This window comes from Mugil cephalus, chromosome 6, assembly GCF_022458985.1.
Source record: "Mugil cephalus isolate CIBA_MC_2020 chromosome 6, CIBA_Mcephalus_1.1, whole genome shotgun sequence".
Taxonomy (NCBI): Eukaryota; Metazoa; Chordata; class Actinopteri; order Mugiliformes; family Mugilidae; genus Mugil; species Mugil cephalus.
In genome coordinates, this window is record NC_061775.1 from 26,197,449 (window position 1) to 26,254,400 (window position 56,952).

Below are 56,952 nucleotides of genomic sequence, written 5' to 3' on the forward strand. Positions count from 1 at the left end.
TCAGCTTCAAATAAAATTATTAATGCTAAGCTAAGCAGCTCCTTGTCTAGCTTATATTTCATGGGCAAACATGGGAACAGTGTTCTTGTGCTTCTCTGCTGTAAAGAATAAATATTCATCAATGCAAATATTAACATTCTTTGAGGATATTTTCTTTGCATCAGATGTGTTTCATATCTCGAAGTATCTGGCTAAAGTAATAACCAACTGACTTGTAGATGCACCATGTGGAATGTGTGATGTGCCACCGATGTTCTCATTCATTTGGCGAAGGCTGTGCCACTGAGACCGAGATTAAAATCTTCCACCGTCATTGCTGCAAGTTGATGTTTATATAGACAAACAGCCTCTGTGTTACATCAGCATCTGTGCAAACTCCCAAGTCACAGTTTGATCCCTCAATTATCAGATTGCCCTGTCTAATTGGACAATGTGGTTTCCCCGGGGACTGGGCTTTGCCTTATCACAGAAATTCTTTCTGCCCTGCACAATTTGGTGAGATAAATGTAATGGTATCAGTGTTCTAATGCGTGCCTGGGTGGTCTCTGTTGCATTTCTAATGATGCTGCGCCTTTCCCAGAACAAGTGGAAATACCTCAGTGATGCACCGTGAAAAGAGAGACGAGGAAAGAAGTAAAGCTCCCACCGGGCGTTCAAATTCTCACACAAAGGACACAGACACTTCAGAGAGGAGCATGCTGGCATCGTGGATTCTTAGATTCACTCTAAATAAAAAGAAATTTAAAAAATCATTAGCTGTGGTCACACCACATAGCTCACATTAATTGATAAGCACCTTTAAGGAGATGGTCATCAAAACAAACTAGTTTATAGTCTCATCATTACAACTTTGTTTTAGAAGTTTATTAGAAGTCACGAAGTTTCAAGAGGCAACTTATTAAGGCATCAAATATGCAGAAAGTGTTACTCACTGTCATAGCATCCGGATGCTGTTATAATAAAGTATTATTTAGTAAGATGCGTCTTAATGAAATGACATGACTTAAAGAAACCTGTGGCAAAGATACCAAGCACTTTATCCATGTAAGTAAAACCAAAGACTATGGTTTATATATGTATATATAAATATATCTTATAATTTGAATGTTTTTGGGGAAAAATAAAAAAGAAAACACATTTTTTTTAGCAAGCACATTGTTATTTTTATTGATATTGTAACAGCTAATCAAAAAATAGATAGATAGATAGATAGATAGATAGATAGATAGATAGATAGATAGATAGATAGATAGATAGATAGATAGATAGATAGATAGATATGATTATAATTATATTAGATTTTATTTGATTAAATTTGATTACATATGGTATGTTGCATGTTTGATATTGTTCTTATTTATTAGACTAAGACAAATTATGTATGTATGTGCACACACATGTGCGAGTGTGATTCATATTCTGAATCTCAATTAATTAATTAAAATGTTTGCAAAAAAACAGAGTCATTATATTTACATATTAATAAGTATTTTATTTTATTTTATTCTAAAGGAAGTGACTGACAACGGAAAGGCAGGAAGTAGTCTCGGGATACAGGAAGTGGTCGCTGCAGTCAAGCCGCTGTCTACTGTAAGTTCACCTTTTCTTTAAGATATTTTCTCGTAACTTGAGCGAGTAGCCCAGGTTGTATTTAGTGCATGTCAGGCAGGAATATGAGGCGCTTTCTAAGGTTAAAACGAAGGCAGGTGACACCCTCCGCTGACGCTTCCGGCGTACTGAATTGGATCGCTAGCAGAAGCTAAGCTAACGTTAGCCGTCATAAATGTCAACAAAGCAGAGGTCTCTTTCTCTAACACCACTAACGAGTGGTTTATTGTGTTGCACTGAGCGCGTTTAACGTGTCTGTGATAGTCAGCGTTAGTAGAGAAAGCTGGCTAGAAGGTTTAATGTTGTTTAATGTGCAATATGGAATCGCTAACACGGTGAGCTTCGCCAAAACCCGTTGAAGTTTATGTGAATTTAAATGTGCTGGTCGTTGTTTGCTCAGCAGAACACATTTTACGACTTCTTCCATGTCAGGAAGTGCTTCTGGTAATTTCGGCCACATTAATTGCTTAAAAAATCATATTTTTTTTCCTTCTAAGCTGTGTGTACATATGTTTCCCTTATTTCTTGCTGGTCTCATTTCTTACTTGATGCTAAAAGACTTAAAAGTACATTAAGCTCACCAGCAAATCGTCTTATTAAATAATCTGTACTTTTGTGCTGACAATTACCTCAAATTGAGGCATTCCCTGCCAGCACTGTACATCAAACACCTCCAGAAACCTACCTCTTTCACCCCTCCACATCATTCTCCAACCAGTGCTTCGACTTAAATACAGCTCTGTAATTATGATAACTTCAATCGACACACATCTTCTCGTTTCATGCAGACAATCTGCAGTGGTTACTCAATGTCACGTGGCATCTATAAACGACTTCTATAAACACAGTGTGAAGTATTCCACAAAAACTACAATAAGTACTTGTTTGCCTATTAAACCGCCTATAAAATCAAACAAATCGCACAAATCATACAAAAAGCATCACAGTAAACTAGTTTGACTCGAAGTCCAGTTTTTCTAAGACATGCTGATAAAGAATAAACCTTGAAATATTGAAATATTTTAAATGAGCTACCACAACTTGATAATGTGTGACTACTACATTGATTTTAGATGAAAAAGTACTGGTTTATTTTTAATGTAAAATGCCTTTAATCCCTGTTTTAAGTATCGGGACTGAACCAAGTTATTTGTTTATCAGAGCTATCACTTCTTCATTGGCTTGTGTTAAAAACTGAATATCAAGGGTAATATTTTGGAGTAACATTCTGTTATGCTGATAATTTAAATTATCCTAAGGTGGGAATGATAATCATCGTTTCTTCCACACAAATATGTGCTTATCTCTCATGAGCTTGGAACCTTAGTCAAAGTAAAACTCTGTAAAGTCGCTGATTTTAGCTCAGTGCATCTGTAAGGCTGTAAGTACTCTGATTAACCCGCGGATTATTGTCTTGACCAGTAGTTTTCATTTTATAAGTCATATAAAACCCTGCTTGTATCATAAGACTCCGTCAACACTTGTAAGAACATGGAACAAATTGTCATGATGCATCAGTTTAATAAAACTACAAGTGTTGCTGGAGTCTTGATCTGTTCAATTTCCTTTTCTTCTTGGTTGTAGATGAGAATCCACAAGGAATACAACTTCACATAGGGCTGGATTAAAAAAAATAAAATAAATATTAAATATTTGCTTGCAAACCATCCAGTGTTTGTATACGTCTTTGTTGAGGGGTAAAAATTTATTAATATTCAAATAAAATTCGAAAGTGTTTTATGATATGCATGTGTAAAAATAAGTATTTGTTAATAAGCCATTCTAATTATTATGGATGTATCTGCAGTATCGATTGATGTTTCGCATTAAATGCAACTAATAGAGGTGATTTAGGCTGATTTGAAGGGGCAGAACATGACTGATGATGATTTGGTGTCTTGCTCACAGACGCTTCGGCATGTGGCACATTCTGTGTCAACAAAAATAGTGAGTGTAAATAAGTTGTGTTTTGTCTCTATTACCGAATCGAGACTTTTCACCCTGACTCCTGAACGTCACTCAACTCAGGAAGACACACAAATATTCCCCGTGGTCACATGAAGAAAGGAGGCTTTTTGATAGGATGTTGGTCTTGTTCTTCAATATAAATATTAATATAATATAATAATAAACTAGTGAAAAACCCGTTATTTCTGCCTTTCTGAATGCCGTATTTGGGTTAGGCTCCACCTTTACCCTACCCTTCTGTACCTCTCCTCCAAAAAAGACTGTTTCAGATAAGTGGTTTCACAAGGCTGATCCAAAACATGACAACAGCTACATCTCTGAGAGCAATGTCAGGCCCGAAAGATGAAGTGTGGGTGTATATTGGATGAAAAAAAATTAGAGGAGCAGTTTTTGAAAATTGAAATATCTCTAATTGAATCGATATTGAATTATCATTCAGGAAACCAGTAGCCCTATAAGACAAGTATATTTGCACACACTTTACTCAAATGTCAGCAGATTGCTTAATTTATTCAGCCAGGTATCAAATTTGACATAAAAAGCATTAAGTCTTTGCATCTGAGAAGCTGGAAGCAGGGAATATTCAGTATTTTTGTTTAAAATAAAACCGTGATAACGTTTCCTAGAATTAGCACCCACTGATAAAATGAAATGAACTGTGTAAAGCTTGATTTAAACTATTGTTTTAGTATCTTTTAGTGTCTGAAATGCCAGTAGATATGTTGCTCCACTAATATCAACAACGTCTCAGCCTCTATAGTATATTTAGTTGTACTTTTAGGCTTAATTGATTGATTATACGTGAGAGTGAAAGCGAGCGGTTGATTGACGAGCTGATAGTGATCTGGCGCCAAGTCCTAGAACTACGTTGTCCATCATTTGTGTTGACATCTGTGCTGGCGAGTCCACGGTCTGTGTATCACTTCTCCTTTTCTTCCCCAACGTCAGCACTACTACTCAGCTGGGGGAAGAGGAGGTAGAGGGGCGGCGGTGGTGGTGGTGGCAGGGGCAAGGCTGCGCTGATCCATTTCCTGTCCCCCTCCTGGGGCTCTAATTGAAAAATTTGGGTGGCCCTGCTTGTTTGTTTTGGTGGAATGCGGTGGGTTGTGTTTTTTCTTTTTGAGGCTTTTTCCTCAGTGCCGCTGCTCCGTAGACCTCAGGGTGAATCGAGTGACGGGGGTCAGGCCCGAGCCTTGTTTGTCTGTTACCCCCCGTCTGCTCTCTGCAGTCCTTCCCCACCTGGTTGTAGCCTCCTTCCCGCTGACAGGCTTGTCGAGCCACTGGTCTTCACGCTATGGTTTCTGTGACCCAGTCAGACGTGGACAGACAGATGGACACGCAGCAGAACGAAGGAAGCAAGAACTCAGCGTTCAATCAGTCTTAACAATGGACGGTTAAGAGTGTAAAGATCACCTCAAATTATTATTTTATTTCAGTAGTTTTTGGATGCAGCTTCAGCTTTTCCATTTCATGTACAGGTTTATGTTTTAATGCATAAAATAATTGTTAGCTGCAACCTAGGGCTAAAACATAATCACGTGTTCACAACATTTTCTACTGGTTGAGAGAGGAGTTAATGCAGTAGATGGACTATTTTACTGTGATGATGAGTAAATATTGTAGAATAATCCCACACTAGTAGTAAAGCAGGTTTGCCTGCTGATGTGGAAATGATGAGGATATTTACAGCTCTGAGATAAAATAAATAAATAAATGTTATCAAGATGAAATGAAGAAACGGTGCCGATTACAGTGTCATGTATTTTGACATATTTATTCACATTTGAATGTATTTAAACTGTTGTGTCTGTAATGTTGATAGCAGCGCAGTCGGCTACTGTAATGATTCTAGTTCGTCCGCAACATTTTTTTTTTCTCATTCATAAAAAGCAAAAATTGGGGACACTTTCAGGGACAGCTTTAGCCGGGGGACAGCTCATCCCAATTGGGGACATCAGGTCTCCCTAAAACAAACCCAAACAACTGACACGGCACCTTTTTTTGGCACAAGTCTTCTCGTTCTGTTGCTTCATTTTTTTGAACCTTTCCATTTTCACCACATCTTGCAGCACCATGTTTAGAAACATTGACCATTGAAAATGGTCGGGTCTGAAACAGTGTCTCGTGGTGCAGCGTTTTAAACGCCGGCATATTATAAATTCATATCATAACAAATATAAACACCGGTTTTTGGTATGAACCAGTATAATCTCCAGCCCTATTTTGATGCGTAAAATAATTGTTAGCCGCAGCCCAAGCTAACTATTTGATTAATTCGTTATTGTTTCAGTGTAAAACGTCACCTTTCTGCCTTTATTTCTATATATAATATATATATAACTTTTTGGAAACAGCAGTTTTGCAAAACGTCCGTTTAGCAGTGAAGGTAAAGAATTTTCACAGCTTTTATTTTTAGTCAAATCAAAATAATTGGCAGGTTAGTTGTAGCCGAAATAAGGGTCAAACTTTACCCAACTTCCCCTCAACACTGTAAATATTTTTAACATGCAATCAAAGCAGGTGCTGTGATGATGATCTTGGCTCAAACCGTAGTTGGAGTAATTAGAAAGCGATCAAAGCTGCTGTGGAAAGCAAGCAGAAACTCAAGTGTGGTTTCAAACAGTAATTTTAGCCGGCAGGGGCAGTAATATGCACTGAGGCCAAAACTCCAAAAATAAGAGATAGAAACGATTCCAAGTGGATAAAGAAAGGCAACTTTTGAACGAATAGTTCAGCTTCAAAGCGCCGTCAGATGTTTCTCTTGACAAATAGAAAGTTATTTGCATTAAATGTTATTAAATTAGCTTTCTGAGCAGCTGATATGTTGATAAGAAGAAAAAAATGCCTTCAGGGATACATTTAAAGAAGATATTAAAACAGGCTTTACATGATTTATTTGTGCTAACACCTTAATTTTGGTAAACATGGATTATTTTAATATATTGACATCCCCTAATAGAATTACATTAATGATCAGCTTAAATCCTAACACAACCTTTTAATTTCTAGTGTAAGCGCTTGTGTTTATAATCCGTAATAGTATGTATGTGGATGTTTCCCATGCATTTCTTTTTTCTTTTTTTTTAAAGTGCTGAGCAGCTCAGGGCAGCTCGAAGGTCCAGACTGCTCCGTTTCAGCATGTCACTGGGCAGAGCCGTCTGTCTCCAGCTTCTTAATCCTGTGAAAACATTTTCCTGCATTTGTGGGCCTATGCTTCGTTTTTCTGTTTATTGGTGCAGGATTTTTTTTTTTTTTGTATGGGAAATTGGGGGACTCCGTTTCACGAGGCATAACTCTGCAAAGCACTTGAGACTGACAAACAAACAAACAGATAGCCCCTAAAGATAACAAGAACTGTTGGCAGGCCGTCACCAGGGAAGGTTAGCGAGCCTGAGGCGCAGTATCCCGAGCGCTTTGTCCCCCGTCCCTCTGTCACGGAAGAGTCTCCATGATGCACTGGGACCGGGGCTGCTCGGAGGCTCGGAGATGCTGACTCACTGTGGAAGAACTCCGTCAACCGGCCAGCAGCTCGTAAGCATCACGTCCCTAACAGACCCTGCGCAGTTCACGCTAATGTGATCCATTCGTTTGCGACGCACAGTCGGGCGCACGTTACGGTACGGGGGGGGGTAATTTCTGGCTATCAGCCACGCTGCCCTCTCCACATCTTAGAGGCATGTGGTGGCCCCGGGTGTGAGCGAAACACTGAGGGGGGATTGTTTAAAGCTCCACCCAGCCTGTGTGATCAGGCCAGTCATCTCAAGCCGGGTGATGTTTGGCTGGCTCTGTGCATTCACAGGAGTCAAGGGGGGGGGGGGGATCTTTGATGGAATCTGGTGTTTGTGTAATGTCAGGGAGCTCGGACTGAAATGGTGTTAGTCTATATATGTGTGTTCTGAGCCGCCAGCGTAGTGAGTTAGATCCTCTGATGGACGACGGAGGGGGGTTGAGGGGTGATGAGCTGTCTAAATGGGTCCCTTTGTGCCCACTAAACCCATCACACTCTCTCCTGCACACACACACACACACACACACACACACACACACACACACACACACACACACACGCATGCACGCCAATCACTGCCATATGTGAATCACCTTTGAGCGCCGTATGATCTAAAGTATGAACGCCTTATTCATGAGATCGTCACGTGTGTGTGTGTGCTGATCTGCCGAGGAGATAAACGCTCGTGTCTGTTGATTTTTTCGTGTTTTGACTGTGTTCAGTTATCAGAATGAAACAGCATCTAAAGGTCAGAGGTTACAGGTAGGAAATGTACTGTTTGTTGAGGTATTTAGACGACTTTTAAGGTTCGCCTTTTTTTCCATTTCTTGCATTACTTTATAGTGAAGCTGGGGAGAGAATGAGGAAATAATCCAGCAATGACTCTTTGATTTGAAGCAGCGACATTGCAATTAAGTATTATCACTGTTAATGAGGTTATTTGTTGTGTAAAATTTTCACAAAAAAAATTAAAGCATCCTTATATATTCAGTTTACAGTTACATAAAACTGATTAAATGCACTGCAGGTAACACAAATTATGACGGTATCTCGGTACATCGCAGTTTGTTCATGTATAATCACATGTTCACAACATTTTCTCCTGGTTGAGAGAGGAATTAAAGCAGTAGATTATTTAAAGATAGTCTGTTTTACTGTGATGATGAGTAAATATTTAAAAATAATCCCACGCTAGCAGTAAAATAGGTTTCCATGTCCCCACGTTAGCACTGACTGCTGATGTGGAAATCAACCAACACGGCACCGGTGCACTTCCAAATAAGTAATGTTCATAAATCTTCTGTCTGTCGACCACTATATGAGTCAAATTAACAATATTATTCCACTAGTAATCAGAGGAAACTAATCAGAGGAATTGTTCCTTGCATCTAATAATAGTTTTTTTTATGCTAATCAACATCACTTTAATTTATTTTTTGAGGTATTGTTGTAAAAAGCAGATCTTTCTGTATTTGTTGTTTCATATATAACACATTCATGGTAATGAGGGCACATTTGGCCCTATCAGTCCTGGGACTGACCAGTGACAAAGATCAAATCCTACCTCCTAAATGTAGAAACGGATTTAGTGCTCAAAATGCATCAATATTAAAAGTCTTTTTTGCTGTTTGCTGTTGAATTCCAGTTACTTTTCAGACACGTCTTTCCAGAGTCTACATGTCACCGTCAAGTAATTTTTTCCCAAGCATCTTTTGTCATTCTATAAAAAAAAATAGAGTCACCGCTGCCACCTAAAAGCCAGACAACTGAGACTGCTTTTTTTTTTTTGTTGTCGTACCGAGGTATGTTAAAATGAAACGGTTTCATGTGACAACAAGATTTGTTTAGAGCTTTAATTAAAAGTCTGCACATTGTGTCTGCGTATCCCAGCGTTGAGCCAAGGAAGTATGGTCACTTGTTAGAGTATCCCAAGCCTCAAGCCGAGTTCCACAGCTACCGCACAGATTAGAGCCAACCCTGCTGTTTGTTAGTCCGCCTCCAAGGAAAACAAACCTGCCTTTTTAGCCCTTTCACCAGAGAGACGGGCTGCGGTCGGGGGGCTAATAGCATCATGGTTGGAGGAGAATCGAGCAAGAGAAAAGAGGATAAATCTGGTTCTCTGCTGTCATTGATTAAATTTAGCCTGCGCAGAACTACACGGCTTGACACATGCTGGAAGAAAGTGGAGTATAATCTTTAGGGATCTTCTAATGCCCCCTAGAGGTTAATACCTTTATCCCTCGTGTGGAAAAATGCTGCCTACCTCATAAGTTTCCAGTTGGAGATTCAGAAACCTCTTCTTTTGTTTTCCTCTCCCTGATACTTAAAGGAAAAAACGAATTCACAGCTAAGCCCCGGCCTACCCGAAGTTATAGTTTCTATTACCTTGTTTGCAGGGTATTTGAGATGGTGCATGGCATGAGACTTGTGCAACAAATGTTCCCTTTTCGTGTCTGGTGCATCGTGTGCGCATCTGTGCGTGCGTGCGCGTGTGTGTGTGTGTGTGTGTGTGTGTGTGTGTGTGTGTGTGTGCACGCCGGTGTTATATAGAGAGGGGTCTGGGCAGTGTTCCCGTGTCCATGCACAGCCCCCAGAGTAAAGTAAACACAGCGGCTCTTTTCTCATCCCAGCCGTCAGCAGGCTCTCCCCAGGCCCGCGCCAGAGACCACACACCCAGACCACACATGCACACACATGCACGCACACAGCACATACACACAACACACACACAACACACACACACACACACTGCCCCAGACCTCTTTGCAGATCCTTCCACAGCTCAGATACACACAGACCACACAACACCAGCTCGGGCCCCTCGCACGCAACCTAGCTGAGCTGTCATTCTGCCCAGCGTGTGTGTGTGTGTGTGTGTTCGTACGTACATGTGTGTGTGTGTGTGTGTGTGTGTGGGCAGGCAGGCTAGCTAGCTGTGTGTTTGTGCACGTGCATTTCCAAGATTACCAGGGATAGGACAGAAACACTCCTGGAAGCAGAATCTGAATTATACAAAATAAAGAGCCCCGTCCTCTGCCCCCTTCGCCGCTCCCTCTCTAAACATGTGGGATTGATGAAGGATATACCCAGCTCTTGTTTTTAGGCCTGTTAACCTCTTATCTTCTTCATGTCAAACCCATAGCCCCCTCCATTTCCTCTGACAAGCAAAGGGCAGCGGCACAGCGACGTGAGGTAAAATCCCGCTGGAGGTTTCTCGTTAACACTGAGATGTCAGGGCGATCGGGGAGGAGAGCGGGTGTTAGGGCGGCGGGGGGAAACTTTCCCAGAAAGTGCTCCTGCTCTTTGGATGGAGTTTGGAGGTTTCTGGGTCAATATATGTGCTGCTGCTGTTCCTCCGCCTCCTGTTACCTTTTTAGTGTTTTTTTTTTTTTATGTTCATGTGCAACAAGCCAAACTAGTGCATCTAAAAATGATTTAGCTCCCAGCTGTTTAGTCCGTTTTAAGTGGAAAGTTGGGGTGGAACACAGAGTCGCTCTGCTGATAGATGATTATGAGGGCGGGCTTTGTGCGGTGATGGACTGAAGAGGAATAGCTACGTTGTCGCGCGCGTCATCTGTGCGGCCGTGGGCTTGGATTTGTTCACAATAAAACGGTTTGCTTGGTTGGAGGACTGTTCAGTTGCGTGCTGAGGTCATTTTTTTTTTTTTTCCGGGTGAAACTGTTGTCCCATAATAAAATCCAAATGACTATGTTACAGCTACACTATTTATTAAAACCTGAGATGTCTGGTAAGAGCGGGCGCAGGGCCTCATTGTGTAATGGTGAAAATCAGGTTTAAGTTTGCCTTTTTTTTTTCTTTTCTTAAAATTATTCAGTAAAATTGATTTTTTTTTGTCTTTAAACGGACAAAAAAATAAGGAAAGTTGAAAATTCTTCAAATAAAATCAAAATTTGCCTTTTAAAGAAGTGGAAAGTGGTTAAATTAACTTAAAGAGTTACTTTAACTTAACTTTTAAAGGCTTAATTTCTTTTTTGACTGATAAAGGACGACCTAAGAGTCAATTATCGAGCAAAAACTCCTTTCAAACGCAACGTTTTGCCATATTTCTCGGCCTGTTCAATCTCCTTAGCGGCTTAGTCTGTTTGATAATAAAACAATATGTCGATTCAGACTAAAAGCAGAACAAGCTGCAGCTCTGAACGTGGCTCCACGGCTCTCGATGGAGGCACTTGCCGCTGCAGGGTGTTCCAGGAAGAGTCTTTAACCGGTAGACTAATCAGCGCTGAGCTCTGTCACTTTTTATTTCCTCTGATATTAGAGCCGCTCGTTGGCTCTTGGAAGTCTCATTGCGTTTCAGTTGTACACCTACACCCAATTAGTGGCCATATTAGTGTGCAAAGGGTGACCACCGTGAACTCGCATAATGTCCGGTCCGTGTGAACCTCTGCATTGTTTGTGCAGAACGTGTTTTGGCTGCGGCGCAAAAGGGCGGAAGCTTTTCTCGAGCTGCTTCGGAGACTCGGGATTGGTCAGCCCTTTTTTTTTTTTTTTTTCAGACCTGGCAGTAATTTATTAGCAAACATCTGTGCTGCTGAAATACATCCTTTCATTTTTTCATTTGGAATCTTTCCCTCTCTTCCTTTACACAGCCCCGACGTGAACTGATTTGCATGGGTGCTCCTTCTTTGGTACCATAATCTGTACAGTATTGTGTGGGCTTATGTGGAATGATTGCGGAGGCCAGGTTTATTTATCCTGCGCTGTGAGGTTTACATTCTTCCTTTCCTCCCTGCTCTCTGTCTGCTCCTTCATTCTTGGCTCCCCTCTCTATTTTTCCTATTATCTGAGAGATAACTGCTGCAATGCATACATTGTTTGGAGACCTACAGGGTGGGAAATGAACTCGAGCTGCCAGACGAACGCTGCTCAGGTTTTAGTTTTCGCAGTCGGTTTTTAAGTTTTCTCTTATCCCGACTGCATGTGGCTTTAGTAAAAGCTTCTTATCGTTCAAAAACAAAACAATTTACAGCATTTTATTATTTATCAAGATCATATTAGACCCTCACGCTGTCCTAAAGAGTATCATAACCTGATTTTCAGATGGTTCGTTGAGTGTGTTTGACTTTGTCCGTTCCTACAGAAGTTATTTTTCTTAGTGGTAATTTAACCTTCTAGAGATTTAGCTAACAAATATTTTTTATTGCTTTTAAATAAAAGATTGACTGTGGTTTTTAAATTGTTTATGTGCTGGATAAACTAAATCAAATCAAAATAAATAGGAAAAGAATGAAAAAAAAAAGAATATCAGAATATTGCTTCTCTGTTTTAACTTTAATTAACAGATTTTCCAAACATTTGAGTAATACTCCGTCAGTCGGCTAATTAATTGACTTTGCACAGTTTCTGTTTTTCTGACCGCGTTCCTCTCTGTTTCTCCTCACGTCCAGGTGCTGATCGGACCAGTGTTTTTTTACGTCCGTCCCGGGCCACCATGTCTCGTGCCCGTCAGCCCCCGCTCGTCACGGGCATCTCGCCCAAAGAGGGTGCAGCCTGGACCAAAGTCACCATCCGTGGAGAAAACCTGGGCACCGGCCCAGCTGACCTCATTGGTAATACATTCATAACCACACAGCCAACCACACACAGCTCCGTCTTAGTCAAATTGTTTCTACGTTTGTTTAATTTCTTAACATACATTTCTGTTACACAACATTGATTTTCACTGGGACCGACTTCCACATTTGTCCTTGTCTCGTTTTCGACGTGCTTCCCCCTCCACGTTTTTTTTCCTGCTAAAATATGCGTTTGTGTAGGTGCGTAAATGAATTTGTCAAGATAAATCTGCGCTGTTTGGATTTGTTTTTAGATCAGAGCACAGGTAGGAATATGCCAGATGTCAACACATGCGCGAGAATGTGATTAACAGTCGTTTGCGTTGCTGTGAATAATTATTCTCAGGTGATGGATTTTCATTTCTTATATCACTCTGTGGAGGATTTTATGAAAATATCCATCAACGGACAAAAGCAACCGCTTTTTTTTGTTATGTTTGTATGACACATAAGTGGACAGGACACTTTATTTTTCTTCTTTATTGTGCATGTAACAACGACAACAATAATAATAATAATAAAAAATTATTATTATTTAAATTTATCCTACATTACACATGTACGTAACATTATAAAAATTATAAAAATTACTTGTTTAAACTTTAAAATTTTAAACTTAATTTTACTGTTTATTTGTACAATTTGAAATACAATTTATATATTATATTATATTATATTATATTATATATATATATATTTTTTTTAATATCAAAAATAATTAAATTAAATTAATAAATCATTAATAGAATAAATATTAATAATTAAATAAAATCTTTTTATTTATTCAGTTGTTAATAAAATATTAAGTCCAAATACATAATATTTTTTTATTTAATTCATTATTTAATACGTAAAACTTTTGTAATAGTACATTTTAGAAATTGAAGATATTTTTTAAAATGCTCTGATGTGAAAATAGAGTTACAGTTAATGTCGTTCTTTTAAAAAAAAAATAAATAAAAAAATTGAAAAACCACGCAGGTGGACGACCTCCATCATGTTCTTATTTGTTTTCAGCGTCACACTTTCTCTGCGCCGATATTTTCCTTCACAGTCGCCAATTCCTCCCGTACCCTACTGTTGTAATTTTAGTGGAGGGTTTGGAAAGAGGGGGCCAGTCCAGAGGACTCACACACTTGGCAGGGCCATGCTCTGGCCAGTGATACTGGTCTATTTCTGACCGTGAATGTCCCTGGGGCCTGGAATTAGACATTTAGATGTGCACAAATGTGTGCTAGTGCTTATGTGTTCAAACAAAGTGGCCAGCTGAGAACAGAGGCAGGAAATGGGGCTCTAATGGGCATATTATTCACGCTTTTATGGGCTATTTGTTGATCAGCTCTTGCAAGCTCTTATAATGTTTGATTACACACACACGCAAAACTTTCTGAACCCCCTCAGCTGGAAACGTCAAATGAATCCCCCGCGTCTGTCTTCTCGTGCCCAAATAGTGTTCGGGAGGATTTAAAAAGAGGCTGACAGATGTAGGGGCCGAGTGCACATTGTGCCAGTTAATGAGCCACTTAGCACTGAAGTGTCACACATTAGCTTATAAAGGAGCTGAGTGAGAGGAAGGAGGATGAAGGGCCACCCACACCCACCCTGACCCCGACTTGAACTCTGACCCCCGGTGACAGTTCGACTAAACTCGCTGATAGACGTCGGCGTTGTCTAGTTGTAGATCATCTGTGTGTGCGTGCTGCAGTTTTGCTTGTTTGCTCTGTCGCCGTGCGTCTGTCTGTATCGTTCACCCTTTTCACCTCATCCCTCTCCCTTTTCCCGTCCCAGGTCTGTCGATCTGCGGCCATAACTGCCTGCTGACAGCCGAGTGGATGTCGGCCAGCAAAATAGTGTGCCGCGTGGGCCCTGCCAAAGATGACAAGGGGGAGATCATCGTCACCACCAAGTCTGGAGGTTTCGGCACCTCCACGGTCTCGTTCAAACTGCTCCGGCCGGACAGGATTGGTAAGGCTCAGAGGACTTCAAATCAACACGATCGCGTTTTTTTCTATGTGCCGAGCAGCAAGAGCGCATAAACAAATTAGGGCTGCTTATAATTATTAATCACATTACTGCACTGAATGACTTTCTTTTAATAATTTTGTCTAAAAAAATGCAAATTTAGGTCATTTATACTGAGATTACACATTTGTCCCAGAGGAATACGTCATGTGAGAAAAAAAAAAAAAAAAAATCCCATACCAGGATAAAAACAAGAGAAACCTCAATGAGATTTATTTGGGAAAAAAATGCATTTAACTAGACAAAACATAAGCAACTCCAGAAAAAAAACAAGTGTATCAATTTGATGACACATGAGCTGGAAGGTCGACAAAAAAAAAAGCAAAAAAAAACAACTGAGAATAAAACCACCTGGGCAAGTGTGATTTGCTGATTTCAGCCGCACATCAATGATGTTGCTAAAATGAGCTAACAATGTTTATTTCACTTTAAACATTCTGACTGAAAACTGATGAAACGCACGCACACACGTGTGATCCGCTGCAGCCGGCCACACATCAGCGATGCTGCTAAAATGAGCCAGCGGTGTTTATTTTACTTGAAACATTCTGATGCATGTTTACAATATTACAGTTGGCCTTTTACTAATATACTAAAACTTGTTTTTAATGTCCTCCTCAAAAATCTGGTTCTGCCTTGCAACACGTTTCTGTAGGTCACGTACGTTATTCGGATTACTTGTCTTTTATTTACTTCTGTTATTATTTTGCGTTGTGTGTTTTTGACGCTGCTGCTGTGTTGAGCTACTCGACATAGGAGAATTTCAAATAGTATAATGAAATAGCATTTTAACACGGTTAAAACATTCAGTGAAATTAAAAGTAAAGTTTGGTGCGTCGCTGTATAAATGTGTTTTTTCGTGTCCAGAGTCCGTTTGAAAGGCTGTATCTGTGTGTGCGGGCACATCTGGAGTGTGTTACGGCGCTCGGTGACAGTGTCTCGTCTGTCCCGTCCCGTCCTGCCCCGTCTCGTCCCACAGGTATCCTGGACCAGTCTGCGGTGTGGGTGGACGAGATGAACTACTACGACTTGAGGACCGACCGCAACAAAGGAATATCCCCCCTCTCCCTCCGTCCCAGCAACCCGCTGGGCATCGACGTAGACAAGTACGGGCCCCGAACACGACACAGCGGACGCACACACACGAAAAATCGCTCAGCACAATCACACCACCATAAACACAAGTTCTCTAGTCATTGAGTCATGGTTTACAACCCTAAACAGAAACAAACTCTCCCCATATGCCGGCGTTTGAAATATTATGCCAACACAGCAATGGCTGAACAGCCTCTAACCGCTCCACACAGGGAGTGGAAACACAATAATTGTGTATAAAGCAGTGGACGGCGATAGAAGGAGGTTTGGAAAAGAACTGAAGCAGCCGACCCACACACACACACACACACACACACACACACAGGCCTCGGACCAGGCGGCGTGGTGCTGCCTCCCACGTGCCCCGGCTGGGAGCGCCGAGGTTGTAATGTATAGTTTGTGTTGTCAGGTTCTGGCGTTTCTGGCCCGGTGTTTGTTTGGTTTAGAGGGGCCGGGGGCAAGTGACCGCTCGTGGCCAGAGACGAGACCCCGGCCGTAAACAGGCCGCACCATTCACTCGCTCTCGGGGATGCGTTAAACATCCATCCGCGCGTACGCGATTCATTCTCTCCGGCCGCGTTCGAAACGCGCCGTCTGTGCGCCACCGGTCGGAGCTGATCCGCTGTTTTATTGGTCAAAAAAAAGCTGTTGTCTGTTGTGTACATTTTTGTGTAGTGATGCCTCTGGAAAGGTTTCTCAGCTGTGGCTGTTTGCACCAGCTGTTTATAATGTTCTACTTGGCGTATTGATTAGTGTTTAACAAGTTCAGACAGATTGATTACTAATTAGGAACACCCACTAAATATGAGGTGTTTGTGACAAATGATACAGCGAAACACCTGATGCTGGCTGTGTAATAAAGCTGTCTGCCGACTGCGTCCATTACAAAAGTTGGTCTGTAGTAGCCAGAGCGCACACTCATCTCTTCTTATTTACCTTTATTCTAACACAAAACTACTGAAAAATGACTCTACTAATCATTAAACACACGAGCGCGGTTGTGCAGTGGTTGTGCAGTGTCGTCTCGCAGTAAGAACGTTTTGGGTTTTTTGGGTGGAGTTTACATGTTTTCCCAGTGACTGAGTGGGTTGTTTTCCTCTAAAACATGCTCCTTGGGTTAATAGGTGATTGTAAATTGGCTGTAGGTGTGCACGCGAATGTGGATGATGGACTGGCGACTTTTCTACCCAGTGACAGCTGAGTTAAGCTCCATCCACCCTGCAACCCTCTGAGGAAAAGCATTAAACTTCTACAAACTAATAAATCATCTTTCAATTCATGCATTTGCCACAAGCAGTTTCACATCTAACAGAATTCAATATTTAATAATAGTAACTTCATGTATGTAGTTTACTTCTCCTGCTCTGGTTTTCTGCCTGCGCACACGTCACCAAGCGTGTTCTCATACATGGATTTGCTGTTTCGCAGAGTTAAATACTGTTTGTGTGTCGGTTTTTCTACATGTGTGTGTGTGTAACTGCAGAGTGGGTGGTGGTGGTGGTGGTGGTGCTGGGGTTTGGTTTGTGTAGGCCACAGGTCATTAGTAGAGATCAAGCTTCCCTAATGAGTACTGGGTCCTCCAGGGGCACCCAGGCGTCACACACTGCACTTCCCACGCCAGGCTCTCCCAGCCTCTGCACTTCCTGGCTGCACACTGCCCCCTGCTGGAAAACATGGCGCATTTCTTTCTCCATTTCCCTGTGGACTCACAGTTTACCATCAGTGCAGTTGTTTTGTTGTTTTAAGATCACCATGGAGTTTTTCTATTGTTTACGTATATCTGCACACTGCACATTTTTATAATAGTTCCTCGTCTTTTTTTTTCCATCTACCTCCTTTCAGGGGCAAAATCCCACAGAAAGACGTGGAGCTGACGTTCCCAGGAATGAGTGGAGACTTCACCAGCGAGAACTTCTCAGCCACCTGGTACCTAATAGAAAACCACGCTGGCTCCAGGTAGGTCGTTCTTTGTGACCGAATCTCTCACGCCTCTTAATAAGATCGTGCAGCAAGGGAAGAAGCTAAAATAACAGTTGAATACACCGTCCTCTTACTGGAACACGTCTGCTTTTACCATATATTTTGTGAGATGCTAATAGGCTAAACTGAGACGGGGAATTTATTCTCACTGGCACTCCGACTAGCATTAATGCTAAAAATGGCTGCTGGTTTCCTGAGAAGTGTCTGCTGCCTTTCCGTAACATACCTCTGTAGCAAATGCGATATTTGGCAGGTAAATCCTTGGTTTGCGAAGGCCACTGAGCGTTAAAGCAGATGGCAATTAATCAGTAAATGAAATAAAAAAAGCTGCTTCCAGCTTCTGAACTGTGAGTAATTTCAGTTTCTTTTTAATCTTCACATCTTCACCATAGTATTTGGACTGTTGGTCCGACTCTGACCTTTCACGATTAGTCAGCAAAGTGCATAATTAAGTGGTTTTATATATTTTTGACATCTTTGACTGCTCCGTACATCACTTGGGTCAACATGTGTTGTTTTTAAATGTGCTTTATAAATTAACCGACTTTGACGTTAAACCGGGAGTATAATTGAAACATTAATTAAAGTGGTTGTTAGTCACAGCCAGTTAAAACAGGGGTGGTGGCATTTACTAAATCCAAAAAAGAAAATGTGTCAGGAAGACGGAAGAAGAGGAGGGGGGTGGAAAACGTGTTATGCTCGGTTTTATGGCATTTATTTTTAGTTATTATTTTGTTTGCCAAACGTCCACATGGGCAGTCGGTTCATCACAGAACAGGGAGGTACGTAGACAAGACAGCCCGCTGACCCAAACCGCCGTCATGTCAGGGCAGAGGAGAGTTATTTTGGACTCTCCTGGCTTCCTCCCCTCCCACCCCCTGCTTAGCCTTCCAATAACCCAGACCCCAGGATCCAGCACGACCAGGGGCCTCTGTTTGGACCTGACTGGGCGACTGTTTCTTCCTGAGGAGGAAACCTCACTCAGGAGACTGACACACAGACACACGTACTCACAGAGCCCACAAAACACAAAACTAAAAAATACATCCACGTGTCTTTGCACGAATTATTCGAAGGCCTTTATTATTGGTGAGTTTATTTAAAAAAAAAAAAAAAAGAAGGAGAGAACGTGATCATTAATTGCAGCTTTTAATGTGTCATTTTCTTTTCACAGTTTTGAGCAGCTGAAGATCGCCGCCAGTAATCTAAAGAAGCAGGCCACGAAGAAGAATGAGGGCAGTCTGGCCTATGTGAAAGGAGGCCTCAGTACGTTCTTCGAGGCTCAGGATGCTCTGTCAGGTGAGAGGCATTAACACATTTCTGCGTGCTGTGGAACGGCACCAAATGATCTAACGATTAATACATCAAATTTTCAAACAACCGCTCTTCGTCTCCGCCTCAGAAAATGGCTCTTGATTTTTGGACAGTGTGCAAGTGTGAGATTTTTTTTTTTTTTTTTTTTTTTTTTCCCCCTCCGCCGTGTGGTTTAGCAGCGGTTGATTAAAGAGGCTCATTTGGACGCTGTGTGAAAACCATCCACTTTGGGCCACAGGCTGCGGCAGCCAACCACAACATGGAGAATTCACCGTCATCAAAATTAGATCAGCTCTCACCTGTCACACGCAGGCTCACTTGACTCTAACGCTCATATTCACACACACTCCGTGACCTTCAGCTACCAAACACATCTCAAGGTAGCAGAGAGTGACTGCTGTCGCTCTGCCAGGTACCTCAAATCAATTGTTCACTACATCATTCATACTTTTGTCTGTTTACTCTCTGCTCCCGCCGTAGCCGCTCAGTTACTTCCCCTTACTATTTATACGTGCACTTTTTTTTGCCTCCATCATTATTATTATTGCTTTCCGTGTGTTTGTGTGCCCCGGTTGGAAGAGAGGCAGTGTTTTCATTGTTAGCGGCTGAATCTAAATAAACGGAGCAGGCAAAACACAATGCAAGCCAGAGTATTAGGACTGATAACTGCTGATAACAGGCCCAATATGACCAATGGGAACAATGCGCAGTCATTCTCACGTTCGGACTGAGCGTACCTACTGTGTGCCCGCTGAACCAATGGGAAATGTACAGTCCCCGGGGATGGAGGAAGCAGCAGCGCACCATGGATAGACTCTAGTGACCCACGGGGACATGCAGCATGTGATGCTTTTACAATCCCGAGAGGCTACAAAGATTTACCTCAGCTTGGATATAAGATTTTTTTTGGTCCTGCTATTACTCTTGTTCTGCTTGTTCAATCAGGGATGTAGATGTATTCATTTTTGCATAATATCACCAAAAGAAAGTTGCCTTTATAAATTAAAGGCAAATTGGTCTGGTCAAGTCTAGGTGGGTGCTACATGTCTAAGTAAAATCCACATGAATGAATGAACCAGGTCCAAACGTTCCCCAGCAGAACATTGAATTGTGGTCGATGTTATTTACTTTTGCTGTCAGTGGTCATAATGTTAAGCCTGATCGGTTTATACTGAGTTAGTTGAAGCCAAAGATGTTGCATACGTGAAATATTTGATGCCTTCAGTTGTTACATCAGCAGAACCCATGCCCATCACTAAACTTCATACAGACTGTTAGCAGCTTAGCTACTGGACATCGTGGAACATTTAGCTGCTAATGGGCCACGTATTCACCTCCAAATGGAGAGTAAAGGTTGTTCTTGCTTTATCATGTGGCTAGAAATGATAATATTTGTACCATTTTTATCCACAGTATCTCTCAAAGGACAAAGAAATCAACGGATTCGTTTTGAAAGGATAAATCTGATGAGGTCTTTATCTGTTAGCACTTGTAGCCTGTTTCATCGGGACGTTTTACACGCGGTTCCTACTATAAATTTCCGTCTACGTTTGGTTTGTTTTTTTTCCATGGTAACTAAACATAACCTCGGGTGTAGTAAGGTATCTCGAAAGTAGGTGCTCTCATGGTAGCTCGGGAAAAGTACAACAGTTATGAATTCACACGTCTGTTCCTCAGACTTGCACAACCCCGCTTCCAAAAGTCTCATATTTGGTCGAGCAGCATGACTTAAAAGTTAATTTCTGAACTTCCTGCCTCCTGTCCTCTCACTATGACTCATTACAGCCCTACGGCATCCTTTCTGGGCCAAGAGTTGGCTCTCAATCATAAAAAAATGAATTTGCGGCCCAGAATGGATAGCTCAAGTGGAGATATTTTGTACACTAGGTGTGGCCAGCCAAACCGACATACCAGCCGGCACGCTGCAAGCGAGGCGGCCAACTTGAGACAGCTCTGCAGTACTCCGCTGCCAGGCCTAGTTAGCACAGCTGTCCGAGCAACTGTGAATCCTTTCTTTGTCTCTCCGCAGTGTTTGGCAGGTCTCTGTTGTTCCGAGTCGGTCCAAATGAACCTCACCTGAGAAGCAGCTGTAAGAATTTAGAAAGCGAGAAAATTAACGGGGTGCTTATGTGCCGTGTTAGAAGTTGTTTCCAGCTCTCTCAGTCACCAGCACAACATTCTCGTCTCCTTCTCGTGTTTATTTTCAATTCTGCTTGCGTGTGAGATTTTTTTTTCTTTTTATTGATGACTTTAATAGAGGTCTGGAGTTATTTTTTAATACAAGTGTACTGCCGCTGGTGGAAGGTGGAAACAGGGATGAGAGGCCAAATCCTGGAGAAAGAAACCAGTCGGATAGAGAATGTTCAGAGTTAACAGCAGGAACCTGACTGGAATATCTGTTATTGTTTCTGCCTCTCCCCATGTCGCCGCTAATTGCTCCGTAATTGCTCTGCAGTGTAGTTAACCACCCTCCTAAAGAAATCTTAACATACTCTTGAATCTGAAAACCACTTGATCAGATGCAGGAAGAGCTGGAGGAAGCATCTTTTAATTGTGGTGCATGAATTCATTAAAAGGGCATCACAGCACTTAAAGTTCCTCAAAATGATGGAGTTTTTGTTAGTTTTGTAAAGTGTTATAGTGTTTTGAAGAGATTTGTGCAGAAAAGGAAATGAGAATAAAATATTAATCTGTTAAAAGGAAGCATGAAGGTTAAATACTGACTTTTTAGTTAAAAATGGAAGAAGAAAAAGATTTAACTGTTCAGATTTAAGTGAAAAGACAAAAAGAAACAAGGACAAGTTAAACATTTACTTTCTAAACTGCAGTATTTGTGAATTCTGTGGACAAAATACAACTAATACCTGGTACGTTCAAGATTCCCTTTACTTTCCTCTGTGGTTATTGAGAAGTGGAAAGGGGTCAAACTGAAATTTGGATCAAACAGCACATAAAAAAACGTCAGTTTAAGGAAGTCACAGTATCATATTTAGCTTAAACGCTTAAGTTTTTGGACATTTTAAATGTGAATTTCTGACTTTTCATGGCTTATATTGGCTCTGTTTTATGGTACATTTAAGGTCAAGTGGTGCAGAATGTTTAGTTTGATACTTGCAGGTTTCTGGGTTACGCAACACGCTGCTCATGACTTAAAAAGGATCATTTTTATGGTTAGGAAAATGGTTCTGTAAACCGTCCATGTGAACCGACACAGACTGGTGAAAGAGATGGAAGGTTTTGGCTGCGGTGGCTGTTTGGTCGCGGAGCCTCAGTGACAAACTGAGCCGCGCTCCCGAAGGCGGCGACGCTGTGGCTGATTGACCGACTGACAGTCCGTCACAAGCTCGGGGGGCCGTCGCTGCTGAAATGTTGAAATTTTTTAGCTTTTTCATTGTTGTGCGAAGAGGAAGTCTCCCAGTGGTGCAGGAAACGGAACGGCTACCGTGTTCCAAAAAATGCAAGATTCCCAGGGCCTATTCCCCGAGTCCCCAGCCCCAAGCAGGAGTCAAAACATCTCCCGCTTTAGAAACCAGGGACACTGTATTTTTATTCTTATTCTTTTTTTTTTTTTTTTTTTTGTCCCTCAACGGTTCCAGGAAGTGAAGCGGGGAGCCGCAGCTCTTCCTCAGGTCTTGGCTACGTGTGTTATCCGGACCCTGACCTGATGTTTAGGTTAACCGTGACGTCACCGGGCCCTTTCGGTGTGTGACAGTCTCGGAGGACACACAGCTGGCAGCGGGGCAGGAGGAGGACGGGGGGGGTGGTTTTGGAGACATGAAGCAGACCCGCAGTGTGTGCGTCTTCCATTGTGTTCAGTCTCGTCAGTCCTAACGTCTGCGTGCTTGTGTCCCAACCTGCATCTGGCCGCACTTTCTTCTGGTCGAGAGTGACGCCCCGGTGACGTCCGCGCTGATTAAGCGGTGGTATGTTTGAACAGTGTGTTTTAGGAATACCTCAGCCCCTGCCTTGAGGCTTCTGTCTGTCAGAACGGACCCACATATTTATTTACAGAACTTTCTCCCCCCCCCCCCCTTCACTTTGCCTCCCGCTCCCTCTGCTGTCGAGCTCCGCTTACAGCCGGTGTTGTTGTGCGGTAGAACAACTGTGGGAGAAGAAGGAAGACGGAGAGGAAATTGAGAGGATCACTATCATTTTTTTATTTTATCATCTTTTTTTTTTTTTTGTTACCTTTTTCCTGCGTTCACTTCATTCTTTAGATTTCTGCTCGTTGCATATTTGAGCCGCTTCACAAGCACGCATGAGAAGGTCTCCTAAACCCTCTCCACCTCTCTTCCACTCTGTCAATAAACCCACACTGCAGCTCTCAGCACCCAGCTGCCCACTACTGCACACCATTTATTTATTCACTGGGGTAGCTCCACCACTCGCTTTTTTTTTTTTTTTTTTTTCTCCTGTCTGTTTTCTCCTCTCATTCCCTCTTTTCAAATCCCCTCTCCCGCGTAAAGCTCTTCACGCTAAGTGATGGATACAAGCCACCAGAGAGCCCCCCCCGCCCCCCTTTTCTCTGTGCAATAATCATTTTTGGCATCTAGACCTCCGGCTCTGCTCTCCCCGAATGTTATTTTTCAGACAATTGAAACATTTTAGATTCACATTACCTCCAGGTCAGAGGGCGTCAAATGTCCCAGGACCACCAAACTGTGCTGTTAATGGCTTCGGTCAGGTTGAATTGATCCGGTGCAGTCGCCACTGGGCTAAGGTCGTGCGCTGGTTTGCGTGGGAAACGGGCCGGGCTCAATAGCAGCATCTGTGGGTGGAGAACCAGCGAGGTTATCTCCCATCTACCATTAGGGAAGGGCCTGTTTATTGTTTTACCTTCAGTTCCTGAAATTGAAAATGTTCCCGTATTTGGAAATGTGTTACTCTCCAGTTTAGGAAACTTTGTATATCTATAATATTTTCTGATTTCTTAGCGTCATCCATCTGTGATTTGGATTAAATTGTGTTTTTGTCCTTTTTATAATGTGAATTAATCCTGATTTTTTTATTTTTTTATTTCTTTATTATTAAAGCTATCCACCACAAGCTGGAATCTGATGGCACAGAGAAGGTGGGGGGATCAATGACCCAGCGCCTGGAAAACATCCTCAACAGTAAGAACTTTGTCAGTTCGGCTTCAGCTCTTAATTAAACATTTATTAAATTAAGCCTAAAAACTCACAAACACACAAAAAAAATTATAGAAGAGCTCGAAGTGAATATGATAAAGAGTCGCATTTTCTATGTTCACCTTTGCAGGCCGTGCTCTCGTTAGTGAGGAGTTGCCTCCGCGGAACCTGTGTGCTTGACTTTCATGTCATACATGATAATGGGACTGTTCTAATGGAGGGTCAATAAGCCGGCCCTTCTCCCAGAGTCTAGAGTAAATAAACCTCCCAGTCAGACATAGCTTTCATCCTCCGAAAAACCCGGGCCACCGTTCACCACCGAAAAAAACCCACGCAGCCAAACACGCGGCGCCCGGTTAGCCAATCGCTAAAGGTTCCTTGCGAAATGCCAGCTTTAACGACGACTCGGGTCGGTGGGTAAAAAAAATGTGAAATATTCCTCTGTCCGTTTCTCGCGCTGTTTTTCCTTCGGGGATTTTGTTTTGGGGGTGGGGTTTTTGTTATGATTAGAGGAACTCGAGTTTTTTTTCTGTTTCACAGCACATCCCGGGCCACCCACGAAGCCGGCTAGTCCTACAGAGAGGTTCCACAGAGGCAGCCTCACTAAGAGATAGCACTCACTTTCTCCTTAGCAGCTCAGTCTCTAGCCCTGCTCCTCTCCCTGTGTCAAATAACATCCAGAGCAGGAAGAAAGCCAGAGGCCGGGCAATAAGAGGGAAATGTGGAATCGGCATTTATTTATATAGTATCCCAGTTTCTCATTTTCTGCCCGCCTCTCTCACTCACTCTTTCTCACTCCGTAGAAGCGAGCGATACCGCAGATACTCTCTTCCAGGAGGTCTTGGGGCGGAAAGACAAGGCCGACTCCACACGCAACGCACTCAACGTCCTGCAGCGGTTCAAGTTTCTCTTCAACCTGCCATTCAATATCGAACGCAACATCCAGAAGGTACTTTGCACGAAAAACGGTTGTGCAAAAATCGTGATTTACACCAGCACATGTACAAATAACAAAAATAAAAATAGAAAAATAGCAGCCGTTACACTTGCACACCAGGCCTGAGATCCTGTTCTAAGCTAAGCTCTACTCACACCATCACTTCTGAACGGTGCTTTTATTTATGACACTGCTGGTTAAATCCTGATCCTAATTATCTGGTGTGTGGATTTAACTGGCTTCATGGTCCTTCTTTATTTTTTAAAATCAAGCATAAAAACGGCCACCGTGAGACGTGGAGCCTCGTATCGCTTTATTGAATCTGAACTGTTCCTCCTCTAACAACAACCAAAACTACAAGACATGCAGAACGTAAATATATGAATTTAACCCACATGTTACAGCAAATAAATAAATAAATAAGTCTATTGTTGGTCCTTCTTGGCTCTTGTCATTAAGGATTTTTTTAGTCAGGTTTTTTTTTTTTTACAGGTTCCCAAATTTTTTTTATGCACATTTACGCGTTTAAATTAAATCTAGTTGAGTCTGTAGGTTTTAGTCTTTTTAATTATTCTGTCTGCTCTGGTCACTTTTCTGTTTTTAGTTATTAAAAACAGAGTTTCTAGTCGTCCCCTTCGTCTGCCCACAGGCCTGTGGGATCCAGCGCCTCGTCCACGTTTCAGCTCTTTTTCATTTGTGTTCCTTCTGCTCCGTCTGTCCCCACTTTGCGGAGTATATTTGTTTTAAAGGCACCGCATGGATGACTGTCAACCTGAGGGTGGAGCTAGAGAGGCTTGAATACACAATGTGTGTCATGATTGATGAGTTAAAAAAAGTTACCTGAGTTGTTGCTTTCCTTCCTTTCAGGGAGATTATGACGTGGTGATCAACGACTACGAGAAAGCTAAATCTCTCTTTGGAAATACTGAGGTCCCTGTTTTCAAAAAAGGTAAGGATGTTAAGTTTTACTGATCCAAGAAAAAAAAAAAAAAAACTGATAAAGATTTTGATCATATTTATTTATTTATTTCTTTATTATTTTAGTGTATGCTGAGGTTGAGACGAGGATCGGAGCTCTGAGGAGTCTCCTGTTGGAGAAACTGCTGCAGACGCCGTCGACGCTTCACGACCAGAAAAGATACATCAGGTCTCTTTTACATTTTCCTAAGTTGCCATTTACCGCTTCATATCACCCTCCTGTTGTCAACTTGTCCTCTTTATATGTCAGATTTCATTCTTAACATTACAGCAGTTTGTCCACGTTTCTAATTTTTTCGTCTTTGTGCGTCATGCCGTCTTGGCCTTTTTCGTCCAGACTGTAAACATCCTATATAAAGTCTAGTCAAATCTCTTTGATTCCGTCATTACACTCCCTTTGGTCTCTTTGATGTCTGTTTGTATCATCGTTTACCAGAACTCCGACCTCTTTTTTTTTTTTTTTTCTTCTTCTTGCCTCTCACGTTCCTCTTTTCACTGATCCAATCGTCTTTTTATGTTTTCGGCTTCTCCTGTTTCTGCTTCTATTTGTCTCGTTGCCCTAACTGCCCCCCCCCCTCACCCCCCTCCCCTCCCACCTTCATCCATCTGTCCGTTCATACTTGTGGTCTCCCCCAATTTATTATTGTAAAGACCAACCTGTCAGGATCACAGAGACCAACTCTCAACCGCACGGCAACATCTTTCATCCTGGTGCATTAGGCGCAGCTCTGAACGCCCACTCAGCTCCTGTTTACTCTTGGATGGTGGGACCTGTGTGCATGTCTGCATGTGCTAATTTTATTGGTGTCAGTCATGCTTGAGCGTTTGAAAAATGCCACCTAATGGGATACAAACGAGCGGCGAAACGAGCGCGGGACGGCATCAGAGGGAGGCCAAGGCCGCAGCTCAGGGAGTGAATCACGTCAAGTTCCAAAGTTCACAGAGGGATGTCCAGGAAATAAACACCTGGGAGATGGATTACGGTCCGACGCACGCATCCATTTGCACGGAGGACATTGAGAACACGTGTGGCCGTCTTAATTTACACTTCTATTATATTTTTATAACATAAATATTATCTTGTAGAAGTTCAGCCTTTTTTTAAATACTTTAAAAACATATAAAGATTATACATTCTTTAACTAGTTACAAACCACTGTTTTCTCTTATAAGAGATCACACACAGATCAGCCACAACATTATGACCACTGACAGGAGTTGTAAATATCATCATATCAACATGTAGCATCCACATGTGGCAGCAGGATGCAGCCTGACACCGACACAAAAACTCTTTAGGAACAAAAAAACATGAAGAACAACACAAGGCGTTGACCTGGCCTCCAAATTTACTGATGAGTCACGACTGTTTTGGAGGCTCGAGGGAAACCTACACAATATTAGGACGTTACGCCTGTTTCTAAACTACTTCCAACATATTGTATGTTTGATATGATGTTTGTGGTCGGCTTCTGTTTGGTTTGGTGTGATGCATGTGTCACAATCACCAGATTATAAAGGTCTGGCTGCTGCACAGTATGAACTGGTATCTGGTCTCCTTCTTCTTCTTCTTCTTCTTCTTCTTCTTCTTCTTCTTCTTCTTCTTTTTTTTAATTTACACCAAATGGCTGAGAAGGTTGCGCCTCAGTTTGACCACAACCATCTGAGAGTTATTACTCTCCGATTATGTATTGTTGTGTGTCTAATGGTGGAAAGCTCTTTGTGATTTGTGTTTGAGTCACTGAGCCTCTGCACATTATGGAGTCGGGGAGGGAAACTGCGGGAAAAACTTAAAAGGAAATAATTGTGAAAGCCTTTTTTTTTTTTTTTTTTTTAATCTCAATCCTAAAAATTCTTCGTGTTTGTAATTTGTCACCTGACTGAATCTCACCCAAACGCTCTCAAAGAAAAACGTAGAAAGCTTCTTTAAGGGTTGAGATGGGGGTTATCGTTAAAGATACCAGAATACGCACAAATAAGAATGTATTTTATTCAGTGGAGTGAAAATATGCAACGGTATGTGTGAAGAATTAAAACAATGTCCAAATTTAAAACAGTTCAAAGTAAAGTATAAAGACGATGTTTTTATAAGGTGCAGCATAGGTCTTCAACAGGGGGGTCTGCGACCCCTAGGGGCTCCGCGAGGTACTGCATACTGTATTATTTTTGTTTTTTAATTTCTCCCACCATACATTAACATACATTAACATGAATCCAACATAGTTAATTTGTAAAGGGATGAGGGACAGCTTAATATTCAGTTTAAAATGATAATAATAATGATATATAAAGCACTAGGCCGAGTTTAATATAGAACTTTCCATCAGTTTGGGTCCTTGGTTTGTTGATGTCTCATTTTTTGGTTCTTCTGTTTCTCACTGTAATGATGATATATGCATACATATATGTTATAAGTATATATATAGGATACTTTATTATGTGTCTTATGTAATTATTACTATTTTTTAACTTATCAGTATATATTACTTCCTACTCCTTTGAACATAAGTTTTTTTTTTTTTTTACTTGTGTTTTTGTCTTATGGTGCTTTTTTTCCATGTTCAAATTAACTTTCATTCATTCATTCAAAGCAAGCAGTATCTACTAGTGCTACTCAGAGGGAGGAGTTCCTTTTCCTTTCTTAACACGATCGCGTGTCTTCATCTCTGCCTTTGCGTCTGTTGCAGGTATCTGTCTGATCTGCACGCTTCAGGCGACCCGGCGTGGCAGTGCATCTACGCCCAGCACAAGTGGATCCTGCAGCTGATGCAGAACTGCAGAGATGAGTTCACCAGCGGACAGAGAGGTGACTACCGCACGAGAGCACACATGTCTGAGGCTGACGGGTTTCACACACAGTGAGTGTAAAAGCCCCTATTTAGCATTTCCAATCAGGCGGCTGGTGGATGTCATGTGAGCCTGGAGGTAGCTGAAAGAAGAGAAGGCCAGCTGCCTCTCCGTCACACCAGCCCTACGCCTGCATTCCCCACTCCGTCACCGCCCTCCTCCCCTCCCTGTTCTGCTTGAGGCCTGCGTGTTTATTTTTTCATGAATGTATGAATAAGATGAAAGTGAGGGAGCATTGGCTTTGGATTCTGGTTTCAGGGCTTGACATGTTGCTGCGCACACAAAACTCTCCCTCCCGCTCACACACAGCTTCACAGATGGATTGGAACAATTAACCCCAATTAAGCTGTTCCTCTGTTAAATCAGCCGGCAGAAAAATGTGGATGTGAAACCGTCCACTCGCGATTCGCCGACTAAGATGCACACACACACACACACACGCACACACGCAGACCCACCCACCCACATGAATACTTACACAAAGGCACCCACACAAATACATTGTGAGTGGGTGGCTGCCTCACATAGCACAGCTGGAACATAAACATGTCTAATGCTAAGGGTAACAGTGGTTTCCGGGGCTCGGGCTTGATGGATCGGGGGTGTTAGTTTGCTCCCTGCCTCTCCACACTTAAGTGTCATCTTGATTATCATGTCAGGGATGGACCCGTTTCGCGCATACATTCCGCAGAAGAAGACGCGCAGAACATTTATACTTACTTTATTTACTTAAACACAGCTCTACAAGGCTCAGTGTGTGGTTCTAAGATGCACGAGAGGCGGTCGGTTCTAGCTACATCTAAATTATTTCATATGAATAAACACTTTTTACACGATGTTGTCATAACTAGAACACATGTCATTTGTCTCTGCCTTGTAAAAAGACAAATATGACCTGATAAATTGACGCCAATTATTTTTTTCTTTTTTAGTACGTCCAACCAAACATGCTGGGGGAAGATTCTGGGCAGATTGCCGTCATATTTTAAAACCATAAAAACCTTAAATTCTTAGCAGGTGGAACATGAATTTCAGTCTCTTTAGTCAAGGTCATGTAAATCCACCCTGACCCATTTACTAGACTTATTCTGCACTGAAATGAAAAACACTACCTCCAACTCTGCCACCAAGAGGACGGCGACCATGAGGAAAATTAACTCTCCTCCTTTTTCATAAAGTATGTGCAAAGCGTTTGCATTGAAAAGCCTGTTTACCAGTGTAATTACAGTGCATTACTTTTTGCTGTAACGTGTTAATCTAAGTCATTACAAAAACAATAACTGCGATATTTTACGCCGTACAAATGTCAGTTGCAATGAATTCTCAGCCATTTTTTTAATTAAGTTGTGTGTTTTTATACAAATTCGAGATTAGCACAGGAGAAAAAAAAATGTTAACTTCTTGTTAGTGCTAGAGAACAGCTGGGACAGATGGACACATGCTTGTTATTTTCAATTCGTCAGAGAAAAAGATACAAAGAACATTATAGTTAAGTTCACTCTGAAACCAAAAGATCTCAGTAATTTAAGGAAACATGCAGCGTGGTGCAGCTTTCTTTATGTGCTCAGTTACAATATACAGTAGTAGCTTCTAGTGATATTGATTTCAATATGAATACACCTGAATTTACAGTATCTCTATCTCAATATGTATTGAGCCATGAGTCATAACTGTGGCCATTATATCGTGCTGCTGTTAGCGTTAGCTTAGCTTAGTCATTATGTCATTATCTACATCACTTTCTACTGGATGAAAATGAGCTACACTCAATGAAATAAGATCTATTGAGAACAAAGAATCCATATTTCCAGTTGTTTTTAGTGAAGGTAACTTAAACAATTCAAAGACAATAATATTGTAATGTAACTAATTACTTTAAAATTACAGTAACAAGTAATGCATTACGTTTTTGTAGTAACTTGAGGCCGTCTCTTCCTTCTGCTGGTTCATTGTAGTTTCCCGGTTGGGTGTCACCATTGAAAACATATATATTGATCAAATGGACACAACGTTTGTCCAAGAAAATTTATTTTTATTTTTTTTTGGAGCAGGTACGTGTGCACAAATCTTGGAGACTTTCAGTTGTATATTGGCCCTGATAGATCAGTGTTTGTGATGCAGATGTTTTTGTGTAAGAAAGTCATTCATGGTTCTACAGCTGTTTATATTTTATGATAAAGTGGCCAGTGGTCAGCGTGTGATTCATCCTCCGATGCTGGTTATGGCCTCCGCGTGAAAATCCTCCACATCTTTCAGCGCGGCGATGGTTGCGGAGGCTTAATTTGCTGTGCTAGTAAAACACACAATGCAAACAAACAGACGGCATTTACCAGAGGAAGGGGTGTAAATCTCTGCACGTGCACTTTAAACAAATTGGCATCGCAGTAACTGTTCTGGTCTGGACACACACACACACACAGACAATATCATAGACGCGCTCAGAGACGGAGGCGCACAATCTTCCTGTTTTTCACTCATTTCTACTCTTGTTCCTTCCCACAGCTGTCTCCTGTCCCTGCTGCTGTCGCTCTCTCCACCTCTTCCCCTCACACACACACACACACACACACACACACACACACACACACACACACACACACACACCTGGTTACCATTTACCAACCCCCGGTCTTCGCTGCTCACCTCTGGCCCAAGTGCGAAACCTGTGCCTCCTGAAACATGGCTCCACCCTGGCAGCGCTTGAGAAGCCATCATCGCAAAAAACCACATCCACTACATTCCCCCGACCCCACTCTTCCTCCCCCCCGACCCCCTCCTCCTCATCCCCCTGCCTCCTCCTCCTCCTCCTCCACCTCCTCTTGTATAACCCCCTTACTGGTACCTCACAGCTATCCACTCCGCTGGCGGCCTCTTCTTCCTCCCCGTATCACGTTCACCGCCTTCACGCGTTCACGAGCCACCTTTCTTTTTGCTATTGTCAGCATCACAACTTGGCCGGGTTCGTTTCGCCTGTGATGGATCAGCCATATCTGCAGTAACCGGTGTCATTTTCTCCGTCTTGCGTGTTTCCTAGTCAGGAATATGAGGCCAGAGGCCGTTCTGGTGTAGTTATGATTCCGTTAATTACCCTATAAATTGCCTTAACCGTGAAACAGAACCATCCATCTTTGTTGGAACAAAAGCCCGAAGCCGGAGTTTTCCAGGGAGGAAGCATAGCAGCGCAAGTTGCTTCCGTATGTCTAAACAGTCCCATCGTGCCCCGGTGTTGCAATCTGACTCTGCCCGATTCAATTATAAACGGCAGAACTCTTATTTCCTGAACAGCGCTTCTTCTGCCAACGTCAATACAATTAGCAGGATTTTTTTTTTCTTCCCCCCCTTTGTAGAAAAATAGGTTTTGTCAGTGAACAGTTAGAGAGATTTCAAAGCTCAGATATCTGACTGTGAGACATGCGGTTGTGATTTGAGGCTTAGTCAATAACACTCCAGGAGAAGCTTAATAATTGCCTTTCAATTAAGATGCTCTTCAGATAGGTGTTTGCACGTGTGGAACTTCAACGTGTTATATTATGTTTTTCTTCTTTTACAAATCCAGTAACCTTCAATTTATTAATTCTAAAACAAAATGTTAATGGAAAAACGTGCAGTGTTCAATTCAAACCACATCCTAACTTTCGCCTTTGCTTTTGTTTGCAAGTTATAATCTGTAAAATTGAAGAAACACTGGATACAAAAAAAAAAGTAAATGCAACTTTCTACAACTTATAATATCGGGATTGTGCTGCAGGAACAGAGAGAACTTTTTTTATTAGTCTTATTTGTTAATTCTGAAAATTATCCAGGTGAATTAAACGTGCAGTTCAACTTTCTGCAGTTTAGTTTTTTTTACTTCATCCTAACTTTTGCCTTCACTTTCAGTCGCAAGAGCTCAGTTGTTAACTTTGAAATATAATATCAGGATCGTGCAGCAGGAGGTTTTCTCATTGACTGTGCATGAGCGTAAAATATGGCTGTAAATTTATAAATAAAGTTGCGTATTTTCAGGGGTGACAAGTGGCTTTTTGTGTCGTGCAGCGTGGGAATTCTACCACATTCAAACAGGAATTGATAAGGTGTGTGTGTGTGTGTGTGTGTGTGTATACGTTAAGACAGAAAGCAGCCGAGTGTGTGTGTGGTCGAGGTCGGCGACCCCTTGGGGAACAGGAACTCATCCGACCTGCGGAGAAGCCTCAGACCCGATGAGGAAGTGTGCATAGGTGACACACATTGTCTCGTGTGTGTCTTCAGCGCACACACGGCACAGTTCCAACATTTTCAAACTTTTAACAACAAGAAAAAAAACAGACTTTAATGCACGGTTTGAACGTTCAGTGCGGCGCCGCACACGTACGCTTGTGCGTTCTGCGGACGCTGGGGGTTCAGTCGACACCTGGATCAACAGCAGCTCTTATCCCTGTTAAAAAAAAAAAAAGACAGGAAAACATAACAGAGACGGACCCTGCGTCGCTCCATATGGTGCATGTGTGCGCTGTGAGAAAGCTTTGTGTATTTACAGACAGTCTGACTCAATTGAGAATTTCCTTACATTTTCTGGCCTGGATGGGTTGTTGTGCACGCGGCCTTCTTAACCACATTTGCTCCTCTGCTTGGGGATTTCTCAATACTTGCTTACACGCTGCATTCGCCCGGTGACTCACTTGCACAGTTCTCTGTGTGTGTCTGACACATGTTTTGGAAATGTGGCCATCCGTCTCCCTTCGTTTAGACAAGCTTGATGTAGGCGTTATGCAGCGTTGCACGAACCTTAAAGTTTCATTTTCATTGTAGCAATTTTTTGATCCCCTCATAGTGCTGGTGTGTTTCACTTTCATTCCTGTGTGTCAACTTTCACCCCTTCTTTTCATATCCCACTGATATGTTGCATATTCTTTGCAGTAACGTTATCTCACTTGTTGAGATACCGTAGGAGTGTGTGTGTGTGCGTGTGAGCGTGCGGTCGCTGCAGCACTTTCTCGTGGGTGACGCTGCGCGGCTCCCTGTTGCCATCTAGTGGAGTCCCCGTGTTTCTAGGATCAGGCTCAGGCTCAGGCTCAGGCTCAGGCTCGGTCAGTAAACCCACTTCACCCCGGCGCTCACAAAAGCCCACTGCTCTGTTTCCTTCGCCCTGGAAAACAACGGGGCATTCTCTCAGCCGTTGGCCCAACCAGAGACGGATCAGAACACAAATAAAGAAAGTGGGAGAGGGCCTACGGAGGATTGTTTGGTGTGAAAGCCCGCTGAGCTTATTGAGGAATGTGGAATTCTGAAAATGGCTTATTTGATTATTTGATATCTGAAGTATGTGTTTCTTTTTCATTTCTTATCCCCCCTCCTCCCTCCTCACTCCCCACTCACGTCGGCGTCGGTCAGTGGGCGTCGGAGCCCTGGACCTGGCGGGGGACACCCGCCCGTCGGCCCCCGGCCGGCTCGGCCACACCGCGTCTCTGAACAGAGGGGGCAGTCTCCGAACGCCACGACCCAGCAGTGAGTTCAGCCTCATCACCCACACACTTGGTGCTGGGGTGAGGGAGGGGGGTGGGGGTGGGGGTGGGGGGATGGGTGAGGAGGGGGGTGACTTCCCTGTCTGGCGAGACTATGAGTGTGCATTTGTTTGTTTGTCTGTACGTGACACCTTTTTTTTTTATAGCGCACAGGGGAATGTCCTTCTATCAGGCGCTACGGTAAATGACAACAAACATAGAAGTCGTGATACGTCTGCCAGGAAGTAAAAGAATTCTTAAACCAAATTCTTCGAATTATTAAAATATTATGATGAAAGCTTAATTTTCACTTTTAAACTGAATGTTAAGGGGGTCAGTACGTAATCGAGGGACTTTTGAAGTTCATGGGATGTACTTTCATACATATACTTTTTTTATTACAAGTAAAACAAATAATGCTTTTAATTTCCTTATGATCACGTCTTTACAAAATCCATAATTATTTATTATGGAAACAATCACTTATTAATAAAAAAATGACTGGATATCACCAAAATGTTACTAAATATCACCTTCTGATAAAAATAATAGCTAAAAAATAATAAAATGAGCTTATTCTTTTTGTTGAGATAATCACGACAGACGCCAATATATTAAATTTTATATGGAAAATAGCAAATTGTATGTGTCAGAGACTTTCAGCTAAGTTTCCCACTGCAAACAAATATCCAAATCACATCCTCTTTCTTAGTTATTTATTATAAAGTAGTGTGGATTCATCACATGTCAACAGTGTTCCTACAATATATTTATAAATAACTTTCAATTTCAATTTTCTCAGTTGCATATATAATATTAAGAAGAATCTTTCCCTGAAAATGCCACGTGGTGATTGGTTATAGGCGGCCGTGTTGACTATGATACCTGTCTACTATGTTTAACTCTTACGTCGTTGCAGCCTGGCGCTACGAGACTCCACAGCAGGTGCAGTTTGTGGAGAAGCTCTCGGATGTGATGATCGGTCAGCTGCCCAACTTCTGGAAGCTCTGGATTTCTTACGTTAATGGAAGTCTTTTTAGTGAGGTAAATAAGTACAAAACCCTTAGAATAAAACACAAAAAACACAAAAATAAAACCGTCTCAACCTATATTCTCACAAAGTTTCACCAACAACATGTGAGAAAACCACTCATTAGAAGAACAAGATTCCTCTAATTGCAGTTATTTACGACCCGCTGTCATGTGAGTTTCAGGTGTGCACCGCCCACAGACGAGATGTTATCATTATAATAAAAATAACTTCTTACCAGTCATATAGAACTTTTGGAAGATCTGTGAAACCTCTTCAAGAAAACTTTAGTTGCCTTAATTTTATCTTAGCTTTGTTTTTTTCCATAAACCATGACCTGAATGACAAAGAATCATCACAGCCATAATTCAGTCTTTAAACAGAAAACTATATTTAACTTTACAACATGCTTTACTGGAATCACATCTTTTTCTCAGTTACTTTTTGTTTTGCATATATTTCCCAAATACTTTTATTTTCTTTTTCTATCCTACTTTTTATCTTCTTTTACATAGTCCACTTTTTTATTCTTGTTATTTTTCCGCCTACGTGTGCTGTTGCAAACTGCAGTTTCCCCGTTGTGAGACAAATAAAAGTTTTCTAATTCTCTCTCTAAAAAAACAAACAAAAACTGTCCGTATATAAAACGTTTCCTTTGCCTCCTTGTATTGAAGCAAGCAGAACATAAAACTATTGCATGTGTATTGATGGAGCTACGTCTTCATGCAGTCACTGATTTCTGATTGAAGCAAACACAGGCAACGACGCCACCGTGTTTCTGTGTATTCTCACTATAATTACCAACTTATTCTTACTTATTCTTTGCTCTTTGTTCTGAACACTTTGAGTATGAGTTGCTGTAACGAAAAGTTATTTACTCTTGGGATTAATAAAGTGATTCTGATTCTGTTTCAACAAAACATCACGGCAAAGTCGATGTGTCGAAGGTGCTGCAAACTTCAAATGGTTTCACCAAAACTAAGCTTAGAAAGACAATATTTACACATTTATGCTTCTCATGCAAATTGGCGTAATGGCGTTATTCATTAAATTATTTATTAAATTTAAGACAGAAAACATCATGATCTATGAAGATGTCATTTTACCACTTTTCTTTTTCCTGCAGACTGGAGAGAAATCTGGACACGTGGAAAAATCCAAGAAGAACGCGAGACAGAGACAGAATGACTTCAAGGTACGACACACTCTCATAATTACACTAAACACTAAAAAAAAAAACATTACTGATAAAAATATATATTGTGTGTGGTAGAAAATGATTGAGGAGTTGACCAATCGACTGGTGAAGCTGATCCGGGGGGCTCTCCTCCCCGCCACCCTGCCCCAAGGCGAGCTGAAGCTTTACGGAGGCTGGGAGGACAAGACGGATCTGACTGGAGCCTGGCTCACGCAGATCATACACACCGTCAGGTTCTCACAATCATTCGTCTCAGTGAATGTGTGCACTTCTTACTGGCTGCATTTCATGACCCCCGTTGCCTCCTCTGTCACTCAGGGGCTGCCACGACGCTCTGTCTGCTCTGGAGATCCCTAACGACCTGCTGCAGGTGATCCAGGACCTGCTGCTGGACCTGAGAGTTCACTGTCTCATGGTGACTCTGCTGCACACGACGGATGGTGAGTGAGAGCAGTCACTTACTCTTATTCCTCATTAAATTTACGGGTTGAAATCCAAAAATGGGCTTTTAAGGCTCGGCAGAATTAAGACTTTTGATATATGTTTGAAAAAAATGGGAACAAAATGCAAATTAACTGGTGAGTATAAGTTCCTCAAGTTAAAATAACACAGCGTAAAACCGCATAACTTTAAAGTGTTTTTTTTTTCTTTTTTTTTTTTTTTTTTAATTTTAGCGTTTTATTCATGTATATTTATAAACTGTGCACTTACATGTAAGCACTTGATTTTTAATTATCACAGAGCTGTTGTCTAGTTTCGTACTATTTCTGAAAAGGTTTTAAATATAAAGTGACATATAAAGTTTCCAGTGACACTGTGTATGTCGATGTATAGTCGTTCCAAACTGCAAATTTTTTTGAGGACGTAGGTTATAGTTAATTTTATTGATAATGAGTGAGACCAGGAATGTCAGAAATCATCATTTACACGGTTTGTATTTGTAATTCATTAATTGTAAAGGTACCTCCCCAACCAAAGTAATTAAATACTCAAACAAACAACGACATCAAGATGTTTTTGCTAAATTCCAAAGTAACAAACTTCTAAAAGTAAAAGAAAACTGACTCTGAGTAAAGACATGTCTTGTAAGAATGAATCTTAGAGTCAACAGTTCTGAATTCTTTGAAGGATGTAAAAAGCAGATGTGGAGAGGAAATGTATTTATACATAAATAGGCGGGGACTGAAGTGTATGAACGATATGTTAAGTTTTTTTAAATAGAGGGGCAGATGGAGAGGATTGATTAGTAGAGGTGGCTGACCTCACAAATTTCTTTCGGTATGTACTTGCCCAGACGATGTTAACCTATAATATAGTGCATGAAGAACATCCTGGGGTAAGAAACCGCTAATTTTTCTAATGATACCAACAGACTTCATCACTTTGTTATCGACAAAGTGGTATCGGGCTTCGGCCAAAGCAAATCTGTTGTAGTTATTTATTTTAGGCCGGTACAAACCAAAACCACGTCCCTGTAGCATCAGGACGTCATCTTCCCCTTCGCTGGTTAGCATCAAAGCTTCCAGAAAAGAAAGAGAAGAAGAAGCAACATCACGTGACTAAATATACTGTATGGAAACACTGAGTACTTTAGTCTGGAAAATGAAGTCAGTCAGACAGAAACCTGTAAATTATGCAATGTGGATGTTTGGTAGTAGGAGGTCATTATTCAATACTAACAACTTGACACAAAACAGAATCACTGGAGACTCGATTCAGGTTCCAAATAACCAGTAATAACAGTAATAATGTTCCACAGAGAACATTTCTGGAGTTAATGTACGAGCTCCCTTCTCCACACTACATTTACTTTGACAAAAAGATTTATTTGACTTAATCAGTGTCAGGTTACTGATTACTGCTTTAAAAACTAACTGAGTTACATGTTACTTGATTTCAAAAAATAACTAAGTTAGTGAAGTCGAATCGAGGTTTATTTTTTTTTAAGCGCTTTTAAAAACAGCCTCAGTTGAACCAAAGGTAAAAAAAATGATAGATACGCTAAATAAAACAGTGATGGAATAAAATGAGCACAATTTAAACGCAAAAAGAAAAGAATAAAAGGATAAAAAGTTAAAAGCCGAGGTTACTCATCCAGCTGGGACTGAACGGCAACTTCTTCAACTCCCCCCAACGTACTGATTTTTGCTCCAAAGTCTTGACTTAGAGCGAGCATCGTTATTTACGTTGTGTCTCTGCATAAACGTGACGTCGCTCCCCGAGACACAAGAATAAAGCAAAAAATATAAAATGAGAAAAATAGTGCAATGCACAGAATGTTGGATAAGTAACTTTAATCTGATTACTGGTCAGATTAGTTACTGGACTTAATACAGTCGCATGACGCACGTGTAATCTAGGAGAATATAAGTAGGATAAGAAGTTCTTTATTGAAAAAAAACGGATTGGGGCATCACTATTAAACACTTAACGATGAAAAACATATTTTTCTCTCCTGTAAAGTGTAGTTATGTCATTAGGACGTGATTGGCGCCTATTGATGATTTGCTCCTTACGTTAAGACTTTACCACTGGAACTGGAACACGTCCACACTCTTATATTAATGTGTGTGTGTATATATATATATATACATATGATGATTTATAGTTTGACTTATTACAGCATTCCTTCAGTGAGTATTTGGTGGACAGTGTCCTCAGCCGGCACTTATAGCTCATACAACTTCCAGGGCAGTAATGGAGAAAGTGTTATGAGACTAAAACCAGACATGCTCAGTTTCGCTTGTGGTTAGGTATGGTCATTTTGAGAAGAGTGACTGGTTTTCGCTTTAGCCTTTCACACACACACACACACACGCGCACACACACACACACACACACATACACGCACACATCAAATTGTGGTCTGGGCAGAAAAGGTTTGATTGTATATCATGTGGTTTTCCCCTAGAAATTCTGTTTATATTTTCATTTGTAGTGACCGTGTATGAAAGCGATGACACCTCCACTGTATGAATAAGAGTGTAAAGAGACTGTCGTGCCGTTTCAGATAATCACTCTTTCAATTCGGTTGTGTGCTTTTTTTTTTCACCCTTAGATGTCAAGAGACTTGCTGAGAAGGAAGACTGGGTTGTAGATAATGAGGGGATCACCAGCTTGGTAAGGATGTATTACTGTGTGTTTTATAATGAATAATAACACGCTACAAAAGAAGTTTCACAAGAGGTTCACACTGGGATAATATCAGTCTTGCATTGTGAATAATCATTAGTCACATTTGGTTTTTTGTGTGTCATTGCCATGGGGTTGAGGTGTCTGGTCTAGTGTAGGTGGATGCTACAAATCCATGTAACATCCATATGAATGTAGGTCAGAAAATATTCCTGCAGAACATTAAATTATTGCAAGAGGGTTAAATGTTATTTACTTCTCCCGTCATAATGTTATGCCTGATCGGTGCATATCTGAAATACATCTTTTAAGAAGTCTTTGTCCTAATCTCTGATGTTTTTGCAGCCTTCGCAGTTTGAACAGTGCATGGTCCAGATGTTGCAGTCGCTCAAAGAGCCCCTGGAAATCAAACCGGGAGAAATCAATGTAAGAATTTATTCCTATAATAAAACTTCAGTGTCTTTATAGTGACTAGTTGCAGAAGTTTAACAAGTTTTAATTTATTGCCCTTTCATGCATGCAGCAGAAAACATCGGGCTGGGATGCGTCTGTAATATTAATTAAAGAGTGGGAAGCTTTATCGTTCACAGGCAGGAATTAAAGAAATGCAGGTGCATTTAGGTGCTATGTCTTCTGCAGCACCGTTACACCCCCAGAGCTGGAACGACAGAGTCCACGTAACATCTGACTTAGACATTTGCCGTGTTCTCATGTACAGCTCCTCCGTGTGATGTCTAAAAAATTGTCTGGACTGTGCCACATGTGTGAAAGGGGCTTGAGAAACTAAATGGGAACTGGAAGAAGTGTGATTTGCTTGCATTTGCTTCTGAGAGTGAATGCAACGTGAGAAAAGTTTGGACAAGACTCTCAGTAGTTGTACCCTTTTTCAGTTAAAAAGAAAAAAAACAACTTCTGCCCACTGTGAACACACTGAACAACAAATTAAAACTGTAGAATTAAATCAGAATCTTAATAAATATCTTAAATTTTAAATCAAAGTAGAAATAAATCATATCACAGCATTATAAGTCCACTAAATAAAGCCCTGATGTGAAGGAGCTTGGATATGACAGTAGCATTACTCTCATGATGTGTTTTCACTGTCTTTTGTCCAGGTGTTGCAGTTGGACCAGGTCCAGGACCAGGCTGCAGAGCTCAGCGTGAGCATCATGAAGGTCAGACCTGGAATCCCACAGCCTCAACGACAAATCCATGTTTTAAACAATTTTATTAATGTTAAGTAACAGTCATTTGATAATACACTCACGTGCCAGTTCATTAGGTACACTGAACTTTGTTATGCATTTTAACTTTCTCCAAGGTATTTGGGATCAGCATCACCTTTCAACAGGAAGAAGTAGTTTTTTGGAAAAAAAAAACAACAAAAAACATTGTCCTCATATGTGGACACTGGGATTATTTCATTATCTATATTATAATAAAGTCACCAATGTGTGACAAAATATAAAATAGTTTATTTTAATGCCTGAGCGTGTCTCGGCAAAACCAGAATTGCGAAAAATGAACGTCCTCAAACGACTATTTGCTAATTAGCGACGTTGTAGCTCATTGCTATTGTTGAAATTTGTTAAATTTGCGGATCATAACAAACTAGAAACGTTAATAAGAATAAATAAATAAGTTTTAACCGTAGGATTTGATGGAGTTTTGTCCTGTGATCATCTGTAGAATGAATCCGCTCAAATGCCCGTTACCATGTTTTTCCTAACGTGTTAGCCCTTTGCTACTACTAGATAGCAGACTAAAGTGTCCACTAACGAGGACAACGGGTTTGAATGAAGCAGAATAAGCTGCAATAAAACCTAAAACTTAATGTCCCCATATGAGGACGCAGGGATGTTAAATACTAATTCTAATATAAAAGTCCTGCACTAAATCTAAGGTTAGTGCTATCGATTCCTATTGTGTTCCTATTATTTTGGCAACCCCATTATAGTCAGCGGACCAGCCTAAGAGCAGCACAACCTACATCCTCTAGAAAATTATCATCCAGTTCAACCAGATTCTGGTTTGACATAAAGTGAACATCAGAGCAGTGACGGGGTAGGATTTAAATGTGGGACTGTTGCATTTAAATGCATTCATGTTCACTAGTGTACCTAATGATTTGGCTCGTGGGCATGTGCCTCATCTTGCACATGCACGGCCTACTCAAGTACGAATGTGTAGGTATGTTTCCTGAGGTCTGCATATGTATGATGATGTGATTATATCATGGAGTCTTTGTGTGCCATGTGTTCATCGTAGGTTTTCATTAACTGTCTGGAGCATCTGAGCACTAAGACAGATAGAGACACATCTCAGTAAGTATTTTTATCACTATTTTTTTTATTTTTTTTTTATCTATTCAATCCATGTGCTTGACTCTAAAAGACATTTTTAAATCTCCCCTGTTTGTGCAGCAACATTTCAGTGGAGCTTTCCTCCCCCGACCGGTTCTCTGGTGTTCAAGAAGGCTTCAGCCCAACATCTGTAAGCACAAAGGTTTTTTTTATTTTAATTGACATGATTCGTTAAACTGTTTTGGGGCTTCATGCAGTCGAGATCTCACATGTGGCGACTGCTAGCGTCACCGGAGCGTGGGCTCCACACAACTAGACGCCTCACTCATTCGAACCACGAAACGTTATCAGGGCTGTTTCCTGGTTGTGGACAAGAAGCAGATACGTCCTCATTTCCTGTAACTTGTTTGAGATGTTAGTGAAGGGGGTTAAGTGCAGGGGAGGACAAGGAGGAGGAGGAAGAAGAAGAAGATCGGGGCGTAGAGTGCTTCTGGTAAAGGGAAATGGAGCAAGGTGCAGATGGGGTTTCCCCAGCCCAAATATATGAAGAAGGGGGTGAAGCAGCAAGAATCAGCCTCGAGCAGATGACCAGGGAGGCGTCACTATCCTCCGCTAAACTATTGCGTTTGTTGAGCTGGAAAGCAACAAACCACCACATGCAAACTAGGATAACATTGTATTGTATTAACACGAGGCAGATGTGTTCAGTTTGTAGGTCTTGGTTAGTGTGAAAAGAAAAAAAAAAAAAAATGCACCCAGTGACGACATCTGTGGTTGTGAAAATACAGACTAACCTTTCTGTCATCTCTGCTGCCATATGTTTGTTTGTTTATATGTGTTGTGTTCTTGTTTGTGAGGGTGGATTTGACTTTAAGAACCTGAGAGTTGAATAAAGAAACACATCAAAACTGCGATATGATAGAAAGCACATATTAGTTGACTCTTTTAGAGGGTTTTAATGTTAAGACTTAAGGGATTGTGTTGGGTCAGTGAAAGCATCAAAAAGCCTAAAAATGAAACACGAGATTCTCGTGTGTGTGTGTGTTTGTTTGTAGGAGCAGCGTCTTCTCATCATCCTCAGTAACTGCCAGTACCTGGAGAGACGCACCTTCCTCAACCTGGCCAACCACTTTGAGAAACACGGCCTCACGGGGACGGAGAAGATCACGCGGGTCAGTGTCACTCGAAAGCCCACGCAGAGCGTGAAGGCATCCTGCAGCCGACACACTCGGGCTGATTGCTCATGCAGTTGATGAGAAGCGTGTTGCGGTGTCATTAACAACAAAGCTGATCAGAGATGCTCTCTTCTGAGCACAGAGATGACTCTTTTCTTTAACATAAACTAAAGGTCATGGTATTGGAAGTTCAGTTCTACATTTTCACCCCTTTCTCTCGCACACTCACACAGCTGCACACAATGACTAATGGCTGATTCACAAAGCAGAGAAGCCTTCGGTTATTTTTCCTGTAAAAACTGTTCAGCAGAATTTTCTTTGAAAGATCAATTTAGACTTCTTGTCAAGTCTCATTAATGCTTTAAAAAAAAAAAAAAGAAAAAGAAAAAAAATATGGGGTGACCGTTTGTCTCGACCGTAAACGTGAAAAGTTGAAATGCAAAATAGTTGTGAAATCATAAGAATTCCCCCAATCGTGCATCCCAAACACTTCGCTCATTTGAACCGTAAAGTATTCAACTCTTTCCTCGCAGTTAATGCAGTTCAGACTTAAGTTTTAATTTCTAGCAGCCGATCAGCCACAACATTATGACCACTAATGGGGAAACTACCGGGAAACTTTTGGGCCTGACATTCATGTGGACGTTACTGGACTGGATGTAGCACTCACCCACCTAGACCAGACCAGACCAGACCAGACCAGACCAGGCCCCCCCACCACCCCATAGCAACGACACAGGACCCCCCTCAGAAGGCCCATGTCCATTCTTTGATGAGTCACAACTGTTTTGGAGACAGATCAGTGTATTCAGTGTATATGTTACACGCTCGAGGAATTCGTTTACGTTGTCAGTAAGTCACAAGATTTAAATATAGACATACAAATAGACAGGAAACAAAAAGATGTTATCAATACATTGTGTTTCTATATAACACACAGACGCCCTGGTGCAGAAAACACGTGTGTTACTGTCTGGGTGCTGTTTAACTGGATCTGTTTGACTGTATGTGTTAGAACTTTTAGTCCATTTTTCATTTTCATTCACTTTCGGTTTCCAGAGTATTTTTATTCTTCGTCTCGAGTCTTAAGACGAGCTCAGTTCATGGATTAACTTCTCCTGTGGGCGAAGTTAATCTCGTTAATCGAAGTTAAGTCTCCGCGCTGTCTGGAGTTGTTCTTTAACGCATGTGGCAGACAACACGAGATAAGCCATGTCACAGATATTTCGCTTGATACGTCATGTTTTCTGTCATGTTTGGGTCTCCCTCACACTCCTCTGGAGCGCAGTCTTATGACGCTGCAGCACGACAGCTAACGAGAGGATGCGGGACATGGCACGTATTTTTAAAAACAAACAAACAAAACAAAAATCTGTCAGTGTAATTAATTTGAACTGGAAAGTAGATTTCTTTCCAACCCAGTCTGAGTCAGATTTATTCTCTCTAGTGTTTTCCTCCAGTCAACTGGGTGGAATGTGTAGGAGGGAAGACATGGCTCACAGCATCATGCACACAATCTCTGCACCAGTAATTGTTCTGTTAACACATTGACTGAATTGGACCGTGCACGGACGTCTTGCTGGGGAACTGACCGGATACATGCCTAGTCCTCCAACTAGTGGATGTCTATAAACGTCCAGTTTAAATCCAACTTTATCCATGGGAGATGAGTTTACGCAGCTTCACCAAAGACCAGTGCCTTACACCTCACTGCACCTCGTGTCTGATGCATGAAAGAGTTGGTTTTTGACTTTTTATCAGGGTTAGGGTTAGCGAGGGGTCAATTTATGCGCAAAAAAACAAGCCGACTGGACTCGTTGAGTTTCCTTGAAAACGTGTCATTCAAGTAGCTTCTTTGGGGCGTTGAGGTTTTTATTAAGAATATCTGTGGGTGGTGCACACAGTGGTAAGTCACCACTAGTTATTAAGAACTGAAGGAGCCACTCATATGAAACGCCTTCAAGGAAAACCAGAAAAATAAGTCTTTAATTTAACCTTTTTTTTTTTTTTTTTTAGGGCCGATACCGATTTATTATTTTTTTTACCTAAAAAAACAAAAGAAAAACATTTTTTCAACTTTTATTTTTATGTAGTTTGACATGACTACAAGCATTATCCCGCTTCCAGCTGCACAGACTCTGCTAGTGGGGGAGAGGCCATGTATGGGCTGCATGGGCCCGCAGCAATACTGATACCAGTAAAAAAAAATAAAAAATATTGGTCAATCTCTAGTCTCAACACATGCACCAGTTCTTGTTCATGCTTATTTTGAGAAATTAAACCAAACTGACCCCTGGTTTCAGATCAATCATAAGATCTAATGATGCTTAGATTTGTGGTGAATCCTTCTACTTCCAAATGGCAACAGAAAGACTTTTGCGTTGACGCCTCCTGTCCTCGTCCTTCCAGGTGAGCGTGGACGCCGTGCGGGAGCTGGACAGGAAACTCTTCGACTCCTACATCGAGAGACGGGCCGACCCGATCGCTGGCTCTCTGGAGCCCGGCATCTACGCCGGATACTTCGACTGGAGAGACTGTCAGACGCCTACAGGTACCTACCACACAACAGAGACCCGCCGTAGAAACTCGCGCCCACTTACCGTACGTCGATGAAAACCTGGGATGCGTGACTGCTGCCATGAGGGGAATCACCCACGGCAACCACTAAGTGACCCCGATGTGATGGTAGATTACCCCCCTACAGTCCTGCAGGATGAGAACTCGACATCTCTGATTTGATCTGTATGGTTGTGGTTCACATGTGTCATGTGTAAAGTACAGCTCTTTGATTGTTGACAGTAAACCCACCGGGATCAGCCTTCAGAGTCCCCCCCTCCCCCCGAAGCTCTCATGCCCTTTGTGTCATGCTGTTGTGGGTGTGCATGAGAGTACATGAGTTAAGTTCAATCAGATGCACCCCAAACACAGGTGAAACTTAAATGCGATTGTGTGGTTTACCTTAGCACAGGATGTGAGGCAACATGTCAGACACTGTATGAGAGGCTCCGAGTGAATTTTTCAGGTGGCCAGCAGCTCGTTCGCGTCGCGTCACACGCTGGTCATGAAGAAGAGGACGAGTGTGTTGCTCTGGTGTGTTGCATCTGAACGTTTGTGTTGGTTGCTGCATGTGAAAGAGGAACATTTTGGACACTAAACCACAGTTCTAGGATATGATACTTTCACTTGCTGCACAGTTTGTGTGGGACTCATGCTGGTGTGCGAGGTGCTGCAAGGCATTAAAAATCCGGTTTCAGTACTTTCTTTCTGTTGTTGCCTTTGACTGTTTCGCTGTTATATTTTAAACTCGCTGGCTGCACGTTAACCGTAGTTTCAACTACATCTTAACCTGCGCAGAAGTTAATCAAAGTCAATGCATTGTCACACTTTCAGCTCATTGGGTGCAGGTTTTTTTTTTTTTTTTTTTTTTTTGTGTCTGGTCCTTCTAAGGACAAATGTGTGTTGAAGCGATGATGATAATTCATTTCCGTACAGAAATGATTCAAACTGAAGGTCTCGAGGAACGGCCACTTGCATTCATCATTATTTCCGTTCTTCTGCGCCAAGATTTGGTATCACTAACAAACGATACTCTCTACAAAACGATTCTTTTGTCTATGTCTGAAGATGTTTGGAAGATTATCAAATGGCTTGAAATGCCATTACAGACGTTCAGCTGTAAATCGTGAATGAGCAGCAGTAAAGCTGGTGCTTAAACCGACTCCAGTCTCACATATAATACCGAACACGTCTCTGCCCATTAATCTCTTATGTCTTGATCATTTCTTCTGCCTGTATTACACGTGTAATCAGCTTATACAAATCAAAACTGCCTCAAGAGCCTGAAATCCACTGAGCAAGCATTGTCTGTTGCAAGAAGAACATATTATCTTTTTGCAGGAAGAAACTTTGCGCAGCACGCAACTCATTTGCTTGAGATCAACAAGGTGGAGACAGAGAAAAGTTCATACATGCATCTCATCAAGAGTTCATGCAGCACATACAGGATTTTGCATAGTTTGTGTTACGAACATTAAATCTCAAGAATAACTTCTTTGAATTTGAATTTCTCCAAAGTTTTGGCAAAACAAAAAAAAAAAAAAAAAAAAGCTAATTAGATTTGTAGTGGAGTCAGATGTCAAGATCACCACGACCTCACAAAATCCATTTTTTAGCCATTTTTTTTAAATCAAATCACAGTGCGGCAAAATAAATAAAATGACAGTTAGAGCTTTGCAGGGAGGCGGCAGCCAATCCCAACTGTCAGTGGTTGAGGGGCGGAGAACAACCTGGACTAACTCCAGTCAGGAGGTTTGAAACCAGAACAGTTTTGCAGCAGGTGAAAGTGCTAACCACTGCACCACTGAACCGCCTGCAAGTTCAATATCACTGTAACCTCGTGATGATCTCTGAACACTGAGCAAAAACTCTCTTTTCTGCGTAAATTGCACGCGTCTGGACTGACGTGAATTCAAACCGCAACTCGTCTGGGTGTAGCTTCAACAGTGAAGGCGATATGTACATTCTGTGTTGGTTCAGATCTATACGTGGTTTTATGTTCCCTCTTTTCCCACAGGTGTGAGGAACTACCTGAAGGAAGCTCTGGTCAACATCATCACAGTTCACGCTGAGGTACAAACTCCCTACACGCCTCAAACTACACCGTGAACACACTTTCGGCCTGTTGGGCCTCATCATCTTTTGTCTGAATGTTTTCTTCCTCCCCGTCAGGTCTTCACCGTCTCCAAGGACCTGGTGCCTCGAGTTCTGTCTAAAATTGTGGAGTCAGTTGCGGACGAGATGTGCCGCCTCATGCAGTGTGTGTCCTCCTTCAGCAAAAACGGAGCCCTGCAGGTACTCACGATGCCGCGCTATCTCTGAGACGTCTCCCACTCATAGCAGGACCATGAATCATAAAGGCTCAACACTTGTCGGGGGGATTCACCTGTCATTTCTGATAATGCCGTAATTCAGTTCAAGCTACCGTCTGCTGTCAGTTGGAGATGATAACCATGAAATTTCTTCACTGTTGTCTCCCTTTTTTCTTTTTTTTTTCTGTGTAAACCCGTCCCCCGCCCGCCCGCCCGCCCTCCATCACGCTCAGGCTCGGCTTGAACTCGGTGCTCTGAGAGACGCCGTAGCCGCATACCTAAACTCTGACAGCAAGTAAGTACAAGCGCGCACATATTCTCATGGTGGCACAGCAGGCGGGAACCAGGCCAGTGATTTATGGCAGCCAGTGTCACAGACATAAATCTTAGCAGTCACACATCCCTCACTACGATCCCTATTTATGTTAGTTGGTGGGTTATGGAAAGGAAGTGAAAGTAATCTGGTTCTGTTGTGTGCACGCACTGTGGCATGCACATGTGTGTGTCCATACATGTGCGTTTATGTGGCTAGGTCAGCGTGCAGGATGCCGAGATACGCACATAAACTCATCCTGAACTGAATTCTCCGGGGCTGGCGCTAATAAATGTCTTTATTTTCTCATACAACTCATTTTCAGCGCCAGCTTCAAACTGGCTCTGGACGCTCTGCCTCAGTTACACAGCGGAGCCGATAAGAAGTGAGTCCGATTCTGATTCACTCACTCTGACTCGCCGCTACCAGTGAAATTTAAAGTTTATTCGTTTTGTTTCCTGTGAATCTCCAGGTTGTTGGAGGAGCTGCTGAACAAGTTTAAGAGCAGCATGCAGCTCCAGCTCACCTGCTTCCAGCCCTCGTCCATCCAGCCTGTCAAGAGATAAACCTTCCACTCCACTGTCTCTTATCTCTAATGTGCACTCAGCTATATCTTTTCAGTTATCACTTTATTGTTTACTCATCGCTTCTTTTTTTCAGTGTCACTTTCAATGTCTGTTCATCTAATCTTGAAGACACTAAATGAGTCGATTTCATTGTTACTGTGCAGGACAGTCCCAGTTGTGCTGGTTATGCTAATGATGCACGGACTCTCACGTAGCCAGCAGGCAGCGTGGCTACCCCGAGAAGGTTCTGGATCGAGCCTCAGTCAAGCTCTAAAGCCCCTAAACATGAACCCTGTGCCACCTGCATTGCCCAATAAAATAATCCAAGTTACTTTTGGGGGGTGTTGTGTTTTCATTTAGTAGTTGGTGTCAAAGGCCACTCACCTGAAGGGTGAAGTGTTTCGTTAGGTTAAATGTAATACAGCACGGGAAATAAGTATTGAACACAATTTTTCATAGTTAACATATTTCTTAAGGTGCTATTGACATGAAATTTTCACCAGGTGTTGGTAACAACCCAAGTAATCCATACATAGAAAGAAACCAAAACAAATAAGTTCAGAAATTAAGTTATGGGTAAAAATGTGAAATGACACGGGGAAAAAGTATTGAACACGCTTACTGATATTTATTTAATACTTTGCACAAAAGCCTTTGTTGGTAATGAAGCTTCAAGATGCCTCCTGTATGAATAAACTAGTCGCATGCATTGCTCAGGTGTGATTTCCACACAAACAGTCTTTAAATCTTGTATGAACTCTGATTTTTAGTTCTTTCCATAGATTTTCCGTTGGGTTCCAGTCAGGTTCCATGTCAGGGCCGTTCTAGCAGCTTTATTTTCTTTCTCTGAAACCAGTGGAGAGTTTCCTTGGCTCTGTGTTTGGGATCATTGTCTTTATGAAATGTCCACCCTCGTTTCATCGTCATCATTCTGATAGACGGCAGCAGATTTTTCTCAAGAATGTCTCGGCACATTTTTCCATTCACCCTCCCTTCAGTTATATGAAGTTATTTGCATATAACATATAACAGCCCCACACCGTGATGTTCCCACCTCCAAACTTCACTGTCGTATGGTGTTTTGGGGATGATGTGCAGTGCATTTTGTGTTATGGAATCCAAAGAGTTCAGTTTTGCTCTCATCTGACCAGACTATGTTCTCCCAGTATTTTACAGTCTTGTCCAGACGTTGTGCAGCAAACTTTAAACGAGCTTCAACATGCTTTTTCTTCAGAAATGGAGTGTTGCGTGGTGAGCGTGCACACAGGCCATGGCTTTTGAGTGCATTGCTTGTTGTTTTCTTTGAAACAACTGTACCTGCTAATTCCAGGTCTTTCTGAAGCTCTCCACTAGTGGTCCTCGGCTCCTGGACGACTCTTCTGATGGTTCTTTTCACTCCTCTGTCAGAAATCTTGTGAGGAGAACCTGGCTGAGTGACTCAGTTATTGACTCACAGCCTCCTCCTGAATGACATTTAACTGAAATCCACCTCTCAGCAATTTAGTGAACTGATACACTTTTCAGGCACAACATTTACTGTGTCATTGCTGTGGTCTGGTCTGGGTGGGTGAAACATGTCTAAGTCACATCGACATGAATTAATACCAGGTGCAAAAGTTTCCCAGCAGAACGCTGAATTGTCACAAGATGATTAATGTTTACTTCTCCCGTCAGTGGTCATAATGTTGTGGCTGATCGGTGTGCATGCCGACTGTAGACTGTGCAGTGAAAAATCACTTTCATCATATCTGTTTAATATGTTTATTATGCATCTGGACTTGCAGAGTTTCTTGAAGATGTTTCACTATATCGCCAAAGGTATTCACTCACTGATCCAAATAACTGAATACAAGTCTTCTATCCACTTCCATGGCTACAGACGTATAAATCAAGCCCCTCGTCATTGCAGACTGCTTCTACGAACATTAGTGAGAGAATGGGGTGCTCTCAGGAGCTCAGTGAATTCCAGCGTGGTCCTGTGACAGGATGCCACCTCTGCAACAAGTCCAGTCGTGAAGTTTCCTCACTAATGAAATATTCCACAGTCAACTCTCTGTGGTTTTACAACAAAGTCTAAGCGATTTTTTTAACGACAGCAACTCGGCCAAGTAAAATGACAGAGCGAAGTCAGAGGTTGTCAACTTTATGCAGAGTTGATGTCCACAGACCTTCAAACTTCATGTGGCCTTCAGATTAGTTTAAGAACATAGTCTAAAGAGAGAGCTTCATGGAATGGGATTCCATGGCCGAGCAGCTGCATCCAAATGTAATGCAAAGCGTTGCCACTTGACTCTAGATCAGGGTTTTCCAAAAAGGTGTTTTTACCATGACCTGGATGAGAGAACCTGGAGAACCTTCACAGACATAGATCACGCTGGTAACCTGATGGACTAGTCTGGGTTTGGAGGTTTCCAGGAGAACGGTCCTGGTCTGACTGCGTTGGGCCAAGTGTGAATTATGGTGTGAGGTTGTTTTTCAGTAGCAGGGCTTGGCCCCTTAGTTCCAGTGAAAGGAACTCTGAATGCTTCAGCACACCAAGAGATTTTGGACAATTGCATGAACCTGTGCTGTTCCTACACGGCAGCTCACCAGTGCACAAAGCTCGGTCCATAAAGACCTGGATGAGGGAGTTTGGTGTGGAAGAACTTGACTGGCCTTGCACAGAGTCCTCACCTCAACCTGATAAAACACCTTTGGGATGAATTAGATGAAGACTCTGAGCCAGGTCTTCTCGCCCAACATCAGTGTCCTAGCTCCTAGAAGAATGGTCAAAAATTCCCCTAAACAACTAAACGCGTGGAAAGCCTTACCAGAAGAGCTTAAGCTGAACCGTATGGATTAAGAATGGGATGTCACTTTATACGTTCATATCTGTGGAAAGGAAGGAGAACGAATACTTTTGTCAACGTAGTGTAGCTTCTTCAGGTCTAAATGACTGGAGGGGAGTTAGAGTCTTATTGGAAGTCACATGACTACGCTCTGCAACGAACAGACACTCACCTGTATTTACCATTGTTTTCCCACTTAGTGGTGTGACCCATAAATACCCACAGACTCATGAACGGGGGTGAGGGTAAACGCTCCCACCGTGTCATCGAATTGATGTCAGATTATATCTCAGTCCACCTCCTCTGTTCAGAGAGGGGCTTTCCAGTTTGACATACATGTCTTCCTTTGCTTCTCTTTACAATCATCTGTCTTCTCTGACTAAATAAAAAAGAGTCAAAGACGAGTGTCCTCAAGGAGGAAAGCTTCAATAACGTCTGGTGATCTTTTATTTTATCACATTCGTGCTGTGGTTGCTTCAAATGGACTCTTCGTTTAACAGTTAGAGGCAAAATCAGTCACAGTGTTTTAATAAAAGAGAAAAGTTGTGTGTGATGAGGGCTTATACTTCTCTTATAGTCTTCACATCTAGTGTCTGTATTTGCTATGATTGATTCGTGGGGGATTTTTGTTGTCTCCAAATTTCTTTAGGGATGTTTCATTTTGACCATTTTGTTGTGATTATTGTTTAGTCTAGTCCACATCCTTAACTTCTGTCACTAAAATCCATCTTTTAATCTCTTTAATGAACTAAGCTCCAAACTGAGACTGTTCTCCTTGTTGCAAACCAGATTCCCCCTCGTTGTGATTCACTTGCATTGATTATTTTTGCTCTAACTCATTGTGTTGTCGTGTATATTTTTCCACTAATGATTTGGCTGCAGTAAAAAAACAAAACAAAAAGATGTTATCAAAATGAAATAAAAAGTTCTTTATCTTGTAAATCAGGCTATGAATCCATAAAACCTTTAAGAAAATAATATTTTTGTCAAACAACTCTACTGCAGTACTTTTACAATACTTCATTTTACAGCAGCTGCACTGGCAAAACAATTGTTGAACCATCTTAATTGAATTCTTTCAACTGTTAAAACACAATTGAATTTGAAAAGGTTGATCCAACTTTAACCTCCTGAGACCCGTCGTCCTCATATGTGGACATTTAACATGTCAGTACACTTGTTTATTTATGCTTATTAACTTTTCCAGTTTGATATGAAAACAAATTCACAAGTACACGTTTGAGGACGTTGGGATTTCATTGTTTCCAATTCTGCTTTTGCCTTAAAATGAAAAGTTTTATATCTTGGTTCACATCGGGGACTTAAAATGTAATATGCAGTGAAATAACCTCCATGTCCACATAATTTCTTTTCTAAACATACTTCCAGTTTTTTTTTTTATATACTTCTTAGGTTCTGCTAATCCCAAATACCTAAAGATCTAAATGTTAAGAAATTACGATGCATTCCAAACAAATGTTCCGGTCCCTGGAGGTTAAGTCTAATGCAAAGTGTGTCACAGCGTTAATTTCCATCAGACTTATGCTGGCTCACATCTGCATCCACATCTGCATAAAAAATCTCTCTCTGGTTCATTTTGGTAGTTTTTTTTCCTTCTTAACCGTTGTTGACCTCTCAGCCGTTTCATTGACTAACCTCTAGACTGAGACACTTCTCCTTGATGGAGGTGATCATGTGGTTTCTTGTGGTTGTAGCTCTGTTGTATTGGCTCTTTTATTCTAATCTGTGAATCCTTGAAATAATATAAATACATGTTTTTTTTTGTTTGTGTTTGGACAAAGAGGTACTAAATGTACCCCATTCTTTAACCTTTAAAGCCATGACTTGTATTGGGCCTTATTTCGTCACATTTTATTGTGACAGTTGGTGATTTGTCCTTAACAAACCTTAAGACATGGTTTTTACTCATCATGTGTTAATCTATGGCTCATTTTTACTATACTGCGTTTCATATGCAGATTTGTGATATATATGAAATACAGGAAGCAGCATTTTTGTCAAAGATGTGCCAAATATCTCTATTTTAAACCTTTGATCTTGCCTTGCGTTATTGTTACTTAAAACTTTTACAAAATCTACACTAAGTCAAGTTTTAGAACAGCATGTGACCCAAAACTTTAGTCCAAGCAAGATGCAAAGAAAACAGTGGAAACATGGCCCAGTCTCTAGACTTTAACCCTGTGGAGCTGGTTTGTGATGAATTGGACAGAAGAGTGAAAGCAAAGCTTCCTACATGTGAATTTCTCATAGAGATGAATAAATTATCAATCTATCTACTTACAAGTGACACACATTTCTGGGAACTTATGCGACAACATTTTGAAGAAAAATATTTGATTTCCATTTTAGAGAGAAAGAAAGTCACATATTAAATCATCCAAAGATAGTGATGAGTCCACAGTCTAGAATATATTTTGGGTTATATATTAGTTTTATGATTTTTTTTCTATTTATTTATTTTTAACTTCAGTTGTTCATTTGGTCTATGCTTTCTTTTCAATAATGAGACATTAAACTGCTACATTTCAGTAAAAAAGAAAGAAATACTGGAGCCAAATGTTCCTGTGCAAGGTTCAAACGGAAAATCATAACCAGACTGTCACCAAAACATCCACCACAGATCAGTTTGTTTTGGCAGTTTTACCGTTTTGCATTCAAGTACATCTGCAGACGGTTGGCCCTGCGTGCACCGTGGCACAAACCGGCTGGCTTGGCCATTCATCTCTGGAGCTCCAGCTCACCAGTTCACTCATAGCGTCTGGCATGTCAGCGTCTCGCTTTGAGGCCCGGGGCGTGAGCGCGCAGGGGCGTATGCTGGGTGGGGACTGAGGTGTGGACCGTTACGCGTCAGGGCAGCAAACACATCAGTTGGAATCCAGAGGATAACGGTGACAACAGAAAGCGTGATTACGCGCTGGTGGGCGTAGGGACTGTTGTGGTAGGCCTGTGAGTCGCTCATGCAGAGGAGGCCGAAACGTGAGAAAGTTTGACAGGACGTGAGGGGTTAAAGGAGGTGAACGTGCTGTTTTCCTGACCCATTAAATTTCGTCTTCTGAATGTGCAAGCCACACCTGTAATGATTTCACTAATCGTTCAGCTACGGTTTGCCGCTGTCATCTACCTTCACAGACGGCTTATTTATTTTTTTCTGACTTGGTTTCCCATCGACATGTAGGGGAAAGCCACGCCGTGCAGACTAGAGTTGTTTTGATTCTCTCTGTTCTAATCTTAGCTCTTTCCTCCCACGGATTCATTCACAAAATAAGTTCAAAGCCTGAGACCTTATCCGCTCTCCACCGACCGGCGCTCTGTTTACAGTAACAGAGGTGAGAAGGGGGAGTTTTTTTTTCTTTCTTTTTCTTCTTCTTATTTTATTTTCATTCGCATGCCGTCTGTTCCATTCAGGAGATAACATGACGCGACCTGCACAGAAAAAAAAAAAAAAACAACGAAATGAAGCGCAGGCTTTTGATCGGCGCTCTCCTCCCTCTCTCTGTCTGTGAGTGGGTATTTGAAAGGTTGGAGAAACTTGACACATCACAGAGGAGATGTGTTTGCGCTCACCTTGATCGTGGAGACAAAAGGTGCTTCACCTGGTTCCGAGACAGATGCAGTTGTGCAGCTGGACTCAGAAAAAAACTCCCGAGTTTAATAAGAAACAAACACGTACACCACACTATGGCGTTTCCATTCGAGCTTGTTTTCGTGTCATATTGACACATTTCAGACTAAAATAATATCAATGTTTTTCTTCGCACAATGTGGTTCTTAATTGCCAAGTTAGGAAGAGGTGTAAACTCTGGGGGCTCACACCTCCATCAAGAACTCACTGTTTTCACATCTTCATCTAGAGCTGCATCAAGATTCACTCTGATTGGTTTCTGTCTATCTGTCTGTCGCTAGCTAGCTAGCTAGCTAGATATCTTTAGCTAGCTAGCTAAAGCTATTGCACATTTTATCCAACGTGGTCTGTATTATAAACCCAATGCAGCCCAGCATTTACTTGTGTTTAAACCAGTCTGCCACAACATTATGACCATCATGACGGGAGAAGTAAATTACATCTAAACGATCTTGTGATTCAACGTTCAACGTTCTGCTGAGAAACTTTTGGTCCTGGCATCCGTTCATGTGCATGTTACTTAGACATGTAGCCCCCACCTAGACCAGACCAGACCCCCCCACCATATAGCAACGACACTCGTTGGTGGCAGCAGCCATCCCCAGCAGGATGAAGCCACAAAACAGCTTAGGAACAACTCAAAAAAACTCAAAAAAAATGAAGAACAGCACAAGGTGTCGACCTGGCCTCCAAATTCACTCGATCCCAAACTGATCAAGTATCTGTGGGATGACCCACAGAGCCGTCCTGTTTCCAGACCCTCTCAGAAGGCCCATGTTCATTCTCTGATGAGTCACAACTGTTTTGGAGGATCCAGGGAGACTTACGCAATATTAAGAAGGTGGTCGTAATGCTATGCCAGATGGGTGTATATTTATAAAGTTACCTTTAAACTTTGCTTTAACCTTGATATTTAAATATATTTTGCATCCAACATGATAGTTTTTTAGACACATGCACATAATAACTATGCCTTTGTAGTAACGTGAGTTGACCTTAATTAACGTTTTTATGGGATTTCTTTGTTCTATCAGGGGTTTGTTCATCTGACTGGTCCTGTCGTGCAACACTTATACTGTATGTACTATATGAAGACATCACACTAGGCTCTGGGAAGTCTCACTTAAACCCTGAAAACCTCTTCCTGCTCACGCATGTAGAGTGAACTTTATTTTGGTTTGTTGTTTTGATCGTATCATGACCTGAATGACTGAGAATCTTCAATCTGTGAATGCATTTTCACTCCACCTTCATCTATTGTCAGTTTAAGATATTTAGAATATTTGGTTTTTCTTTATTTTATCGAGTGTGTATTCATCTAACTGCTCCTGTTGTGCAACAACTTTAGCAACTGTAGATGTTTTGGTAAAATCAGACAACGTGAAGACGTCACCTCTGACTCTTGGAAGTTTTAATCAAACCTTAAACACAGTTCAGAGTAAACTCTCTGAAGTGT

At 41.6% G+C, this 56,952-nt stretch overlaps 1 protein-coding gene across 1 annotated transcript; it reads left to right on the top strand.

Moving 5' to 3' along the window:
- Positions 1-1,529: 1,529 nt before the first annotated feature.
- On the top strand, positions 1,530-49,356 carry exoc2 (exocyst complex component 2). Its single transcript, XM_047587545.1, has 28 exons — positions 1,530-1,590; positions 12,494-12,655; positions 14,447-14,623; positions 15,660-15,786; positions 17,618-17,731; positions 18,930-19,054; positions 24,103-24,183; positions 25,002-25,147; positions 26,003-26,084; positions 26,180-26,282; positions 28,801-28,919; positions 34,331-34,444; positions 35,360-35,484; positions 36,597-36,665; positions 36,744-36,901; positions 36,987-37,108; positions 39,727-39,788; positions 40,146-40,226; positions 40,916-40,975; positions 42,069-42,124; positions 42,224-42,293; positions 43,159-43,275; positions 45,688-45,829; positions 47,852-47,907; positions 48,007-48,129; positions 48,380-48,441; positions 48,785-48,844; positions 48,932-49,356. Exons 2-28 carry the CDS (start codon positions 12,538-12,540, stop codon positions 49,023-49,025), a joined length of 2,763 nt encoding a protein of 920 aa, XP_047443501.1. The 5' UTR covers positions 1,530-1,590; positions 12,494-12,537; the 3' UTR covers positions 49,026-49,356.
- Positions 49,357-56,952: the final 7,596 nt, after the last annotated feature.

Coding starts and splice junctions, on each gene's coding strand:
- exoc2 (XM_047587545.1), top strand. CDS start 12,538: ATGTCTCGTGCCCGTCAGCCCCCGCTCGTCACGGGCATCTCGCCCAAA. Junction 15,787..17,617: donor CTGGGCATCGACGTAGACAA/GTACGGGCCCCG, acceptor ACCTCCTTTCAG/GGGCAAAATCCCACAGAAAG. Junction 37,109..39,726: donor TCTGCTGCACACGACGGATG/GTGAGTGAGAGC, acceptor TTTCACCCTTAG/ATGTCAAGAGACTTGCTGAG.